At 35.3% G+C, this 66,652-nt stretch overlaps 4 protein-coding genes across 4 annotated transcripts; 1 reads left to right on the top strand and 3 right to left on the bottom strand.

Annotated features, from left to right (window-relative positions):
• Positions 1-1,951: 1,951 nt before the first annotated feature.
• Positions 1,952-2,863, bottom strand: LOC115968959 (thymocyte nuclear protein 1). Its single transcript, XM_031088502.1, has one exon. It carries the CDS (start codon positions 2,730-2,732, stop codon positions 2,268-2,270), a length of 465 nt encoding a protein of 154 aa, XP_030944362.1. The 5' UTR covers positions 2,733-2,863; the 3' UTR covers positions 1,952-2,267.
• Positions 2,864-15,993: 13,130 nt separating this feature from the next.
• On the bottom strand, positions 15,994-16,678 carry LOC115969001 (phytosulfokines 3-like). Its single transcript, XM_031088558.1, has 2 exons — positions 16,485-16,678; positions 15,994-16,378 (listed from the first exon to the last, which is right to left on the bottom strand). The coding sequence occupies exons 1-2, from the start codon at positions 16,611-16,613 to the stop codon at positions 16,253-16,255; spliced, it is 255 nt and encodes an 84-aa protein (XP_030944418.1). The 5' UTR covers positions 16,614-16,678; the 3' UTR covers positions 15,994-16,252.
• A 9,963-nt stretch (positions 16,679-26,641) lies between these two features.
• Positions 26,642-28,479, top strand: LOC115966686. The gene is made up of 3 exons (XM_031085865.1): positions 26,642-27,136; positions 27,259-27,352; positions 27,460-28,479. The coding sequence occupies exons 1-3, from the start codon at positions 26,642-26,644 to the stop codon at positions 27,981-27,983; spliced, it is 1,113 nt and encodes a 370-aa protein (XP_030941725.1). The 3' UTR covers positions 27,984-28,479.
• Positions 28,480-29,734: 1,255 nt separating this feature from the next.
• LOC115969378 (pre-mRNA-processing protein 40A-like) lies at positions 29,735-63,847 on the bottom strand. The gene is made up of 29 exons (XM_031089008.1): positions 63,745-63,847; positions 60,726-60,794; positions 60,230-60,298; positions 59,788-60,126; positions 59,503-59,700; positions 59,287-59,363; positions 55,991-56,060; positions 51,734-51,786; positions 51,573-51,630; positions 51,123-51,472; positions 50,961-51,033; positions 50,765-50,887; positions 50,622-50,690; positions 50,474-50,551; positions 50,165-50,251; positions 50,032-50,066; positions 49,793-49,898; positions 44,642-44,722; positions 44,415-44,507; positions 44,292-44,345; positions 44,068-44,184; positions 43,826-43,924; positions 42,242-42,289; positions 42,074-42,166; positions 34,612-34,719; positions 34,447-34,511; positions 32,050-32,152; positions 30,303-30,599; positions 29,735-30,183 (listed from the first exon to the last, which is right to left on the bottom strand). The coding sequence occupies exons 2-29, from the start codon at positions 60,756-60,758 to the stop codon at positions 30,037-30,039; spliced, it is 3,123 nt and encodes a 1,040-aa protein (XP_030944868.1). The 5' UTR covers positions 60,759-60,794; positions 63,745-63,847; the 3' UTR covers positions 29,735-30,036.
• Positions 63,848-66,652: the final 2,805 nt, after the last annotated feature.

Below are 66,652 nucleotides of genomic sequence, written 5' to 3'. Positions count from 1 at the left end.
TATGACTCCGGGGAAGTAATTTACTTTTCTGAATAGTGTGAAGTGGATTAAAGTTGTTTGTTACTCTCAGAGTCTCATCAGCAGAGAAATGGTGAATGGGATTGCATTTACCATTACTAGAAGCAATCATATCCTCAAGTATGATGCCTCCATTTCCTCCATTCTCAAACACGCAAGGCCACCTTAAAAACTCTTACTTGTTAGAGTCTGAATACAACATGGGAAAAGCACAAAAGCAAGTTAATTTAGAACTGAATAATGAGAAGAAAATGATCAAATGGTATGCCCTACCCTGATCTGTAAGCAACAGTCTGATTCTCTTAAAAGCACTTATCAGTCGCTTAGAGGAGAAGTTTGATCTGGTTATTGTGATCTGAACTCTGAAGCTAATTACTAATAGATTTGTCACTTATTTTTGTTGGTTGGTTACTTTGGATAGGCTGTCCACTTGTAATAGGACTGCCAAATGGGGGTGACTTTGGTTACTCTTTATGTGTCTTTTGCAGAAATCAAATAGTGTAGTAATCACTTATTCTTCGGCTGTTCCTTTACTAAAAGGATTTGGCTGCAGATTCAGCAAAAGTGTTTGCTTAATAGAAGAATATATGGATTGTTCATGTGCTTATGGTGGAGATTTTAGAGCGAAGCTCTGCAGACTTGCATGGGCAGCTTCCATTTTTACAAATTTCATTGCATTGTAATGCAAAGATTTATGGTGGGAACATAAAATCAGAGTATCATGCTATTAGAGAAGACGTAAGAGGAATGACTAGCTGCCTTGTTTTTTCTGAAAATGTTAGAAATTCTGCATTAAACAGAATCTTTGTAGCCTTTGGGGCGTCTCTTTTCTGTTTTTGCTCAAGGAGAGAGAGTAACTTAGAGGTTTTGTCTTAGCGGTTCTGGCTGTATGTCTCTTCTGTTTGGGTTTGCAGCTTCGCTGCTGCGTGTTAGTTGTGTTGTTTGAAATGTTGCTACCTCTTTTATAAAATTATGCTCATTCATAAAAATGAAACCTTATCTACCCTTCATCTCCATTTTAAATCCTCCTCTTTTTCCAAGGGTTTCATAATTGGACATTGAACCCATTTCATATGATGAGAGTTGCTGGTGTGTCCATTTCGTCAATTTCACAGTTCAGATTAAATTTTCTATCTAGCAGTGTACAAATTACCACGTTATTTAAAATTGGAAATGACTTGACAATCTATACACCTTTAGATTTGTAAAACTTAATCTAAACCATGAAATGGACAAGACTTTAAATGGAGAGGATCCTTTTCCCCCACTAATGCTCACAAGCGAGATAAATGTATATGATCCAAGATCAGCAATAAAATGAAACTATATCAGAGAAGACAATCAAAATCAACATACCAACTGGTCGTGATATTGTTGTCACCTTTTGTCTGCCTGCTCTTCTGGTCCAATGAGACCAAGATCTGAGATCTTTTGTTGTTGGTGAGAATTGAGAGCCTACTATCCACTTAATGAATGAGACACCATCACAAAATCATTTGATAGTTAAAACTTTGCTTTGATTCAACAACCATCTAGAGTGCTGTTGACCAACCCACCATCACGGTCACTGTCTTTGTTCCCTTTCATATACCTGCTTAGGGTCGTCAGTCCTAATTTCATCCGTCTAAACTGTGTAGAGAGCTCACACAGTAATACACATTGAACAACCAGTTGTGTGGGTGTTTTTTCAAATGCTTTCTAAATACAAAGAGGCATTTTTTCAGTGCAGGTCAATTACTTCATTCCTTTCAAGCTGATAAGTCCATTTTCTAACTTGAAGACAATATTATAATGGCAATTTGTAAATGAATGCTTATTCGCAACAAGTAATGGTTTGCACGTTTGTTATGCAGAAGTATGTAACTCATCCAATTCTCTCCACCTTTCTCACTGTAAAGCTACCTAAATTAGCTTCCATATAGTAGTCTCCAAAGACTCAGAACAACAACAAATTGTTGTTGGAGCAGTTGACTAGTGCCATCATAGATAAACAATACGAAAATGTAGCAATAACATTACACAGAAATTCAAGCTAAAGCTCCTTTCATCACATCTACTTACTGGACATTAGTCAATTTACATTACCCCCAATTTCATTTTCCCTTTCCACTAACAAAATATAGACTGCAAAAGGAGCACCAAACAAAACAAGCTATACATACATATACTATTACACTTCCCATCACTTTTGTTACAAAAAAGAAGAAAGTCAGCACATTGTGCAATATCACAAACACCTAGTACTGGGTCTAATCTTCACCTCCATCATCATCTTGAACTTGATCATCTTGACCATCCCCTTCAAACCCACCTCCCAAACCACAAACCCTTTCCCACACATCCTCCGAAACAGGCACAACCGACAGCCTCGGCTGCCGAAACAGAGCAAAACCCTTCAACCCAACATCCCCTTTCATCTCCTTCAAGTCCACAGGCCTCCTCATCTCCCCCACTGCCTTCACATCCACAGCCCCACCACCATCTTCATACCACTCCTTGACAACAGTCACCACGCCGACAACACGGCGGGACTTGGAGCCAGAGTGGTAGAAGAAGCAGAGGTCACTGAGCTTCATGGACTTGAGGTACTTCTGGGCTTGCTTGTTCTTGACACCATCCCAGTTGCTCAAGCCTCCATTGGCAGCTTGGTCCTCCCATGACCACTCTCCTGGCTCTGTCTTCAAAAGCCAGAACTGCTTGTCTTCTTTGCCCATTGTTGAAAGCTTTCTGTGTGGGTTTGTTATTGTTTGTTGAGGTTTCTTCAGAGGTCTTTGTTTGAGCAGTGGAAGAGTATTATAGCGGGAGATTGTGGAGTTTGGCGCCAAGGGATTTGCTACAATAATGGTAAGGCCCATTGTTTTAGAAGTTAGAATTGGGTCTTATATTTGGGTACTAACCACCAAGTAAGTACTAGCAATATGGATTAGGATCTGGCAATGCCAACTCATATTAAACTGGGCCAAACTTTTTGGGTGAGAATATCACTGAGTTTGGGCCTATAATGTAAAATATTGGTATGATTATAAAAATAAAAAATAAATAAATAAATAAAGACTTGGTATTAAGGGAGAAAACTTAAGTACAATACCTTAAGTGCTGTTCTTTAAGTTTCTCTCTTAAAATTTAGTCACGTGACTACTTAATTAAAAAATATATTTCCATCTTATAAAAAAAAAAAAAAAATCTGTATGGCAGAATCTTAAAAGGGAAATTTAAAGAATAACACCTAAATATTGTACCTAACTCTTGCTCAATCTGTGAGAGGTGAGTTTAAGATTATTATCATTTTTTTAATGTATAACTTTTTAAAACTTCATTTCTTTTAAATACAATTTTTTTTATGCCAATTTTCAAACTAAAGCTAATGCAAATCTGGGGACAAAAATTGCAATTGGCGTTTTGCTTAATTTATGAAAGAAAAAGTTTCTTTCCAAATTAGTTTAGAAAGAGAACCTTAAGGTATGTTTGGTTTGGATTATTTTAGGGAGGATGGAAAAAAAAAGTGAAATATATGAGAGAAAATAGGTGAGAGTGGTGTTTGATTGGGAGGGGAAGGGGAAGAGAAAATTGATGGGGCCAGCTGTTTTCCCTTTGGGCCCATCAAAACTCTATAAGTAAATTTATATAAAATACTCATTTTATCCTCTCACTTTTCTTTCTAACCAAATAAAAGAATTTTCTATTCTCTACTTTTTCATCCCTTCAACCAAACACACTCAAAGGAAAACTAAATATTTTCTATTCTTCACAATTTTCTACCCTTCTACTTTTTTATTTCCCCAACCAAATAGACCCTCAGTCACATCCTATATCTTTTTATTTGATATGAATTTTGAAATCTAATTTTTGGATTGTATGTTTTTATTATATTCGCCATTCTTGCAAAATTAAAAGAAAATCAAATATCAATAGCTATGTTATCAATCAAATGTTTAAATTACAAGTTTTTAAAGTTTAAAATTATGCATAAAAAATAATTTTATTGATCAAATAGTAAGAAACATTTAATTTGAATGAATTTAATGTTCATGTTAAGAACATAAAAAATATGCAACCCAACTATTAAAATTTCAAAATTCACATTTAATAAAAAGATATAGCAAGAGTTTTTGAAGGGAAACCTTGTCCATTTATGAATTTTTTGCGGGTCCCACTTTGTGAGTCTTGGATAAAGCAGCTTATTTTTATTTATTTATTTATTTTGCTTTGGTTAACTTATTCCTTAAACACCCATAGTGACTATTTGTGGGTCCCACCTAATGTTTTTGCTCAAAAGTTAACCACAATTAGCTTCTTGAAAGTACCACTCTACTTTTCCTACAGTAGTTTTAGCAAAATAGCAATTACCTTATTTTGTTTCTCTTTTAACTTTTTTCTACGGTACTTTCAGCAAACAATCTATATATAATATATCTATTACCTATTTATATATATAAATAGATCTAAAAACTAAAGCGTAGTATTTATTATTACTACACTCCAGTTGAGCCACATTATTGCCATGTCACAAAGTTTTTATTTATTTTTATTTTATTTTTGGTTTCCACTTCACACATTCCCTTTAATCAATCTCATTTTCTCTCTCTCAATTCGTCATCTTCCCATCAAACAAATGGCTAATGTTTATACTATTAATGACTTTCCTATTGAATCAAAATTGCCTTAAATTCAGCAATCAATCTCTCTCTCTCTCTCTCTCTCTCTCTCTCTCTCTCTCTCTCTCTCTCTTCTCTCTCTCTCTCTCTCTCTCTCTCTCTCTCTCTCTCAAACAAACAACTTTTCTCCCCATCAAAACATCCAATTGCCTTCCTTTGGCTAATGTTTATACAGTAAAGCTTTCTAAAGATACTGTTGTGAATTAAGAATAAGAAACAAATATTTCACACCAGCCTACCCACAAAGCAATGGACAGGCTAAGGCCACTAACAAGGTCATATTGAATGGATTAAAGAAGAGGTTAGACGAGACAAAGGGCAAGTTGGTGGATGAGCTACCCCACACTCTATGGGCATATCGCACCACACCGAGGAGATCGACCAATGAAGCCCCTTTTTCTGTGATATATAGTTCGAAGGCGGTTATCTCCCTAGAAACAAGATTCCCAACGATGAGAACCGACTAGTTCAATGATAACGGGAACAAGCAACTCCTTTTTGCTAGTCTGGACTTAATTGAAGAAATGAGGGAAATTGTCAACATCAAGTTAGCTCATTATCAGCAGAAGCTCAGACAAGGGCATGATAAAGGCATCAAGGCATTTGTACCTAGGGACGTAGTCCTAATGAAGGTTGTAGAAAATATGAAGAATCCAGCATGGGGGAAGCTAGGCCCCAACTGGGAAGGGTCTTATCAAGTCACATCAATGGCAGGAATTGGAGCTTATCGCCTGGAAGACTTGGACGAAAACCCACTTCCTCGGCCATGGAATGTAAATAACCTACATAAATATTATTATTAATAAAAAGACTTAATTTTATTCATGCTTTGTATTTGGTTTTAGTTTACGTAGTCTTGGTGTGTTATTACTAATACTAAGCCCGTCAAGATCTAAAGCCAAATCTAGAACAGCAAGGGCCAGCCCCGACACTAAACTTTAAAAAACAATCTAAGGGTTAAACAAAACCTTGATTAGGTTAGACTCCTCAGGTCAGTTGCCTTAGGTAAATTAACTCTAAAAAATAATCTACGGTTTAAATAGAACTTAGGCCAAGTTAGACTCCTCGAGTCACCTGCCTTGGGTAAATTAACTCTAAAAAATAATCCAAAGGTTAAATAGAATCTTAGTAAGGTTCGACTCCTCAGGTTACTTGCCTTGGGTAAATTAACTCTAAAAAAATAATCCACGGGTTAAACAGAACCTTGGCTAGGTTAGACTCCTTGGGTCACCTACCCTAGGTAAATTAACTCTAAAAAATAATCTATGGGTTAAACAGAACCTCGGTTAGGTTAGACTCCTCAGTTCACATGCCTTGGTTATATCAACTCTAAAAATAATTTAAAGGGTAAATGGAACGTCGGTTTTTTGATCCCTCAGGACATCTACTTTACTTAAAGTTAGTTCTTCAAATGCGTAGGACCTTTAAGATGTTCATGATGGCTTTGATTGCCTATTCTTTGGCAACTCTTCTTTTCAAAAAAAAAGGGGGAAGAAGAATAGAGAAAGAGAAATGCAATGCATTATGTACACGTTATTTAAAAAAAAAAAAAAGGCAATTTTCATTAATTATAAGATGAAGAGCTACCACTAAAAGGGTTACATAAGAAAGACAAGGAATAGGGATACAAGTCCCATTACAAAGGAATTTTGTCTAAATCTATATTTCTAACCCTTATTTCTTGATCTCCTTGTCAACCTCTTTCTCACCCTTATCCTTTTTTTGCCCACCTCTAGCTGGAGGCTAAGGAGCCGGAGCAAAAGAGCTAGTTTTCAGAGCAGACGAGCTAGCAGCCTTGGTCCTAAGAGCTGAGGAAAGATAATCCTCTCTGGATTCGCCAGCTCCAATGAAGGGCTCACCCTAGCCACATTTAAAGCCTCGGCTTAGACCTGCTGACAGAATTCTCGACAGACTTCTTTAAGCTGAGCTTAAAATTTTGCCTCGGTTTTTATCTTCCAAAGCTCGTGGGCTACCTGCTCGATCTTTTCAATTTCTTCAAGGCTTCAATATTTTCCTTAGCAATGGCCTGTTGCTCCTTTGCCTTTTCAGAGATGATAGCGTTGTTTCTAGGTCTACTTCTCGAACCCAGCCACAGCAGCCTCAACGCTCTTCTTGGCCTTCTCTCTCTCAGCTAGACGAGTGAAGGTCTCCTTGGCTTTCTTCTTAGCCTAAGCTTAGGCCTTAGTGGCTGCAAATTTCTTTGACTCCTCTTCTTTAAGCTGAGCCATAGCATGGTCCACCCATTCCTCAGCGACATAGGATGCTTGAACAACCTAAAAAAAATTGAAAGGGTTAATCTAGTACTTATTGTGAAGAAAAGAATATATGTAAAAAAAAAGGGTTAGTTGGAGTTAGAATTTTTACCAATGCTAAGTCCATTTTCAAGGACAAGAATACCTCATGCCTCTTAAAGTTCCTCAGCTTAGACATGTCCCTAGCTAAGAGAAGTGTCTGCTCCACCGAATTGGCCACATATCTAGCCCTCCCTTTGGCAAAGTCCCTTACAAATGCATCCGAGGGAAGGGAGGCGCCATTTAGCACTAGATTCCAGTCAGGAACCCTTGGCCAGCATTCGGTGGTAACCTCAAAGCTTGTACCTTTGAGGGCACTCTACTATTGGTGGAGCCGAGTGATTTTGGCCCCTTTGGCATGCTTAGGGGGAGGCTAATCTGGGATCCCCCCTTCCTCCATAGGATCCTTGCCTTGCTTCTTGTCCCTTTTTCTCTTTTTCTTGGCGGGTTCAAGGGAGGAAGATCGAAGAGAGACGAGAGTTGGAGGCCTTGGTGGAACAAGAGGCTCAGAGGGAGCCATCCCCACATGAGACTCTAGAAGTGCAAGGAGGTTAGAAGATCTTTTCTAGACCACCATCCCTTCTAGCACGTCCACAGCCTCCTAGTTGATCCTAGCTTGTACAGTTGGGCGAGCCCTCGAGCTAGTTCCTGGGCTTATGATTAGGTCCGACTAGTCATAACACGAAGTTGCCGATCAGTGTGCAAGAATATCTCGGACTTAAGGATCCTATTGAGGTCGGGGGTGTTCACTAAGTTGAAGTTCTTTGCAATGAACTCCTTTTTTTTTTCTTTTTTTTTTAAAGGAGAAAGTACGTCAGAAAAACAGGGCATACAAGAAGAAGCAACTAAGTAATAAATCGTAAATAAAAAAATGATGTCAAAATCCTAGGCCCTTTATTACCCCACTTGTTGTTCCATCTCTGATAGGGCAATGGTATCCATCGTGTCAGTCCCCTGAGACGATCAAGAAGTCCTCGTCCAAGCCCTTGTTTATCTCAAGAAGACAGGAGATCAACCTAACCGTGGGAACCCTAGTCCTAAGGTAAAACCCCATATCCTTGATATCCTGACAGCTATACACCCAGTTGATATCATGATGGGTTAAGGCCACCCTCATCTTCTCGTTCAGCCAAGCTACACTGCTTATTACTCTAAAAAAGTTTGAGGAATACTAGGTGGGGAAAATCCTAAAAAAATTAAGGAAGTCCCTCATAACCCCATCCATAGGGATCCTCATCCCCCATCTATAAAGGCTATCATGGGGATAACTACTGAATGTGTACCACTCCCCTAGTTCACAATTTTCTATAGTTACTCCTGCAGGGATGTTATACCTAGCCTTGAAAGCCTCTCTCCCCTCAAGCGTGTCTACTAAGCTAGCAAATCTACCCATCTTAAAAAATAAATAAATAAATAAATAATGCTCTATATTAAGCAAAGACTCGAAGCATTTACAAGTTTAGGAAGTTGGGCTCCTTGAGTAGCCTCTCTGAAAGTAAGGTAAAGTTTTTGGAAAATGGAGAAAACGATCTCTATTTTCCTTTATATAAGGGTGAAAAAATAGTGGTAATTTTCTTACCTATTCACTCTAGAAAACACCAGTTGTTGGATCTGTATCACACCGTAAAACGTGAGGCACACGCAGCCGCCTATAGCATTAATTGCAGCGTTAAGGATATCGAAGCATCAGGAACGTGTCTAGGACAGTTGGAAAGACACTCCTACGTGGGAATGCACCCGGAGCGTGCCAACCTTCCTTCCTCCTACCAAAACCCCCCTCCCCCCAATGGCAAAGGGAGTGGAGTTTCAGGGGGCTATTGTGGGAGTGGGAAGCCTAAAGAAGAAAAATTATCAAATAGGCTTGACTCGAGGAGCAGTTAGGCCCAACTATTCATCAGCTCAAGCCCAGCATAATAAGGATAATCCAAATAGTGAAACCAAGGAAGGTGGCCCGCCCGAGGAGCATACGCCCTTCAGGAGACTTTAGACAAATCACCAAGGCCATAGGACTGAAGTCTGACGAAGGAAGTAGAGACGTGCAAACAATGAGAGAATGAAGCTTCCAAATAAAGCACCCATCACCTCCACATTCAATACACTGTACCAACTCAGACTTCCACATTAATAGCAAAATGACCCTTGAACAATGCCCCCACAACCTACATCCTACTCTACCGCCACCAGCAAAGCAGTGATGGGACAAGTATCCAAGGAAGGATCGACGACAATACAAGTGGAAGGCTATGATGCAATCCTAGTAGCTATATATAGTAAGGAAGATCCTCCTAGAATTGGGATTAGAAAAAGAATGGGAGAAAAAAAGGGAAAGGAATTAAGAATTGTACAACCGAGTTACATATAGTCCAGAGAACCATTGCTCTTCGGCCAACCTGAGGAAGAACTTGAATAAGAAACTTTTTTTCTTTCTTTCTCTCATATTTCACTTAAATTGCTGTCTTAGCCTTTTTTTTCTTTCTTTCAATCACCAAGTAAAGCTGTTGAGACTTGAAGGTTTGGCCTTGATATCCCACCTCTACAAATTAATTGCATCCAGTTGCTTTTCAGCCCATTCCTCTTTTGAGTAGACTTGATTGCTAGTTACGCCCCTACAGGTGTAATTCTATGCTTGACATGTAAAGTAAATTGGTACAATGAGTTATTTTAATGGGTTCCCCCCCCCCCCTTCTCTCTCTCTCTCTCTCTCTCTCTCTCTCTCTCTCTCTCTCTCTCTCTCTCTCTCTCTCTCTCTTCTCTCTCTCTCTCTCTCTCTCTATATATATATATATATATAATCATTGTCAATCATTAGAATATCTTATGCTACTCTGTTTCTAGAACACAAAGTTTCACATGTGTGATAATATATTTAATATGGAAGGTAGATGAATGGAAAACATTGGAAGTAAAGCAACAAGGATAAGGATCCAAGAGAAGGCAACTTATAATTTCTGTGGCAATGTTTGGCCGCATGATTATTTTAAAATTTGCTGCAGGTAAAATTCCAATAAAAAAAAAATAGGGTCTGGTTAATGTGTGCCCTTAGGGCACACATTAACAAATCTAATTTTGGAAAAGTTTTATTGGGAATTGAAAAAACTGTCAAAACTTTTTCAATTTCCGATAAACTTTTTCCAAAATTGGTTTACTATTGTGTGCCCTTATGACACACATTAGTAAAATCCAAAAAAATAATAAAAAATCAAGAATTTGACTTAATCCCCATATTTTCAAACTGAGTCAGCTGGTTATTACTATTATTATTATTATTATTATTATGTCTTTTCAGATGGGTAAATAATTGCAGACTATTGCGTACGGCGTGGTAATCACTAAATGTCAAACACACCGTGCAGAAATTCTGCAGCTCTTATTCATAACCTAATGAACTGCTTTGTCAATATATATCACATAGTCAGCCAAAACATAAATAATATCCATAATGGTCAAATATCATGGTGTCATAATCATGGACATAGGCTAACTTATAACTCTCTGCCGATTGTAGTATATCCAAATGCCGCCCGCCTAAGTAAGAATATTCTAGCCTCTAGCTCCTTTTTTTTTTTTTCTTAAGAGGAATCTTAAATGCACCAATGCAATGCCTCTCGTTTTTGGTCAAAAGCCCAGTGCCCCAAATATATGGTCCATATAAGTAGGCCATTGCTTGCTGTTTCTAGACAGAATGATTTATGGATGCTATTATTGACCATGTCGACTTGGGGCACTATTAGGTCACACCCAAAATATATCTAGTCATAGAAAATTTATGAAATGGGCGGGGATGGATACCTTATATAAGGCTAAATATTTGTAAAGAAAAGGCTGGGGCTTAGGGCTTAGGGCTTAGTGGCGAAGAAATGAATGGTGTAATTGTAAACCCTATAGCTAGATTTCTTAAAATCACTCTCATCTTAATAGGATAAAATTTGACTCCAAACATGTTTAGAGTTGTGTTTTTTAATCTATTATGTACATAACAAGTTATAAGATTATCTATGTATATTATTCTAACAAGTCACATGACTTTTTGAAAAAGTTATGTAACTAAAACTACATATAAATAGTCTATTCAGTTGTCATATTGACTAGAGCAAACTAGCCCCAAACATTTTTCTGCCAAACTTCTTATGTACTAATAGTAGGCGCGCACTCAGATTATCTTTCACCGACAGAATTCAACCTTAATGGTTGGACAATTAATTGCTCAAGGCAAAAATCTTAACTGCAAGATGATGGTTAATAGGTACTAAAAGTCTAAAATACCAATGGTAAGGGTACTCAAGGATTGGTTTGAGTTTGAGGTCAACCTACCGCTTAATCCAATTTCTTTGGGTGAGAAACTAGGGGGGCTCCATCTATAAGTTAGGGTGGTCATAGGTGATAGTACCACCCTGGTTTGAAAAAAAATTGTATATATATACACTTGCAAGAAAAATATTATACTAAACTAACCTATTTTAATTACTCTAATAAATGCTCACTGCCCTAACTTTGTAATCACAAGAATTTAAGTTCAAAAAAAAAAAAAAATAATGCTATATTCACAACATTTTTATAATAATTTCACAAACAATCCTATGTGATAAGCTGTTACTAATTCTAATTTGGACCCTATATTTTATATCACTGTAACCCACCAATAACAGACTATCACATAAGACTTTTTTATGAAAATATTGTAAATATAGCATAACTCCAAAAATAATTTTTTCCCCTCAAACATAATCTTTAACCCCTTTAAAGAAAGGTATAAATAACAACAATAAAAGTTAGCTCAAATAACAACAAAAACAATATTTGACCAAACAACAAGTGAACAAATTATTCAACAAAAATCCTAATTCAAAAACAAAAAACAAAAAATAAAAATATATGTCATTCAAAGTTTTAACTCGTTCAATCCATTACATAAAAATAATCTTTAATTTCATTTTTCCTTAAAAATGTACTAAGAGAAATATTGTAGTCATAAGTTCTCCTTGACGATGCTGGTAATTATGCTTGTAGGGACACGATTTATTTAACAGCCCAAGAATGACGTTGGGCTCGTAAATAAAAGACCCTAACAATATGATTTGTAGAAAGTGGACTTGAAAGGCAGGACCTTAGCCGCAGGTTAACGGTTTAGTCAGGATTTCTGCGGAAGCTTCTCTATGGGTGGACTTTAGCTTGACTAGCTAAGCCTCTCATTAGAGTGAGTTGCAAGGTTTAAGTCCTCGGACAGCGTCCGAGGAGCTCTGTACCCTTCCCTTTTTCTCCCCTTTTCTGGATTTTTCCTCCTCCCCCGAGGGTCCCTTCTTCTTTGCTTTCTTTCCCCTTTTATACTAGTGTTCATTCCCCTTTTAGTGTCCACGTGTAAGTTCTTACTTTCTGGGGTACAGACCTGTCTTGTCAACCCATACCTAGAGTGGTTGGAGGTTGCTGGAAAAGTTAAATGGCATGGTTTGGAGCATGGGCTTGTCAGACACAGGATCTGTATTACGATGTTGACAGCTTTCTCCCTTGCCCTGCCCCTGTACAGAGTTTGCCCTTTCCTTCAGGCATTTTTTAGAGGTGTTGAGCATAAGATCGTCCTCGGCCATATCCTCGTACCCTTCTTGGGCTTTCATTATGCGTCCTCGGCAATAGTTCTCCTCGGCTCAGGCCTTGGGCCCAAGCACAGAATGGGTCTGGGCCACGAATTATCAGGCCCCACAATGCTCTATTTGGCTTTGCAATTGCAATATTTTTTCTCTTTTTAGTGACTCAACTTACAGTTGTAGCAAATATCATCTGTTTCTTTTTCTCATTCTCTCCCTCTCTTCCTCCCCCCCACCCGCTCTCAATTTTTTCTTCTCTATTATTATTTCAAATCTCTCTCACTTTAATACTCTCATCTCAGGATTCTCAATTTTCACTTTATCTCTTATCAATTCATTTTTTTCTCTTTACTAGTAAAAAGAAATTATAATACTTTATGCATTTGCGTGTGTATGTGTGTGTGTTTTGTTTTTTTTTTTGTACCATTGATATATTCAAGTTATCTCTCTATTAAATTTTGTACGATTTAAATTTCTTAGTGATCAACCTTAAAAAAAAAAAAATTTAGAGCCACGCCACTATGAGAAACTCTCCCACCCATGTTGAATTGATGGTTCGAGTGAAACCATAGTCAAGCCTTGGGAGGTCATTGATTACATTAGATTTCCATATGAATTTACTCTAAAAACACACAAAAAAAAAAATTTATATATTATAAATTCTAGATTTATACAGATCTAATTCAATCTTACCAAAAGCAAATACAAGTAACTTCCCCCTAGATTTGCTACACCAATTATTAGAATTGCTCATTAGGACCAATTGTTGTTCTGAAACCATTCCGTACTTCCAGCACACCAACAAGGTTTTTTCTGCATGCAACTAAGTGGTGACTACTTAGTAACCACCATATACTATGTTACTTCGACCTATATTTACACATATGCACTGCCTATGGTCAAGCCCATCTAATGCTACCATGGCCCACCACTACACATGTTGCCCAGGAGCTAGTCCACGTTTACAAAGTCAATGCTGTTGGGAATAATACACAGTAATATAGGAAGAAGTTATTCAAAAAAAAAAAAAAAAAAAAAAGTAATAAAGGAAGTACAAGGATAACACAAAGACAAACATAAATAGATAACTTGGAGGTACAAAATTGTTATTTTTAGACAATATTTGCCCCAACACTCTTGTTGCTAAAGAGTTATCGCAAATTTATCCCCAAGATACAACCAAATTGTTGGATTCTACAAGTAGTAATTCTGAAGAATAGCCACAAGATTTCTAGTGTTTCAAACTTACTATTTTGTGGAGTTATTTTTCAAGTGAACATAAGTCTCTATTTATATCCATAGGGTTATATTTCATCAAAAGGCAAGTATGGAGAGTTAAGATGTTTTATAAAACCGTTCACAAGGTTTGAAACCTCTTCAAACTTTCTGAACAGTTACAAGAAAATTCTGCAGAAAATTCAGTTTTTCCGAGTTTCAATCGGTTGAGAGTTCCTTTTGATCGATCAAATGCTCTTTTCGATCGATCAAATAGGAATCGAATAACATTTGAATCATCCAGAGACTTCAAGATTATTTTCTCCATCATTTCAATCGATCGAGTAAAAGTTTCGACCGATCGAAAATACTAAATTTCTAATTTTCACTTAGAAATTTCCAAAACTTGAATTTTCACTTTATCGACTTTATGAAACAATACTCTCCAAACTCAAACATCATTATTACAACCTATCCATGTATATATCTATATATACAACAAATGTCATGCTGCTAACATAGCCTATTTGTATAGGTATACACCACCAAAAGAGGAAGAACAACCTGCTGCAGCCCAAAACCTTACTAAGCTTATGGCTTTGCCTCCCTTGTGCCCATAAATTTGAGTGTCTAGCATGAATGAATGCACATCATATCGTCTGTGAGATTGAACCAATTCTAGTTTTTAAGCACGAGAATCATCAAATTTGACAAGATGTGGTCATAAAAATCTAGGACTAAAGATATTGCCAAAACAGTAGTTTTCTAAAGAATGTGTTTCTTATTCGTTTGGTAAGGTACTCCTGCAGGTTTAGCAACAATAATAGTATTGTTTATAGCGTAGAGCTCAAGACACATGGTTAATAGTTGTTGATGACACCATCAAACAGCAGGGTAACGGTGATTGCTGTGCCTGTAACAGTGCTTGCATTTATCATATAATGATAGGAGACAAATAATTAGACCGTTGTGCAGAGCTCAAGTAATTACCATGACAATGCAGACAACAATGTTTAGGCCAGACCTCCTGTTTTTATGGCTATGAAGGCATTTCTTTGTTTAAAGAAAAACTTCTTTCAAAAAAAAAAATCTGTCTTTGTTTGGAAGTGACCTCAATGAGGACAATGAAATTCCGGAGGGAAAACTTAATAAAAAGAACAGGTTAGAGAAAGAAAACAAGAATAGTTGGGATAAGTCAATCTTAATTAGATCTTGACTATTATATGACATAGAGAAAGTATTATATATGAAGATATCTATACTTGCTTGTGTCATCGATTAATCTTTCATTGTACGTGTCTTTATTGCTGACAACAAAGTAATTACCATTTCAACTAATATTATCAAGGAATGGTAAACAACTTCATAATTGATCAAAGGAATTTGGTTTCACAATCTTTCACGAAACAATGTCAAATGGGTTATTGCAATATATAAAATTCATGACCTTTAGATCATTGTTTTCTAGGACAATGATGTGCCAGGTTTTCATTGCAATATATAAAATTCATGACCTTTTGATCATTGTTTTCTAGGACAATGACGTGCCAGGTTTTCTTGTCTAGTTAAGATCACATTTATTTTTTTTCTAATTATATCGAAAGCTTGGTGATGTACTCCTTGACCTTGTAAATGGTAGATAAGTTGGTCAGACCATATGGTTCCAAGAAAAAGTCGACCTTTGTTACGTACAAATGAAGGTGAAAGTCTACTTAGATGATGGTACACCATGGCTTTTTTGTTTACACATGAAAGAGTCCTGTAGAACTAAGAATTTTGTAGGAGGGAATCATATCAAATTATAGTTCCACGACAAAAAAGAATCAACGCGTCCAATTTCATAATAGTCTTTTATATTAAAGTAAGAAATAATTTTACGACATAATCATATTAGGCAATGATTTTGATGGTAAAATATATATTCCCCCCTCTCTCACTACTTATGCTTATTGTTTCAATGGTCACCTGCATCTATATATTCGGCTTAAAATTGAAGTTTTTTTTTTTTTTTTTTTTTTTTTTTGTGGGGGGGTAAAATTAACAATTTAATAGATGCTGCTTAAATTTCAAGAAACCACTGATTAATCAAGTACAAAATTTAATCTGATATGAAAAGGAAATTTCAACATTCAAATTATATAATATATGTAAAAATTGGTATGCTAATTTCACCCTTTTTTTTTCTTCATCAAAATATGCGTATTTGTAACCATGGAGGCCTAAAAGAGAAGAAGAAAGAAAGTGAAAGAGGAATCTTCATAAGAAAGTATCTCTACCTAATTTACACAGGAATATAAATATCTCTATACCAATACAGACAAACTCTATCCCTACAAGAAAGAAAAACAAAACAATGGGTGATCGATACAGAACAAATACTTGACTAAGCTCTTGAAACATAACCTATGGCAGCTATTACTACATAGCATATATGAAATTACAGGCACATACACATAACCCAGAAATTATCAGAATTAATACAGTAAGACAAATTTCATGGCTTGTGCTTCTGAGTGTAGATGTAATCAAGGTGAGCCGCAAGTGTTCTTCTCTCTAAGCACTCTTCTTTCCCAAATCCTTCACAAAGGTCCTCCACCATAGCCTTCTCTAATTCGGCATCCTTCAAAACAAAACAAAAAATTAAGCAAACCCCATAAAAGATTCATCAAAAAACTACTACTAGTTAAAGTTGGTTTTGATATAATAATATTAGGAAATTTATGTACCACATGTTGAGTATCGATCTTGATTGGAGTGGCATCGGAAAATTTGGGCTCAGGGCGGGCAGTGGCATAGGTTTGTGTGAAGAAGAGGAGGAGAGCAACCATGCAAATGGTGCTGAGCTTTGACCACATTTTGATACTCTCTGGAAGACTAGAACTGTCAAAGGAGCATGAGACACGGAGAGAAGGGACTGTGTGGCATGAATTTATAGGGATTTATGAGGGGCGAAGATGGAATAATGAAACAAGGTTTTACTGTTTTAGAGAAATAGCATATAACTCAATAATAATAATAAAACAAAAGGAAAGTGAGATAAGGACTTGTTGAAAATTATGAGAAATTCTAGATGATAAGATCAGTAAGCCAAAAACTACCCTTTTATTTTCTTCATGGTCTTTTAAAATTAACTCCATTTTCTCATTTAAAAAAAATGTAATAAGTATTTTTTTTTTTTTTTTTTTGAGGGAGGAGAGGGTGGGGGGGGGGGGGGCTAATTTTAGACCTTAGGAATTCAACTTCTTTGGAGCAATAACTTGGTACAAAATATTGCAAGTTAGAACTGTGGGGACCGATCGATTGATGGGCCCATAGGGTTCAGAATTGGTTCGGGATTGTTGGGCCCGTGGCCCATCCGAGGCCGTAAACCCGTCCGAGGGCACCATGCTCCTCGGTAGTATGCGTCCGAGGACGATCAGGACGTGGTCTCACTGCGATCAGGTCTTAGAATTAGGTCACCACAACGGATGGAGTAGTCGACTAAAGATGAAAGAGATAAGGCAAACAAATATCTGTAACTACAGCTGCCTCCGCATTAATGACCTCTCAACCAACTCTCTGGCCGCATTAATGTGGAGGTGATACCTGAACAGTAAGGAAGCAGCCTTACAGCTGCCCATAGGAAGTTCCAGGAGATACCAGATGGGACAGGAAGAAATCCCCCGGACACAACCAACACGTGTGCGGTAAGGATAGAGCGCAAAGGGGAGTATATAAACTAAAAGAATAACCTGAAGAGGGGGATCGGGAGAGAAAAAGAAAAAAGAAGAACAGACATAAACTAGAAAGAAGAAAGTAAGAGAAAAAAGAGGGAATCGCACTATTCACTAAAGAAAAACATCCACGATACCAATTTTTAAACTTTGATTGTACTGGAGAGTAAGTCTTTGGAGGAGATATCATAGTTAACCTAGTTCTTTACACCCACGCTCTAAAATCATATTGTCTGGGCCTTTTACGTACGAACCCACTACTGCTTAGGTTCGTCACCAAATTGTGTCCTTACAAGAACAGTATCAAAAAGATAATTGAAAAATCTTGTTATACACTTAATATTGCAAACTTTATCCACACTTATTATTGAATTTGTTTTTTTATTTCATACTATGAAATCATATTTTAAAGACATGATTTCACGATTTACAATTTTAACATGTGATAATATATATGCAGTGAATATATAATAAAGAGTATGTGACTATTATTACTCAAAGTTAGTTGCTAATTTTGGATGACCTTTCCATCACACACCGCATAGGCATAACGCAAACACAATCAATAAAGTAGGAACATGCTTGGAATGTATTTGACACATTTAATTTCAAAATTTTCTCTATTTGTATTTCATTAATTTAAAGATAAATATGGTGCCATATTATTTAAACTTAGAATCATTTTTTATTTGATATAATAAAATTTTAGTTGAGGTGGCACCACTTGCACTATATAAATCATAAGCAAGAAATTACATAAATTTTTACTTTGAAATTGACAATTTCCATTCAAAACAAATGAAGAGAATTTTTTTCCATTTATTACTACATCGTTTACGAGTTGACATTGTCTATACTATAATAGTTCTCCTCTCTCTCTCTCTCTCTCTCAAGTGAGTTAATCTTAGGGTGTGTTTGTTTGGAGGTGAAATAGGGTGGATGAAAAACTTTAGAGAGAAAATAGGAAAGAAAACTTTTTGGAGTGTATTTGGTTGGGTGGGGAGGAATGAAAATAAATGGTGAAATCTAGATAATTTCTCTTCGGGTTGACCAAAAAGTTTTCTCTCAAAAATGGAGAGAAAACTAAAGGGAAAAATTGGACATCATTTTTGGACAAAAATGTCCATGTGCAACTACACATGGGCTTGTCCACGCTGCTCTTTTTCATTTTTTTTCTTTTTCTTTTTCTTTCCTCTAGACATTGCCTCTTCTTCCTTTTTTTTTTTCTTTTTTTTTTAAATTTATTTACTGGGCAGGCTTCCTAGTTCCTACACGTCCAGTTCTCATACTCTTCTTCTTCTTCTTTTGCTTTCTTTTGTGTTTTTTTCTTTTTTTCTTTTTTGTTTTGATGTGATTTTTTTTTCTAGACATGATTTTTATTTTTTAATAAATTTAGGTGATTGATGTTTTTTTTGGTTGTTTATCCCTTTTGGTTTAAATTGAGCATCATTTTTTTAATAAGGGTATATACGTAAATTTATACAAACTCATTTTTTCCATTCTTCCACTTTTTCACTCTCAACCAAACAAAAAAGAGGGAAATTAAAATTTTTCATATCTTCCCACTTTTCCATCCTCCCACAATTTTCTATCCTCCTACTTTTCCACACCTCCAACTAAACAGACCCTTAAGGAGAGAGTAAAAAGAGATTCAAATTAGTAACCTCCACTTTATGAGGTGTGATTTCCAACCAATTGATAACCTCAATTCTTACTAGTGTAATTGAGTTAGCAAGATGATACAAATATATTCAAACATATCATATTGGGATTTTTTTTTTTTTAGTACATCTGAAGATGAATATAAAAATGATGTTGAAGGCCAAGAAATTTAACAAGATGGAAAGGAGACAAATTTCTGTGACTCAAAAATATTTAAAGAGGTGTGAAAGAATATATCAATGGGAAACCAAATAACTCTTAAGCCTAAAGAGAGAATTTATGTTACTTTAAAAGATTTTTAAAAACTCAAATTAGACCTACCGGAGGTTTTCACATTGTTAGTCAGCAGGAATAAATGAGCTTTTAAGTTGTAATATCTAATCTAATTGGAACCATCCTCTGCCTTGTGTTTTTTGACTTTTTTTTTCTTTGATTTCTAGAACAAAAGTGACCCTTTAAAATTGATTACTTCAATCGCATCTTTACATCGACCTCAACGATTAAATATGTCTACATATTCCATTCGGATCAAAATTCAAAATGGTTTTTGCTAACCAATTGTCTACCGTTGCATTTGATATTTTATTAAAGAATCTTGATAATGGGTGTCTATAGGACATTTGTTAATTGATCCTTTAGAAACATTTTGATATTACCTTTATTGAAAATATTTTTCAAAAAAATCAATTACTATTTTCATTTTCCATAAAAAAAATTTAAAAAAAAATTCCTAAATTAATGTCTTTAGAGCAACTATTAAATTTTCCTTTTATTAAATAATATTTTATATATTTTTCAAAAAATAAATTGAAACTATACATATACCTCCAACAACCATAATGAATTTATACGAGTAAATTAATGAATAGTTAATAAATGTATTTTCTTATTTGAAAAATGTGCATTATTTGATTAAAAATAAAATGTACATTACAATTAATAAATAGGTATTTATAATGTTTTGACAGTTTTATGGATCATATTAATGAGTGTCCTTAAAACAATAGTTAACAATCTACTTTAGAAAAGTTTTTACACCACTTTTATAAAAAATAAAAAAATTGTCAAAAAATTAATTGTTTTTTTTCTTTTCCCAAAAAATCTTTTTTTAAATAGATTACTAATTATTGCTCTAAGGGTATCTATTAGCATTTCTCTTTATTAAGCGCTTAACCCAATCAAAATTACTTGCGGCAGTGAGTCTGTGACACTAAAGTAATTTGACAAAAACAAACACGAGTTGCATCAAATTCAGGGAACAGAGTTGTAATGCACAATTATGATGATTTTGGTTGTAGTCCATATAGAGTTTTAGTGGAGCTTTTTGCCTAAAAATGTGATATTGAATCATTGGTTCCTTTAATAAATGGAGCCTTGCTCATAAATCATAATTCATCGTCATTCTCTTTGAACTTTGAAAGAGTGTCACCTCAAAAAACACACAGAAAAGTTTGAACTTTGAAGAAGTGGAGGACCGACAATAATAACATCAGCAGCCTGATGCAATGAAAGGGTATAAAAGATTAAAGAGTGGACCGTTCGTTATAAAATAAAATTAATTAATGATTGCTGGCGGGGTTGGTGGCTTAAAAGTTTAAAAGAGAAAAGTAAAAGAATCTAAAGCATGAGATTGAGAATATTAATTTAATTGGTAATGAAATTAAGAAGCTTCCACTGTTCTACCTCACGGGGTGTTCTTCTTTTAAGGACAACGGTGCCCATTCTTGATTTTTACCATTAGATATTGCAGTTGAAAGTTGAGACTATTTTCATGTCAAATAAGATTCGGTGGCTAGCCTCATATTTTAAAAGCCAAAATATGCATTTGACTTATTCCCACCCTTTTTTAATACATTTTGGCTTTTCTACTAAAATCATTCATTACAAGACACAAATACTAATATTTGTGTTTTACACCTACCATAGAGAATTAGTTTTAAGGAAAAAATTATTTATGAACAAGAATAGTCAAGATTAATATTAATACTAACAATATTCTTAGATTAACTTAAAATTATTTACTTATTTGTTGAAAGTTGATAAAATATCATTGTATTTGTGCCTTTAAAAAATGAGTATTTAAAAAAATTGTACATCAAAATAATAAAATTAATCCAAATGTATATTAAATCATTTGTTTTGCTGGTATTGTACAGGTCTTTGTTTTTTATTTTTGGCTAACGTGTATTGCACAAGAGTCAAGAAATACAGGTTTATGCTTCTTTTATTTATTTATTCTTTTAAGGATGTAAGGTGGGCGCTCTCTCTCTCTCGTGAATAACGCAATCTAGTAAAATACTTTAGTTTTTTTTTTGTTTGGGGGGGGGGGGGGGGGGGGTGTGGTGAGTGAGTAAATAAAAACTAATGCTCCTTTTTTTTTTTTTTTAATCATCTCATTGATTGCGTTTGCATAACGTTGATTAGATGTCAAGTTACAAACTTAAAATTTGATTATTCAATATTTAAAATCATGCAATAATAATAATAATCATTATATATATATAGTTAAAGTTAAAGTTTAGAGAAAGTTGAAATTCAATTTTGTGTCATGTGTCTTATTTAATTTTTAAATTTTTGTGTTAAGTGAATTATTAAGTTTAAAAATTAAAGAGTCAAAATTCAATTAGATTTTAAATTGAACTTCAATTGAAGTTCAATTTTGCATCACATATCTTATCTAATTTTTTAATTTTTGTAATAAGTGAATTATTAGATGCAAAAACAAAAGAGTCCAAACTCAATTAGATTCTAAATCATTTCATATATAAAATGAGAAATCATTACATATTTTAAAAATTCATGGATTAAAAAATGTGTAAGTTGTAACTTTAGTACTGGGTAAAATTTGAATTCATATATGTGTGTAATTGTGATTGTTTCTAAATGTCCTTGTACATATTCATCAGGTTATACACTAATTATTATTATTATCATACGGTTAGTCACAACTCACAACAATGGAGAGGAGGATTCCACCCTTTGTTCTTTTAAAGAACAGCAGAAAATATCCCTTAAGTCTTAACTACAATTATCTTGACAAAACATGCAATTATGAAAACGCTTACATGTGAAACAATATTTTTATCACCTTTTATTGGTCTTGTAGAGCAAATAGAAATAGGAGTATATATGATCTTTTTGAGACAAAAGCCAAGAAGAATCCATTCATCAAGAGTGTTATTTGGGTTTAATCCATAATTATGTTCTTAAGTTCAGCCAGAAACTCTTTTAATTCATTGTTATGCCATCTCTCAATCATCTTAGTCAGACATCAGAGCAATAAAAAACAATATGATGGTGAGACACCGCATGTTTCTTGTGTATACCTAAAAGCAAATTTGCCTGCCCTAAATAAGACAGATGCTTATGTTATGCTGGTTTACCAAAGTGAATCATGCCACATATATTGGCCAACCCCATCTACTAAAGTGGAGAAACTGAACCTTTCCTCATCTCAATTCTCAACAATGGTGTGCAAAGAGGGATGGGATGTGATTGGATTGGATTGGACCACAAAGTTATGCTGGGTCTCTCTCCATTTTGGTGGAGGGTACATCAGCACTTGCGTCTCTTCATTAAAAGCTAAAGTTTTAGTGGATATCTTGTGGCTATTAGCCAAAGATTGAAAGAAAAAAACAAAAACAAAAACAAAATTTCAAGTACTAGAAGGACCATTCAATTATACCCATAAGAAGTTATCAATATCTTTGACTAATGGAAAATTTTCGTAAATGCTTGGAGGGAGGAGAGAAGAATATGAGAAAAGGATGGATGTATTTGCACATAAATTTGAGCATATCTTATAGAATGTAAAATTTTAACCCTTTGGAGAGTGGAGACCTTGCCATGCTTAGTTCAAAATAAAACAGGAAAAAATTTTAAAATTTTTAACAATCTGTTTGTCAAATTTTAGTAGAAGAAACATATGTGGGCTAAAATTGGTTTGACAAAATTAAGGGATTTCTATTGGGATCACTGTCTGTCCCCATCTATTATCCTTTATATAAAAATAAAAAAATAAAAAAATAAATCATTTTTCAAAGCCGAAAAGAATATCACAAAGATTACTTTATTTCAATAACACATTTGAAGTTCTTCCAAGATTATCAAAAGTTATAAATTCTTCCAAGAATAACAATGTAATTTGGTACAATAAAAAAATCTAAGAAAATTACAAATTAGTATGACTTACTTATCATATTACAATACCAAATGCCATAACCTTTCTTATTTACTAAAACCATTTTTTCCCTCTCTTCCCACTGGCATTTTCTTTTTATTTTGTTAGTGATCCTACTTGTAAAAACTGTGAGCATGTGAAAAAAAACAAAAAAATTGTTCAATAGTTTGAAAAGACCAAGAGTTTAAAACATTGTGATACAATAATAATAATAATACCAAAAAAGCTATTGGAAAAGAAACAAGAGGGTGATTGAATATGTTCATGAAACAATAATATTGGAGAATCAATTTAATTTTATGTCATGATGATTTATTATGGAAGTTATTTTCTTACTTAGATGTCTAATGGAAATATAAAGTAGCATGTAAAAATCTTCATGTGGTTTTTATTACCTAAAGAAAGCATATATGATATGATCCTTAGAGAGGTTATGTTGTGGCTTTTAGAAAAGAAATGAGCTCCTCTAAAGTATATTAAGTTGATTAAGGATATGTATGATGAAATTGTAACTAGTGTGAGAATGAGTGGATTCACAAATGAGTTTCCTATCACTACAAGTTTGCATCAAGGATTAGCATTAAGTATGTATCTCTTCACAATAGTGATTGATGTGCTCACTAAATTGATTCAAGAGGAAACCTTTTTGTGTATGCCTTTTGCAATTGATATAGTTTTGGTGGATTAAACTAGAAGGAGAGTTAATGCCAAGTTAGAAATTTGGCAAAATGCTCTAGAATCTAAAGGCTTTCAATTAAGTAGAACTAAAATAAAATATATGGGATGTAAATTTAGTAAAAGTAGATATAGAGATGAAGGGGCAGTAAGATTTGACGGTCAAGAGATACTAAAAAGTAAAGAATAATTACTTTAGATATTTGTTTTTACCATTCATAAAGATGAGAGAACGAAAAAGATGTAAATCATAGTATAAAAGCAAAGTGGTTAAAGTGGAGAAGCACATCAAAAGTCTCGTATGATCATAGAATACGGATTAAATTGTAAGGAAATCTTATAAGACTACCATAAAACCAACTATACTCTTAGGTATTGAACGTTTAGTTGTTAAGAAACAACATATTCATACAAAGAATGGAGCTTTGTTTTTTAATTTGACTTGGTAAATTTTGGAAAATGATGAGAAACCTAATGGATTGGAATCATGTAGAGTTCTTAAGACTCTTAAAATCCTATTTATGTATTATGAAATTGAGTTTTACCACATTAGCTAGCACTATTTTAATATTTATTTAAATTACTAATAGGGTGACAACCACTCATTTGGCAATGAAGGGAAAGGAGTATAAGAATTACAACACGGTTTTTTTTTTTTTATTCAATAGTTACAACAGTGAGAAGGGATTTGAGCTCTGATTTTCTTTCCGAAAAGAGAACAAACTATTCCACTAAACTACAAGACTCTTGGCAAAATACAACATTGAGTTACTTTAAAAACTTTAAAGGATGTTAATCCAACCAGAATAATCTTAATGTTCCAATTAGGTACTATAAATAAACTCAATTAGGCAACGTAGTACATTTGGATATAACTACATATCTCAACAGATGAGTGAGTCATTCAATGTCTACCAAATGTGTGAAAATGTGAACCACATGAATTGATGCGGAAAGAGATTGAAAATTGAAAGTGCGGCAAACTATCATTGCTAAAATAAATCCAAAAAAAAAAAAAAAATTTGGAGAGAGATGGACAACGGAGATTTTTTATTCTGTATCACAGGGAACCTCAATATGAGTTGGGTTTTATATATCCTTGTGATACAAAATACCGCCTCGACGGAGGGAGGCCGAAGGGTCTCAAAGTCGTAAGGCTAATATGAAGACAAGGCTATAAGAGCACCCACAATAGATGTGGGATATGTGCCAAATGCTAAATATTTGGCACATATCCCACACCAAACACAAAAAATAGCTCCCTAGCAGATGTTGCATATGTTGCATATATTTAGCACATATACCATTTTGTGTCCGTACCGTTGCAAATTTGGTAAACCAAAATAATGTATTTTTAATGTATTTTAATGTGTAGTAAATATTATTTTAATGTATTTTAATGTGTTGTAAATATTATTTTAATGTATAAAATTGAATTATAAAACATCTGATAAATGAGATGTTGTAAAATGATGTGGTAAAATAATAAAGTAGGCATTTGGTGTGGCAAAATGGCATAATTTTAGCACCAGCTACTACGGATGCTCTAAGCCAGCCAAAGCCCCAAGTCAGCCCAATGTTTGAAATAGAAAATTTTGCTCATCCCGCAATGAGCACAAGACAAAGGCATTGCTTGAGGCCGATTATTACACAACGAAAAAGCACCCACAACTTGCAAACAAGCTATCAAGCTCACAAATTTCATATAGGATAAGCCTGACCCAAATTCGCTTGCGTAATACTTGATGCTTTGGCCAACCTACATTCTTAATTTATACAACTATAATCAACACAATCGTAGAATTTTTACTTTCCCTCGCATAAGGCTAATATATTAGATTTCCAGAGAATATTGATCATTGGGTGCAAATGCAATGCACCTACAATATGACACTTCAGCTTGGGTTCAAGGTTAAGTGCTTCCTCTACAAGTCATGATACAGCTTCATTCGAAAAAACATGAGGCCTCTCTCTTCCTCAGTGTTTCACCTAACTGTACCAGAGTGGGACCTTCCCACATGACAAAATTATATAAGAATATATATCAATCCAACTATTTTAACACCGAGTATAATATACATAGTGTCCAAGAAAGAGGAACATGGAAGAGTGATTTAAGGTCTAGGACAAAAAGCATATATACTCTTAAGAGTATAAATCATACCTTGTCTAGAATTTAATAGATAAATGAGTAATAGAAACATTCAATTTGCCTTTGCTCCTATAAGTAATGTTATGTGTGAATCAAATACAGGACAAAACTTTAGGGGGCAATATATATTTTAAGGAAATAATCTTACAAAGATATCATCATTTCTGATATAAGAGAGAGAAAAAGAAAGGTTCCACAGCAATAATTAGATTCTATAGTTCTAACAAGTTGGTGTCAGCAATCAATGAGAAGATTTCCTAGTTTTAACTTTTGGTTGTCCCCAATCAATTACAGGATTGCTGACCCTAGTTTGGCTCCTCCCCCTTTCTTTCCTCCCATCACATTTATATATATCTCAACTATGCAATCAGGTTCTACTGTTCAGTCTCCACAACAAGCATGCTCAAAGTTCCACTTGTTACCCTACACCCTCATCTTCTCTTAACATCTTAAACTAGCACCTTTATCCTCTTTCACTCCTACATCAAGTTTCAAGGTTTAATGGCTTTCCCTGCATCTAAGCCAGCACCTGCAAAACAGCTTAGAGAACATCTCCAGGACCAACAAGAGCCTTTCACCATGGCTAGTTACCTTTCAGAAAGAAGATACACGAAGAGCTTGAATTCCAATAACCAGTCAGTTGATTCAACCAAGAACCAAACGAGATCACACCATTTTGATATAAACAAGGGAAGAAAAAGGATTTTATTCACAACAAAGTCCTTAGCATCGTTAATGTACAAGCTTATTCCCACTAAAAACAGCGAGGAGCTTTCAAATTGCGCAAGGAGCAATAAAGATGATGACATTACTGAGACCATCAGAAAGACCAGGCGAATTGAAAAAACAAATTGGATTTTCTCCATTAAATGTTTGAATGCATATCGCTCGAATAACAGCAATGTCAAAGAACATTCTTTGCATTCTAAAAGACATCCTGTCTTCACTCATGCTAGCACTTCAGTGACCTTCAATATTGAGAATTTGAAAGTAAAGGTACAACAGCTTCTAATTATAAAGCATGGTAGCAAGGACGCACTTCAGATTTCACTTCAATTTTTCTTGCAGCATTACTTTGCTACAGTTTCATTGATTATGCTCACTTACTAAGCTAACAGACTGCTGCAGATGCAAAATTTCATTGGATGAGCATGGAAGGTGACATGCAACTCAGCAACGCATCACTACTAACGGAAGCAATATCCAACAAAGGTTCATCAGTTTCATGACAAGTTTTTATCTGATAAATAAAATGAAAAACATAACCATACATCTTCGCTCTCCAATTATTAACATGCATCTTACTTTGCAACAAACAGGGTCTGATTTCATCACAAACAAAGAAGCCCCATCAAGTAACACCTCCATTCCAAACAAAAGAGATGCTGGAGACTTCATGTTGTCTGCTTCACTATGGGAAGTACTAATAAACTCACCAATAGAGGAAAAAATCCATGTTGGTTTTGCCAAAAAAAGGGGGTTCAATTGGACTTGTTCTCAGTACCTGAGAAACAAAAGGCTGTTGCAGCAAAGGAAACAACTCCTGCTCCATCCTATGAAGGAAGCCGAAGAAACCCAGGGAAGGAAGGGTGAAAGACACAAGTATACTGATGACATCTCAGAGCTGGAAGACATGGAGCAAATCATCTATAAGCAGATTTGCTCATTGGGGAAACCAAGTGGAGACTTTATGAACATAACCCACCTGATGAATTTTGATTTGTCAAGCACATTAGAAGAATGGAGTAATTTTCAGCAACTAAAGAGGAAAATAGGCACGGAGATAGGAGATGCAATCATGGGTGAGATTGTTGAAGAAATAATTGAATTATTTTTTCGGTAAAAACAGATGCTCCATCCACAGATACAGATACTTGTTCAACCACCAAGTTGTATCAGAATTCCAAATGTGACTAGTTCCACGCAAGGGCTTGAAGTGATGCACACAAGCATGCTTTCAACAAATTTAGAGAAAATGAAAATCAATCAACCTTTCCTCAACTGAGTGAGTTAACAGCACCTCATTTTTACTGCTTTATTTCCCTCAACTTTGTGAGCAAGATACAGAAATGAAAAGTAATTGATTCATGCTCCTTCATGCTTAACTATAGAGTCTGTAGACATAAAGTGGATAGTAGTAGCCATTGGGAAATATGAAAGGATGATGACATTATTATACAGAGGCATATACACCAAAAGAAGATTTTATCTCATGCTTCAAAATAAAGATATAGAGGATACGTATATGATAAGGACTAGCAAACAGGCATACAATGCATCATAGTCTATCAATTATGACAAGTAATTGTTTTGATGATTGTCACCAAAATGTAAGAGAATAATACACAGGATGTAGAACAAGAAGTAAAAGCTACAGAATGAGGAGACCAAAAAAAAAAAATTTAGGAGAATTGAGAAGTCAATAGTTAACATTTGGTCCCCCCTCTCCTTTTCTCTTCTCCCAAACGTAGGGAAATGATGCACTGTGGAAGCTAAATGCCTATCTCTCTCAAACACACACACAAAAATAAAATTTAATCAAACAGAAGATTATTATTTCTTAGGTACTCAATACAAATTCTCCACTCTAATCATTTTTAATGTGTCAGATATGCAACAATCACCAAGAGCAAAAAAACTGAATATGACATCCTCCTGATCCTTCCCACATGAGATCACAGCAGCCAAAGATTTATAGTTCTAGCTTCACACCCACCCCACCCCACCCCTCCCCCCCTTTTTCTCTCTTTTTCTTTTTAAGAAAGGCAAAACACTTCAAGGAGCCAGCTTAAGCCTTATAATTTTGCATATTCTGCAGACTGCAAAACAAGGCAGAGGCCCAGACCATTAAACCAGAAGCCAGGCCATGTCACAAACACATCAATCTGCTAACCGGTTTAGACAAACTGAATGGACACATTCCAACTACTTTTTAACTACATTACAAGCATATACATTTTGCACATATTTTATAAGATTTTAAAGTTTCATTTTATGTGCTTCCTTTTTTAATAGAAGCTTTGTTAAAAAGTGGAGGGAGTGCCCTAGTACACCGAATGCGTACAGGATGGTTTTACATATAATATGGCTTATCTCTACGTATTCATTTCTTATAAAAATAAATAATTAAAAAAATACAGCAGGATTATTACTTTTAGCCTTCAAGGAATTGCATACCAGAGTGGAATGAGTTTAATTTTGAGCTTTACAATTCCCAGAGAGATTATCAAGTATTTGGCACATTTCCATGTACTTTGTATATGCCAAAAAATAAAAATATGTTCTTTCTTTAATAAGTAAAAATATATCCTCTTTCTGAATGAGTAAAACATCCACCAACTGCCAAGAAGACAAAAAGAGTGCACAAAATTCAAAGTTCTGTTTACTATATTCTGTTTCTCCTCAAATAGATGTAATGGTACCTTACATCCTCAAGAATCAGCAAGTCAACAACCAAGAAATTAGAATTTTATTTAGCATTAATGATGTGCAATGACACTTGCACAGTTGCTTTCATATTTGACTTCTTTTTCGCTGTATGCTTAAATTAGTAGAGATTCCAACATTTATGAGTCATTTTATAGAAGGTTAGAAATTGACCTCTTCAATTGATATTAAAAATGTTACAAACATTATAGGACTTACCTCTAATTAATTTCTCGGAAACCCAAAGTCACTATAAGACAAAGATGTGGCTGATTAATCTGAAAAGCAGTATTTACACTGATAACAAGGTACTGCAAATATAAGTAAGATTACTTTGAAATTAAATATCTTGCTAATGATGACTATATATCAAACTTGATATCCAACCCCCCCCCCCCCCCCCCCCCCCCTCTCTCTACCCTCTTTGTCTCAAAAGAGGGTGGTGGTGGAAGAATTAGAACTTTGTAGGATTAAGTATCTACCAAATTTTGCTTATTGTCACCAAACTCCCCATCTTCAAGCTCCTCATGACCCCCATATCTACGAGAACCATTCCGGTGGTCCCTCTTATGTCTTTTATGCCTGCTTTCATTATCTGATTCAGTAGCAGATGCATGCTGCACCATTTATCAGCAAAAAGAGTTGCATGTTATGCAAGTGTTAAAAGTACTAAACCAAATGAACCAAGAGAAATCAAAACCAGCTTAAACATGCAATAAAGGAATAATTAACTTACCCGTCTTGATTTCTTGTGGTCACCGGTAGATCCATGGGATTTCCTTGACCGGACTTTCTCATTTTCATCGACATTATCCTCAGAACTATGATGCCGCTTTCTCTGTTTCTTAATACTTTCTTCTCCCAATCTTTTGTTCTCTTTATAGACATGAACATCTCCTACATCAACATTTTTACTGTCCGCTCTCTCCTTCTTAAAGTGTTCATCTTTTTCTTTTTCACGTCCTTCCTCTTTTTCCCTTCTCTGCTTGGCTTTTCTCCTCTCTCTTTCCTCTCTCTCTTTTTCCTTCTTTGCCTACAGAATAAAAATCAGAAACTGGAATTGTGAATATGGGAAGTCAAGTTCAAATTATCTTTGCTTTTTCACGCATGAATTGTGCAATATACTGAAGTTTCTGGAATTTAGGTTCTTATATATGTATTATGCAACATCAATTCATACATACACCTCATTATACCCATGATTAATTGATAGCCAAAAATACAGACACTGTCCTACTTTTTTCCTATTATTTATTTCCCAGGGTACATATAGGCTAAGTTATCATACAGGCTAATAACTAAACTGTGCAAACCAATATTTATGCATAATCCTTCCTCATCATGCCATTAAACCTAGGAGACTAGGTCCACAATTAAATTGTAGGCCAAGTCTTTCCTCAATACTTATACTACTTTCGGTTACTTTATAAAGTGGAGCACTTTTTTGTATGTTTGTTTGTTTTTTTTGCTGAATATAAAACGTAGCCCAATTGCACCATCTTTACAAATGCATTGCCATTTGTGTTCCAGATGACCAAATTACCTCAGCAACTTCTCTAATCCTAAAACCACTACAAGAAGAAAAAAATTCATAGTAAGGTCAAAATTGAAAACCTGGTTTGCACAATAAAATGAGCCTCTAGAAAAGCTAGGGTAGCGTGATGCATTCAGCGAAAGATTCAGAAAATGCAAGTGCTCTCAGCAAGTGTTAATCGTCACATTCTAAAACATAACACGGAGAGAAGACGGTCACATGCACATGCACACACACAGAGGGGGAGAGAGAGAGATACATATATTGTCATATTCCAGACAAACTAAATAAAAATCTAGGAATCACAGACACTTCATTTGGGGTTCCGTACCCTTGTCAGACACTTGACACACCTAGAACACTTCTGCATGCGTATCCCAGCTGTGTTCTTTATATACATATATATATTCAGAACACAGCTAGGACACAAGAACAAGAGGAATCAAATACCCTTTCACAAAATAAAGAGAGCATTCATGCTCTAAATAGTAATAGTGCATTTGAAAATTAATAAATATCTTTACTCTTGGTTTGTATTATAATTTCTAAACATCCTTTAATAGTCATGGATTTGCTTTATTATCTATTATTACTCTTAACTTGATATATATTTAACGTGGTATGAAAAATAAATGCTTAATAGTATATAGAAAATGTAAATAATAATATATTTAATAATTATTTAATAGATGTATCCTGCCTACCCGTATCCTATTTTTTCAAAAATTGCCATATCACCGTGTCGTACCCATGCACGTATCCGTGCTTCATAGATAAAAATTCATGTGTAAAACAATTTTTTCCCCCCAGATCTCATGTGAACATATTAATACTCTGCATTTCACTTGGTGAACACTTTGGCAAAGGTTCTACTCTCAGATATTGTCAATAATCGAATATGATGAGAAGATGAATGCTCATGGTGTAGAAATTGGTACTAGTTGAATACCTTTTCCTCCTTCCGTTTTCGCTCCTGTTCTTTTGCCTGTTCCTTTAGTTGAGCTATATGTTGCTCAAATATCTCCCTGCAAAAGCTCTCTTCTCCTATGGAACTACACACAAGGGTACTCAAAACTGTTATATTTCATGTCAAGCAAAGGTCATCTAAGAATGAATTTGACAGTTTACATAAGTCCAAAAAAGCTAAACCAACACGTACAGCATTTTTTTTTTTTTCTTTTTATGATAAGCCCACATAAGTTATAGGTACAATATAATTAGAAATTTGATGACCATTAAAACACGGGTAGCATTTCTAGGTTATTTATTTTCATTTGCCGTTATTTTTTCCAATAACAATAAAATAACTAGTCAGTAAACAAATCTTTCATTAATGTTCCAATTTGTCTTTAACTTTCTGATTGCAATTGGCATTCTTCCAATTTTCATCCATCCTACAAAAATCTTCTTTTTTTTTTTGACAAGTTAGAATTTTTTTTTATTTTTTGTTAAAAGAAGACTACTTCATGCATGGAAGGCACAAAGTAGTCAAAGAATACAAAAAAAATTACAACAAATTATGTACAGAAGGACAGACTTTAAGAATAACGGAATGGAATCTCTGGATATGAAACCCTGAGCATGAGACCATTCAAACAAAGTGCCAACAAAAAAGGTGGCAATAAGCCTCTCACCCATACTCTCCATATCCTCGAACGTATTTCTACATCATTTCCTCCATATGATGCACATCAAACATCATGGAACCATATTCCAAATATTTGGTTTACCCATCCAATTCCTACAACCAACCACATGATTAATCACTCTCATCCATCCGTCCAAATTCAAGCCAACAAAGTTAGTGACTTGCCTAAATTGCTGGTACCTCAACCATGTCAGATGCCACCTAAACTGAAAACTCATAAATTTATATTTTAGAATTGAGGAGAAATGCTGATTTACAGTGTTTTCTCTCTTCCTCCACCTCATTCCCTGCCACATAAACCCTACACCAACTCCACAGCCACATCCATGGCCTGAAATTCTGAAACCTAACACCAGCAATCCCAAAAACCACAGCCATGCTCGTGGCCCAAACCATCCCATAACAATAACCACACTGCTGCCAAAACAATACAAGAGCCACAAAATCCCCCAAAACACTGAACTCTCTCTCACACACACACATTCATCTACATAAATGGCATAATAATGCAGCCAAAGCAACAGCTAATCCCCACTAGTCAACTAATTGCGCCAAATCACCTCTCAAAAACCACCCTTTCGCCCACTCTCTCCAAACAAAACCCTAAAGTTTCATGTGTTTAGCCCTAAATCAAATCCCAAGCCCAAGATACATCCCCACCACCCCTTCCCATATCCAATCCAAGCCCAAGAACATCACCGCCGGCCATCCACCTCTCAATGTCCCTCTTGCCTCCTACCTCAACTCCCTCCACAACCACCATTCCCTCACCTTTTTCCCTTTCTTCCTCTGCTTCTTCACCACTGCCCTCAGTGACATCTCCATAGTCCATACACCCCCTCAGGGAAGTTAGCTTTAAAAATGCAGCAGAACAAGCATTTGGAAATGCTAAACTTAACGTGGGAGAGGACAAACTTGTATTACAATTTGCAGAGAAAGGTGTAAGAGAGAGAGAGAGAGAGAGAGAGAAAGGACTTTCATTGTTAATTAAATTTAATTAACATGTCTTTATCAACAACAAATTTGAAAAAGAAAATTGCCAGAAGGATACTGCAAATCTGTTGCTAGATAGAATAAAAGGGTACCATGTCAATCTAGACAGTGTCATGTGTCAAGTCACATCTAAAAGTCAGATGGGAAATGGATCGGACAGAATTCAAATATTGGTGGAAGTTTGAGAGTAGCATTGTTGCAATTAAAAAGATAGGTGAAAAATAGAAATAGTAACATTAATACTAACATAATGACTTTCTAGTATGTATCCCCCCCTCCCCAAGAAGAAAAAGAGAGTATTTGCCCTTCTTAGCAATCAAAGTATCCAAAGAGGACAAGGTTGTCAATTGCTGCTCATGGTGTCCACCAATGGACAAGAAGTCGTTAATAGAACAAAATCTCTCAAACAATATAGAATTTGGCACTAAATAAGTAGAAGTGTGAAATCATCCATCTGGTAAACAACAATCAATTCCAAAAAAATGATTTATACAAAAAGAGTTTTAAGTGTGTGTATTTGTATAAGTTCAAATTTTAGCTTATCTTCACTGCCAAATTATGTTTAGCTTTTTAAAGCCTCACTTTTTCTAGGTACAACAATACTTTCACCCAACTTTTTTTAAGCAAAATAAGCCAATGAAAATAAACTATTCCAAATGGACCCTAAGACAAAGTACCATTGTTTCAATTACTAATAAAAATTACCTGAACTCCCGGCTACTGTCAAACTGTGGTTTGCAGTCCTCCCACTTTGAAGATGCAAATATTTCCTGCAATGAAGTAAATAATTAGATAGACGGAAAAAATCCTTTTGATACTCAACCATTACATAATGAGTGCATCTCATAGTTGCTACAAAGCATGTTACACCTTTGTTGAACAAAGCAGATGAGCGAAGTCATCCGCAAGGCGTTTACGCTTTTTAGCTTCTTTCTCTTCCTTCTCCCTAACTCGTTCCAGTAACTCATCAAATACCAGCTGCAGTGTAGTAGAACATCATGTCAGATCATTAAGGGGGCATAAGGTACAAGAAAAATGCACACACTGCAGGAAACAAGGAATTTTCTAAATGAATAGATTCAGAAAATCTTTGATTTTCTCAACAGATGTATACAAGCCTTTAGCAACTCAATTACTTCATACAACATGACTGCTTATCAGTAAGAGAGAACTCATCATAGTTAACAAAACATTTCTAAAATTCCAGGCCTTGATATAATACACATACAACAAAATACTGATTTGGTTAGACAATGTATGGTTGGTAAACAAGTTTTTGTTATGTGAGCCCAATTAGCTCAGAGGTTAGAGCATCACATTTGTAATGCGATGGTCATATACCATGATTCTTATTACTGGCAGCCCAACTATTAGCAATGTAGATAGGTACTATGGGCATATCTTACATGTGATGGCACCTTATATAAAGTTTCAGATGATAATAGATATATGAAATCATAAACAATGCCTTGCATGCAAGCATTGGTCTTTTAGTGTCTTTACTAAAGCATTTTTGTAAACTGTAGACAACCTCTAGGTATGAAAAAAGCTTTTCATCCAAAATTTGATCGATAGCATTTATAAGAAGCACTGCTGCGCAGGTTACAGGATATGTACTTGAGTTAATAACAGACATCATCTAAGGAGATAATGGTGGAGACATTAAGAGATAATAACAAAACAAATAGTGCCACTTTAAGCATTGCAACCTTTTTTTTTAGGGATGGCAATGGGGTGGGGCGGTGCCGAAGGATGGGGTCTTCGCCCCCGCCCCACATGGTTGTCTTGCCCCATCCCCACCCCTTGGGGCCCTGTGAATCCCCACCCCACCCTGTAAAACTTTACTTCTTATTAATTTTCCCCACAACTGCTACAATTTTCTTTAATAAAACCTGTTTCATTAATAAAAATATACTTAAAATTACAACTAAATTTATCCCATCAAAACAAACTAATTTTTAGCAAAAACTGAATAATATTATCCAAGTGTTTAACAAGACAATATCACAATAAAAAAAATAAAAAATAAAAAATAAATCTCATAGTATAACACATAACAAAATAGAAGTAGAGAGTCACGTTGGGTAGAATAAAATAAGATAATATTAATATGTTTGTTTAAATAGTGGGGTTTTAGGATATGAAAAATTTACAATTATAACCCTTATCAACGCAGGGCAAAATAGGTCTAAAAAGTCTAAACCCATCCCCATACTGCCCCATGATGCGAGGCTAAAATCTTGGCCTATCCCCACCCCACGACCTTTGTGGGGCAAGGAAAACCCACGCAAGGCGAAGCAGGGAGGGGCAGGGCAAAATTGCCATCCCCAAGTGGAATGTTTCTACTTCTTCATTTTGACTACCATTATTTTATTTGTAGAGTTTGTTAAAGAAAATTCTTCTCAGGAGGCCTTTGCCACTAAAAGTTCTTCAAGCTTTCACAACCTTGTATTTAAAAGTTTAAACCAATAAAGACATTTGTTGTAGTAAATATTTTCTGAAATGTCCCAAATTCCAAATTGAGACTTTTTCGTCATTTGTAGAGATAGTTTTACGAAAGTTACATATAACCTATAATTGGGTTAGAAGGAAATCCAGTGCCTTGTCTACAAATGGATTGGTTAAAAAACTCTACATATATTTGTATTTCCTTGATTAGAATTATGAAATTAATGAGTCTATAAAGGTCTCAAAGGATTTGCAGAGGTTACTTGAGGGAAAAACTTGGAGAAGCATGGAAACTAGATACTTTATGAGTTTGGGGGAACAGTAAGCAATGAAAAAAAGAGAATTTTTTATAAGTTAGAACTTTTATTGATTATGCAAATAAGGGCACAGCCCAGATACATGGGATGTATACATGAGATGCACCATAAAAGTTGTCTAAAATTACAAAGATCAAGAAACTAAGCAATTTAGAGAAAGAATGGACACATACGGCAGCCATCCAATCATACATATAACGTTAAAAAAATTTAAATAAAAATCATCTTCAACTTCGATTGACACATGACAACCTAAAAGGATTCATTAATAAAATTGAAAGAAAAAATAAATAAAAGGATGGGAACTTAGGAGTCAGCACCAAGCAAAAAAAACACTAGGAGTTGGCACCTAGGGTTGGCAGGAGTCGACACTAGACCAAAGAAATTGAAAGAAATTTTCATTCATCCAAATCATCTCCTCAAAAGAGAAAAATAGTTTGCTTATATAGGAAGCGAACCCAATTCCAAATTTCTAAATGGTGTAGGAAACTGTACTTATTGAATGAAAAATACCCTAGACTTTGAAATAAAAATATGAGGGCCTAAAATAAATATGAGGGACATCCAGAAAAAAAAAATAAAAAATAAATAAAATAAATAAATAAATAAAATAAAATAAAATCCTCCTTGTGCATCCTGCAACATTCTATCCCTAGTTGGAGAAAACTTGACCTCGAGTTTTGAAGTGCTAAAGGATCAGAATTCTAACAAGGCAACACCAGAGACAAAAAATAAAAAATAAAACCTCTATCCCGAACCACCACCATGACACCACTAAAGACAATAAAACACCCAAACACTTTTTTTTTTGATAGGTAATAACAAATTTATTGATAATAGAAGTACAATGGATTTACGATAGTAAACTCACTGCACTGAAAAAAATACAAACCAATCAAAAAGAAAGGCTAACAGAATTAAGAAAATTAAACAAAGAATGACAATGCGTAAACCCCCAAATACGGGACCACTCAAACAAAGTCCTAAGCAGCAAGGACTTCACACAATCTACAAGTCTCAAAGTTTCCTCAAAAGTTCGGGCATTGCGTTCCTTCCAAATTAACCACATAAGACACGCTGGAACCATATTCCACACATTTGAAGTGTGACTACCCAACCAATTCCACCATGCAGAGAGAAGAGAAACAACGTTCTTGGGCATCACCCACTGAACCCCAAACAAACGAAGGACTTCACTCCACAAGGTATGAGCATACTTACAATGGATCAATAAGTGATCCACAGTTTCCTCTTCACATCGACAAAGGCAGCACCAATTAACAAGAGGTAAATCCTTCTTAACAAGGTTGTCTATAGTAAGAATCCCACCCCTAGCAGCTGTCCATAAAAAGAAAGCCACCTTTTTAGGGACCTTAACACACCAAATGCTCTTCCAAGGAAAAGACACCGACGGGGCTGCTAGCAATGAAAAATAGAAAGAGCGCACATCAAAAACACCACTACGGTTCAATAGCCATATCATGGTGTCATCACCCCCTCTAGGTAGCTTGGATGAGATATGCGCAAAAAAATCATAAAAGATCCCTGTCTCCCAATCCTAAAAAGCACGACGGAAACGTAAGTTCCAGCTTCTACCACCCCCATCTGGTGCATAGTCAACCATATCAGAAATCATAGCTGACTTATCCATAGCAATAGCAAACATAGCCGGATATAAATCCTTCAGGGCAGTAGGGCTACTCCAAGGGTCATACCAAAATCTGATACGAAAACCCTCACCTGCTGCATACAACATGTGACCAAAAAAGCTCTCAACCCCCTTCCTAATGTTCTTCCACATACCACATCCATGCGTCCCTCTAACAACTCTAGTACACCATCCCCCACTGGCCTCCCCATATTTGGAAGCTATAACTTGCCTCCATAAATGTGTGACCTCATTCCCAAATCGCCATAGCCACTTCCCAAGCAAAGCTTGGTTAAATAGCCTAATCTTCCGGATCCCCAAACCACCTACCTCCACGGGCCACACAACTTTCTCCCAAGCAACAAGTGAGAATTTAAAAACATCATTAGAACTCCCCCAAAGGAAATTCCTCTGAATCCTCTCTAATCTGTCTGCCACATGTTGTGGAATAGTGAACAAAGATAAATAATATGTAGGAAGACTTGATAGGGTACTCTTTAATAAAGTAAGTCTACCCCCTTTTGACAAATATAACTGCTTCCAACCTGCAAGCCTTTTTTTCCATCCGTTCAATGATAGGGTTCCATATAGAGGAATCCTTATAATGTGCCCCCAAAGGCATACCCAAATAAGACATGGGTAAACAGCCTATCTTACAACATAAAATACGAGCTAAGGCATCCAAATTCCCAACCTCACCAACCGGCACAATCTCACTCTTACCAACATTTACTTTCAGTCCTGTGATAGCTTCAAAGAAAATTAGAACCATACGAATATGTAATAATTGTTCCTCGGATGCATCACAAAAGAGAATAGTATCATCAACAAACAAAAGGTGAGAGATTTGCAAACCACCACTTGCATTGGGACTTGCTTGGAAACCACTGAGAAAGCCTCCATCTTCTGTCCTTTTCAACAATCTACTCAACACCTCCATTACCAATAAGAATAGGAGTGGAGATAAAGGATCCCCTTGGCGAAGACCGCGAGAACTACCAAAGAAACCGGTTGGAGACCCATTAACAAGCACTGAAAAACGGGCAGTAGAAATACACATCTTCATCCATCTCCCCCACTTCTCCCCAAAACCCATCCTCTCCATAAGGTAAAATAAGGCACTCCAACTCACATGATCATAAGCCTTCTCAATATCCAATTTAATAATCACACCCGAAACACCACTCTTTAATCTACTATCCAAGCATTCATTTGCGATTAGAACAGAGTCAAGAATCTGTCTTCCCCCAACAAAAGAATTTTGGGAATTAGAAATAAGTTTATCCAAAACACAACGAAGTCTATGTGCCAAGACCTTAGAAAGTAGCTTGTACAAACTACCCACAAGGCTGATAGGGCGAAAATCTCTAATATTGACTGCACTAAGCTTCTTGGGTATCAAACACAAAAATGTGGCATTGAGAGATTTTTCAAAGATACATTCTTTGTGGAAGTCTGCAAAAAAAGCCAAGATCTCCTTCTCAAGAACACACCAGCATTTTTGGAAGAAAGCCATAGTAAAGCCATCTGGACCAAGGGCCTTATCACCCTTAGCCTCCCGAAGGACTGCAATGATCTCCTCTTTCTCAAACTCCCTTTCTAAAGTAACCCTATCAGTTTCATCCAGATTTGCAAACTCTAAACCATCAATAGTGGGCCGCCAAGATTCGGTCTCTTGGTACAAAGACTTGTAAAAACCCACCACTTGATCCTGAATGGCAGACTCATCCTCATACAAAATGCCCTCAACCTCCACAGCCCTCATAGCATTTGTACGTCTATGAGAATTAGCAAGCCTATGAAAAAACCCAGTATTATTATCCCCTTCTTTTAAGTATAGAGCTTTCGATTTCTGCCTCCAAGAAATCTCCTCCAAAGAAGCTAAATACTCAATTTCAGCTTTTATCTCAAGTCTTCTTGCACTATCTGCCGAAGACAGAGATTGCATCCCTTCTCTCAAGTCTAAGTCCAAAAGCTCAGCCAGCAAGCATTTTTTCCTAAAAGACACATCCCAAAAAACGTGTTTGTTCCAATGCTTCAAGTCTCCCTTAAGAGCCTTCAATTTGCAAGCTAGTACATAACTAGGAGACCCCACAAAATGGTAACCGTTCCACCAACCTCGCACAAGATCCACAAATCCCTCCACCTTAAGCCACATATTCTCAAATTTGAAAGAAGTCTTTCCCCTCGACATTCCACCTGCCTCCACTAGAAGAGGACAATGGTCTGAAATCACTCGAGGAAGAGGCCTTTGAGTCACATCCAAAAAGTGATCCTCCCAATCAGCGGATACCAGCACTCTATCAATTCTAGACATAGAAGGGTTCTCTGAGTCACGGAACCATGTATACTCGCCCCCCACCAAAGGTATATCAACCAAAAAATTCCTCTCAATAAAGTCCGAAAATTTGAACATGGCTGGACTAATAGAAGTGCAACCAAGACGCTCTGCTGGGTATCTGATGATATTAAAATCACCAAAAACACACCAAGCTCCACTCCACCTCCCTCTCACACTATCAAGTTCAGTCCACAAAAAAACACCCAAACACAACCACATCAATCACCTAAATCCAACATCAAACCCAGATAACCCCTCAAAAACCCATATCTGATTCACATGGGAAGAAGAAGACCCATTTGTTGAGCAAATCCAATTCACACTCCAAGACCGAGCTAAGTGTCTGTGCCGAGATTGAGCTAAGTGATAATGCCGAGATCGATCTAAGTGAAGATTCCAACGATGGTGGTGCCATGGTGGTGGTTCAGGAGAGTTTTTTGGGTTAAGGGTGTGCAGCACTGCTTGCATTGTGGGTGTTTGCTGGGTTGTGAGTTTGTTGGGCAGTTGTGAAATTTAGGATTAAAAATGTGAAGGGGAGGAAAATAATATTTAATTATAAATTTATAATAGTGACATAGTATTGAGTCTGGTAGTATTGAGTCTGATGTATGTGAATGAAAATTAAAGATAGCTAAACTACAAAAAGTAGTTTTTTTATTTTTTATTTTTTATTTTATTTAGTTTAACTAAAAATCTGAGGAGGCCTATGTGAATGCTCTAAGCTTGCTTGGAGTCGGCACCAAGTGAAAAACCCACTAGGAGTTAGCAACTAAGGTTGGCTGGAGTTAGCACCTAAGGTTGGCTGGAGTTAGCACCTAAGGTTGGCTGGAGTTGGCACCAGACCAAAGAAAAAAAAAAAAACTTAATTCATCCAAATCAGCTCCACATAAGAGTACAATAGTTTGCTCATATAGGAAACAAAACCCTAAGTCTAATTGGCGTAGGAAACCCTACTTATTGAATGCCAAAAATATCCTAAACCTTAAAATAAAAATACGAGGACCTAAAATAAGAACACAATTGATATCCAAAAATAAATCAACTAAATTTTATAATAAAATTCTCCTGCACCACCAATGTGCCCCGTTCAATTCCAAATGTACCACATTATACGCAAAGGAAACGCATTCCAAATATCTTCATTTTGATATCTTCCAAAACACCTTCCAACACGCCAACAAATCAACTACTCTCTTAGGCATAACCCAATATATCGCAATTAAACACAAGACGAAAGACCATAATTATTATGCAACATCATAACAGAAAAGCAGGTGAATTATTGATTCACCACTCTTTTTACACTTACAATACCAATCCACAGCTAAGCAACACACTCACCCAATGTCTCCAACCCAAGACAGAACAAGGTGTCAAAGCAATTGATAAATAAAAAATTGTTTTTAGTACTGTGATACCAAGTCAATTGATTAAAGTTGTCCAGCTAAGTAAATTAAGGAATATATGTATTCAGATGTGTGTGTTGAGCAACAAAGCATTCTAATAAAACAAAAAGAACATGCCCTGCACTGACACAGGAAATAAAGAACAATCAACTACTGAGAGTAAAATAGAGACCTTTAAGTTGACATTTGATACTGGCGGAGAATGAACATCCTTTGAAATAGCAGTCTGGAAGTCTTCAAGTGTCCAGGTAGATGACAGCATAATCTGAAGATCACCAGCACATTAGACACCTAACAAAATTGTTGCAAGTAGAAACAAGACAACTTTGATATATTATACCTTTCCAAGCTTCACTGCATCTCTTATTCGAGTTTTATCCTCATCATACTGCAAATCAAAGGTTTCCAAGTTATTGTTAAAGCGCCACTGTTTTCAACACAGGATGTATATGATACTATAAGCCCAAAAGTTACCAAATACAAGAATTAGCCTTACAACCCTAACATATTTGCAAACAACAGTTGCTGTTTTGATTTGGATTCTCCTTTTCAAATAAAATCTAACCAAAATCATAAACCAGTTGGCTCAGAAAGAAAAATCCCTGAGTCCCAAAAATGTTGTCCTCTGGGAAAATTAAAATATTTTCAGGAAACTGTAATTAATTTTTCTCATATACTCAATCAGCTTCAATTTTCCAACATTAACCCATTATCTAAAATGTAATAAATAGGGATGAAGGAATTATTGACTTGTAGTACATATCTAATGGTAATTAAAAAAATTATTAGCATTAGCTATTCATGTGGAAAAGTTTTTGGTGCAGATGAATAAGAAACAAGAACTTACGGATGGGAAGAGTATATAATGTAGCAAGTTCTTGTTCTATTTTTTACAATAAGTAAAACATTGTATTTATCATCAGTGTACTTAATTATGTTTTCTTGTATAGACTTTGCGTACTTGATTTGAGTTTCTTTTTAAAAAAGGTTATTTACTTAAAAATAAATAAATAAATAAAAAGAAAGATAAAACGGTTTGCATATGGCACTGAAACTCCTGAAATTATGAACAGAAAATTTACAAGCAAAACATCGTATTTATCATCAGTGAACTTGATTATGTTTTTTCTCATATACACCCATGTACTTAATTTCAGTTTTTTTAATAAATTTATTTACGAATAAAAAAAAGAAAAAAGAAAAAAAAAATAGAAAATGTTTTGCATATGGCACTGAAAATCCTAAAATTATGAATAAAAAATTTAATGATATGTGACCATAAAATGAGTTTAACTAAAATGAGAACATTAAGATGGATAATTGGAAATACATAGAAAAAGAGGATTTGAATTTTTTTTTTTTTTTAAATTCACTTAGAGAAAAACAAAAAATGTTTTGCATATGGCACTGAAAATCCTGAAATTATGTATAAAAAATTTAATGATATATGACTATAAAATGAGTTTAACTAAAATGAAAATGTTGAAGATAGATAAGTCAAAATACATAGAAGAAGAGGATTTGAAATAAGAAAATTCTCTTAGAAATAGGGAATGAAAGAGAGTTGATTCAAGTTAAGGGAATGAAAAATATCGAGGAACACCAAAAATAACAATAATTTTAGTAGGAAAAATAAGGACAAGTCAATTAAGGAAGTAATAAAAAGTATGACTTTGGATAGAATAGAATGGCAGAAGAGAATGCATGTGGCCAACTGCAAAAATCTTGTGACAAAGGCTTGTTGTGAAAATAAAAATCAAAGTTACATATTTACAAGACAAAAAAACATGCAAACTAAAACCCATTAACTAAGTTGCATAAACGAATTCAAAGGACAAATGGCTTTAAGATCTTGGAATAATCTTCTTGAACATTGATTGAAAAGCTGAAATCTACAAGAACTACAAAGACAAAGTTTAGTTACTTGTTTCTCTAGCTCCTCAAGAACATCTTGAAACAGCTCTTTTGGAGTTGAACCAGAAGTGTTTGATGAAACCGCCACATACGTAGGTATATCTTTAACCTAGAGAGGGAGAAAAGACATTAGACAACACATGGTGCAGCAAGATACAATCCACATAACAACTAAACTATAACTTACTAGGACCCACATATGTTGTGCTGACAAAATAAAAAAATAAAAGTAAAAAATACTTGGCTGCTGACCTTCGTGCTATAATCACGCCAGTGGGTTTTGGCTGTAAGAGTGCCTGCAGCTATATGCTCTTCCATCAATTTACGGAACTCATCACGGTTTTTACGCTCCACCTTTCTCAATTCTTCCTATTTTGAACAAATTAAGATCAGCACATTACACAAAATAAATACAAGAAAAAGGGGGAGAAATGTGGGTTCAAACACTAGCACAAAAAGGCCAAACATTAGAGAACCTTCTCTATCTTCCTCCTCTCCTCCTCTTCCCTCTCTAAATCACGTATATATTCCTGGGACAACAGAACAAAATTAAATTGAAAACCCAATAGAAAACTCCAAAGCTACAGGTACAAAATTACATGAAAAATGTCCAAGCGATCAATTTTTTCAAGACGTGCACATCTTTCATCTGCCTCTAAGCGGTCTTGAAGTTTTCTCCATTGGCTGTCTGCCTGAAGCAAAAAGGTAATGCACAAGTATAATTTTAATAGCCAAAGATAAACAGCAAGAAAGATATATATACATGCATACATACATACATATATATATAGAGAGAGAGAGAGAGAGAACATTGCCTAAAGAGTACCTTAATAAAGTCACAAGATTGCAAGAATTCCCTGTATTCCATTTTATTACGCTTGCGTTCCTCCTCTACCCTTGCTCGTTCCTAAAATGCAAATTATAAAAACTAAAAGCATAGATGTTTGAAATCCAAAACCTTCAATATCTTTAAATATTGGTATCAGGCTAAGGCCTCCAACCAAAGAACAATATGTAATGGACACAGATAAGTTGTTATCTCATGCTAATCATTACAATCATGTAAAACCAAGTAAAAATAACTACTATTACTATTAGCATAAGTTTTCAACATATTGATTAGATCTAAATATCAGAAAACTCCCAATTGACAAAGCATGATGCAAAAAATTTCAGTGAGTATATCATCATTGGAACTTATCCAAAAAATAGAGTATATTTCCGTTGGCATGCAACAATTCACTCAAGGAGTCAACTTTTTTTATAAACAAAAAATTGAAAATATTGTAAGGGATAGGTGGTGCAACCCTGGACAACCAAATGTATATGAAGCATAAATGAGAAGAGGTACTCATGGGTGTGGGATGTGGAAGAGCATTAGAGAAGGAGCAGAGAAGTTCTTTGGACAGGTAGTGTATAATGTGGGGGAGGGTCACCATATTAGTTTCTGGCATGATCCTTGGTGTGGGAGTAATCCTTTAAAGGACCTTTTTCCTGATCTGTTTACCCGTTCTCGATCTAAAGAGGCTTGGATTTCTGACCTCATTGTATCTGCCTCAGACGAGGGAAGTAGGAGCTGAAATTTTCATTTCCGTCGAGCTCCAAAGGATTGAGCTCGAGGATTGGGAGCAGGAAAATGTTTGTTGTTTCATTTTCTGTATTCAAATATGCTGAGGGGTGAGGGGGATGATACTTTGACTTGGAAGTTGACTAAGAAGGGGGTGTTTGATGTGCGTTCCTTCTATAAGTTGCTGTCTGGTTCCTACAATGAAGTTTTTCCTTGGGAGTGTATTTGGTGCGCAAAGGTGCCTAAACAGGTGTCTTTCTTCTTATGGACAGCAGCTAGGGATGGGATACTCACTATCGATATTCTAGTTAAGAGATATCAGTTTTTGGTTAACAGGTGTTGTTTGTGTTATTGTGATGGGGAAACTGTGAATAATCTTCTTCTCCACTGTAAGTTTTCTCATGCATTTTGCAATTTTCGAGGTTTTTGGGATCCATTGGGTAATGCCAAAGACAGTTAGCCCTCTCCACTTTGCTTGGAGAAACTGGTTTGGAAAGCATCTATCAACCATATGGAATAGGTCCCAGCATGTTTAATGTGGCTGGTTTGGACAGAACGTAATACACGCTTCTTTGAAGACAAGGATAGAACCTTAGATCTTTTAAAAGCTCCTCTTCAGTACTTTGTTTCAGTGGGCACATGTTTGGGGTTTTACAAATCATATTTCCATTTCTGATTTCTTACCCTCTATCAGAATGTTTACCTATCACAAAAAATAAATGAGAAGAAAAGACTGGCAATCCAAAATATTCCAAGGCCAGACTTGCAACAAATAGTGAATTTTGTGTTCAATTGCTTTTTGGTTCTGATTACTAGATTCACAGAACTTGGAGAGCTTAATCAATAATTCAATGCCACCAAGGTACAGATGCCATTTTAATATTTTGAGATTTTTATTTTGTGTTTGGCTGGGAATAGGATTCAATTTGAATGTGAACTTTTCTTACTCAAAATTCTTGAATTGTATTGTAATGAATTATGGGTCTATTAATTTCAAATTCAATTTCTCTATGTATTGGTTAAATAAGAAATCGATATTGAATTTAGGCCCCCAATTTGCAATTTTATGCTTAGAGTTTCTTTAAATTTTTGTGTAATATTGGTTATTAATTATGACCAACTATACAGATAATTTCTTTTTAAAAAAAGAATTCTGACAATTTTTCACATTAGTTGGAGGGTGAGAGGAGGAGCAAATTGTCCACAAATGGCAACTAAGTTAAGAGATATGCTTTAATGATAATAATAATCATCATCTTGTTTGTGGCCTTATTTGTAATTCATATGGACTCTGATTATGTAGCAGTATTTTGGATGAATCTCAAAACCTTGTGAATTCAGAATGAACCAAGACAAATGCACCAAGATGAGGATGACATATTAAACAGGTTGATTTAGACCAATGACCATATATGGAAAAATGTTGAACACATAAAGGTACTCAATTCAATTAAAAAGTTGAAACTTGCCAATGAGCTCTACCTCAATTGGCAGCTCCTACCCTTATAAATGCTAGGTGGAGAGTGTGGTCGTGCATTCAAGACCCATTGGGTGTGTCTGTGACTTACCAATAAAAAAAGGTTGGAAACTTCAACTTCTTTTTCCCCTTCAGCCATTTTCTATTTTCTTTCTTAATTTTATTTGACAAGTGAGATTAATTTATTAAACAATATGTAGTGGCTGAATCATTATATTAAAAATCATACAAGACAAAGAACTGAATAAGGGAGTGGCTCCCGGTTTTCTAGCCCACCTGATGGTCAAAGCAATTACAACATAAATAATTATTTAATACTATAAATAAATTTTAAAAATAGATTTATATGGCTTTCTATTTTATTTAGCGAAGTCCTAAATTTATTGACAAAGATACCTCCTGATTTTGAGCCTAGAAGAGAGATTTACAAAGACTTACTTTTTTTAATAATCTTTTAATTTGCCGCTCAAAAACAAAAGGTAAAGGGAAAGAGTTACTCAGATAAAAAAAAAGGAAGACAAAAAGTATTTATACTTTCCATAAATACTACAATCTAAGAATTTCAAACATGAATGTATTGGCTAACTTTTGTGTAGACCTAACAATTCTTTAGTTCAATGTGGGCTAGTTTTGGTGTGGGCTTAACATTCTTTAGTTTAATATTGGGCTAGCTTTTATGTGTGCCTAAAATATTACCTCACTTTTTTTCCTTTTTGGACAAATTGAAAATTTTAAAAAATAAGAAAAGGGGAGTCAGGAAAACTGGTCAAACCGAAACCAGTTTTCTCCTTTAAGGAAAGCAAAACTATGTGGAAACCACCCCCCCCCCTTTTTTTTTCTTGTAAGTAAAAAAGCCATGTAGAACCCCCTCACTACATAATAGTTAGAACAGATGTCATATTTTTTTACTCCAAGGGTCACAAATAGATCTGACTTGCATCCGCCCCTTGTCCCGATGGAATTTTAGAATACAATAGCTCAAAGAAATCCACAAACTTTTAACTCCCAATATTGCAGCAATCTACTAGATGAAGGTTCCAACTTTGCCCTCCATTCAAATGAGATGCAACTAAGGCATTCTCATCTACTGCAATACAAAACAAGAAACACATCCTTAAGACTAGAGTTGCCACACCAAGTATCATGCCAAGATCTCACTTTCACTGGTGGGAGGTTAGCCCAACTGCTTATGATATCTTTCCAACGAGCCCCATGTGAATAGGAAAGTTGGAACATCTTGCCAGTTGGAAGAAGCTATCTCTTTCAAATGGTGGGAGGATCACATTCATCAAGAGGAAGAAGCTCCAAAGAGATTTTCTATTGGTGGAATGAAAGATGCCAAGAAATTTCATAGGGTTTGTTTGTGATGGTTTATTTTATTGGCTTATTTTGCTTTATAAAAAAAAAAAAAATTAGGTAAATGTTCAACCGTACTTAGTAAAGAAGAGGTTTTAAAAAGTTCTATATAAGCTGGATTATAAGTTTATCCTAGCACACACTTAGTGGATTGGGGGATGGTATGCTCTTTGAAGAACAGAGGATTGGAGATTCGCAACCCAAGCATTTTTAATCAAGCACTAATTGGTTGGAGATTTGGGGTTGAGCAAGAACATTTATGGCAACGGGTTATTTTTCAACTTCAGCTATAAAAGGAGCTGATTGTGAGTGCATGGATTTTTATTTATAGATAGAGTAGATGATTTGTTTTTTTCTTGAATAAGTAGATTCACTTCCCAGTGGTTTTTTTAGTAGCTCCAGGGGCATTAGGCATGGAGATCCCTTATCACCACTATTGTTTGTTATAGTGATGGAGGCCTTGAGCAAGCTGCTGAACAGGGCAGTGGAGCGGCAGTATACTGAGGGCTTTTGGTGGCAAGTAGCTAATCGCAAGTACGGTTGCAATTGGGGTGTGTAATGCTCAAAGGAGGTTAGAAGAGGTATGGAGTTTGTTTATGGAAGTATATTAGATCCGGTTGGGATCTTTTTCTAGGTTTAATTCATTTTCTGTCGGGAAAAGGACCGGTGTTCGTTTTTGGCTACATTCATGGTGTGGACACAAGGTTCTAAAGGATGTATTTCCAATTTTGTATAGTATAGCATAGGATAAGGGGCTACTGGATTAATTGAGTTGGAGAGATGGTTCTATGGTTTGGGATTACTTTTAAATGTCTATTAAATGATAGGAAGTTGGAAGCAATGATCACATTCATGGACCTTCTCTGCTCAACCAGAATCAACAAGGATGTTGAAGATCAAGTGTGTTAGCAACCTACTATGGAGAGCTTGCTGTTGGAGGAATCACTTATTTTCCCTAGAAGAATATTTGGAGGGTCAAAGCTCCGCTTAAGGTTGCCTTTATTACATGGAGTGCTGCATTGGGTAACATTCTTATAATTGATAACCTATGTCACCACAAGGTTTGTATGATTGAGTGGTGTTACATGCATAAGAAGGCTAGGGATACAGTTGACCATCTGTTCATCAATTGTAAGTATGCATGTGAGTTGAATTCCTAGTTATCTGTTTGTTTGGAGTTCAATGGGTTATGCCGCATAGAGTTCTTTTAAGTGTTGGCTTGTTGGAAGGGGAGATTTCCTAGATGGTGCATTGGTGTAGAGCTTTCGAAGGTATTGAGAAGCCTCCAGTGGATCTTAACTATTGTTTGTGTTTTGCATGAGTGGATGGTTGTTTCAAATCATTCACAATCTTCTTTGCTTGATTTCAATTATAGTTTTTCTTTTTCTTGACAATGTGGCTTTCGTAACATATTTCTTGTGTACTAAGGGGCCCTTTTTTCTTAATTAAAATGTTATCATTCCTTAAAAAAAATATTTTAAAAAATAGGGACAAAATAGGGATGGGAACATAAAACTCAATTACACAAATGCATATCCAAAAAACAAATGAGAGCAATAGAGGAAACAGAACTTTACCTTGATTTTGAGCTCCTCCAAGTAGCTTTCAAACAAATCCTTGCGATCCCTATCTCGTTCAACAGCTTTAAAACGTTCATCATTCTCGAACATACTCACTACTTTGCTGAATGATTGTTCGAAAATCCCCATAACAAAGAAAAACTATAATGAAACTTACAATGATATATGAAAATTTTAACATAGGTCTTATTTAAGAAGAAAAATTTTAATTTGACACCATTTAGAGAAACACAGACCTCCATCTTGTGGATGATGTTAGCTCTGTAGACTCCTGTCAAAAAGTCAGTGGAAGATCAGAAAAGGAAAAGAATAAAAATTACATTATTTGAATATGGTGGAAGAAATTTCCAGAAGCAGCAGACAACATACTTCTAACATTTGTTTAAATTCTTCCCGTGCTTTTTTCAGTTTAATGCGCCTTTCCTCAGCTTCCTGTTTTTTCCTTTGACTTAAGAACTGAAACAAAACAATCGATTCTAAGATAAGAAATAAAAGGAAAAAAGGACTTGTACTTTTTTGATAAGTGAAAACAGGAGTTGTACTTAATGAATAAGCTAGATAATACTTTATTCCAGAAGTATCAAATTTATGAATGTATGCCAACACACAGCCAGAACCAGACAAAACTATTGACATATTAAATACTTAAGTTCAAAATACGTCCTCATAATGGTTTACCTCGTTGAAAACTTGCTTCCGCTCTCCAAGTGTCTTCAAAGCTCCATACCTTCTGTCATTAATTATTACTCTCATGGCCTGATATTTAAGTAAGATGTCAGGCACTAAAATATATAGTAAAAACAGAAGACAATATTGACATAAGTACCCGATCCCAGGTCCACTCAGACCCAACATTAGCCGACTCCAAAAGTGCTTTGAATGCATTTTTAGCCTCCTAAAAAGAAAAGGTCAATGTCCAGAAAGGCAACGATAAAAAAAGACTTGAATGCAGTGAGTTCTATATCATACCAGTTTATTGGCATAAATTAAGGGTTCTGGATCAACTGGTTTTGCTTCCAATGCAATGTCATGCATTTTTTCCCCTGTTTCATCTTTCTTAACTTCCTCCAAGGAGTTAACCGCATCAACTCCCTACAAAAACTTACTGTCTTTGAGAATATACATAACCACAACTAAAAATTTTTATTAATTAAAAAAGGCATACCTCTGCAGCTTTTACAGGAACTCCATCTACAGAACTAAGAATATCTTGAGATGAAAGTTCATTGACCTCATTCCTATAAAACTCAAGCATAGAAGTAAATACAAGTACATGCCATTTGCAATTTACAATCAGAACACTCAAAATTAGTTAGATTGACCATACATTGGGTCCTGAGTGGTACAGGCCACGGTGACAGAGGCTTCAGCACTTTCTGGAACTGCAGTTGATGGAGTAACAACATTTGGAAGTGTCTGCACTCCATCTGCATTTTCATCCATAGAAGAAGGTATAACAGTTGAAGCAGAGGAAACCAACATAGGTTCACCAGCAGGGGCATCAGGTCTCACTGAAACTGGGCTTGAAGCAATTCCTTGAGCAGCAGAAGATGCAGTATCTCGACCAGATGGTGCCTCAACCACAGCGGGAGGAATACAAGCTGAGGCAGGAGGATTTACAGATGTTTCCAGCTGTGTTCCCACAACAGACGACTTTTCAACTTTCTCACGAGCCAACTTGAAGCAAAAGTATATGCTCAGTATGATGAAGAAGAGAATAACGAGGGAAAAAATCAAAAACAGGTATGAAGATAAATTTGTTGATAAGGGAGAAAACCTTCAGCTCCTCAGGGATAGACCATTTGGATTCCTTGGTAACCTTGTTGTAGTAGTACCTGCAACAAAATCACAAAAACAGGAAATAAGTCACCAATGACTTCAGAGGTTGCAAAGCTAATAAAGGAATGGCTTCAAAGAATCAAATATTAGATCACACACTTCCTTCCATCAGGACTTGTATATTCCTTCCAGTTAGTTGATGCATCTGCCCTCTGTCACAGTAGTAAAAAATAAATAAATACTGTAGCCCATAAAAATTTCCCAATTAAGAAATCTTGGAAATGAATAGCTTATTCCAGATGATAATAGTAACTTAACCAGACTTTAGTAAGGAAAAAAGACTGAAACAATAATAACATAAACAGAAGGGGAAAAAGGGGGAGGGTGGTTTTAATTTAACTATAACTAAAGGTGCTTTTTAATTTGTGATCAATTTTTTTCCACCTTTAAAAAGAAAAGGAGAGAACTTTCAAGCAAGTAGAAGCCCACCAGTAAGAGGTTTTGGAACCTTTTCAAGAGATGACACTCTCTCATGCCAAAGGTCTGGGCAAGGTTATAGTTGCTCTCTGACATTTGAACACGTTATTTCTAAGTTTATATAATAAAAATTGTAAAGGATATCCATACCCCTTCAGAAAAGACATGTACTGGAAGGCCCCTCATTTGACAATGAAGAAATGTTAAAAGTTTTTTTATTGATAAGTTACACATGCACCCAATGGGTCTTGAACTCATGACCTCACCCTCCACCTAGTACTTGCAAGCAAGAGGAGGTGCCTATTAAGCTAGAGATTATTGAAGAAAGTACGCTAAATTTTACTTTTCTTGGGTTCCTTTTTGACTTCTTGATGAAATTATTCCAACAATTTGGATTCAATTGGATTAAGAATATGACACTTCCATATATTCATTAAGGAAAAAATAAAATAAACTCCCCTATTAAAAATTTGGGAATGGTGTGATTTGAAGGTTCAAAAATCGAAGGTGTTGCAGATAGCAAATACTACCAATTCACTATAAATCTTATTTAACCATTATGCTCTCTATTAAGGAAAAAAAATTTACTAGATCACTAGGAATGATGCAGTTTCAAGTCATCTCGTACTAGCTAACACCCTCAGCCCCCTAGCATTAGCACTCAATCCTCACCTACATTGGATATGACCAATCCATCTCAGCCAATGTTCTGTCATCGCATCCTCATCTCACCATCCTATCTGGCATACTATTTCAACACAACAGAAACTGGGCTATGTGACACTTTGGATGCAGACAACAGGAAGACCAGTACATGTACCCACACTCAACACTCATATCCAAGCCCATGCCACATAGACATTACAATCAACTTTCATTTCTTATTCTGCACGCATTCATCCTGACAATACTGGCATTATAAGAATAATGCACATCCTATCATGTAAACATAGGAAACCACAACTTTAATGAGTCAAGAAGTGCAAAACTATAGATCTCAAATAATAAACATCAAGAAATATAATATAAGCATTGTTTTCTTGTTTAATCAAATCAACACAACAACAACAAAGCCTTAGTCCCAATTTTTTTTGGGGTAGACTATGGATTCTCAACAAATTACTTATGGTTAGTCACATGTATTCTTTTCATCCATTCTATTCTATCTGAAGCCATATTCTCTGTCACTTATTTAATTGACATGTAATTTATCAATTTTTTTTTTATAAGTAATAAGTTTTATTGATATAAAAAAAGGGACACTCTAGTACACAAGGAGTGTACAAGGGGTCAACAAAAATTACAAGAATCAAGAAAATCAAGAAAGGTAGAGAATGATTGGTTTCGCAAAGTAGCCAACCAACCTAATAGAGCTCTAAAAAAAATAGCTTGAGGTCTGGTATGAATCTCTCATTACCTTCAAAACACCTACTATTTCTTTCCCTCCAAAGACACCACATTAAGTAATGGGGAATAATTAACCATATATGACCATTCCTATGATGACCAAGTCTGCCTTGCCAGCAAGCTAGGAGCCCCATAACAGACTACGGCATAACCCAGCTTACTCCAAATAAACCCAAAACCATAAACCACAAATCCATAGCAACTGGACAGTGAAGAAATAGATGGTTAACTGATTCACCGTTACACTTGCACGTATAACACCAATCCAATATCCAAACCTTCCTTTTACGTATATTGTCAATCATCAAGCATTTCCCTAAAGCAGCAGTCCAAACAAAGAACGCCACTCAAGAAGGGATCTTCTGCTTCCAAATACTTTTCCATGGAAAACAACAATCATTAGAGCCCACTAGAAGACTATAATAATTATTAACCATGAATCCTTTACTTCTATACGGTTTCCAACATATCTTATCCTTACCAAACCCCCTTACTATAGCTCCATGTATAGTATCCATGAAGCTCAACACAGCCTCTAATTCCCAAGCATGAACACCCCTTAAGAAACTTACATCCCAGAAAAGAACTCCATTAGTGGACTTCATAAGCTTCGCCACACTTGCCTCCTTATCTTGGAAAAATCTAAACAATTCAGGATAGGTGGCTGGAAGAGATGTCTCCCCACACCAACGGTCTTGCCAAAACCTCACCCTTGACCCATCACCAATATCATATAAAATATGACATGAAAAAGAAGGTCATCCCCTACTAATATTTTTCCACAAACCAACACCATATGGACCATAAAAAAAATTTGGTACACCAGCGGACACATCCATATTTCACCTCTATCACTCGCCTCCAAAGAGCATCCCTTTCAATCCCAAATCTCCATAGCCACTTCCCAAGCAAAGCTTCATTAAAAAGTGTAACCTTCCTTATCCCCAAGCTACTTGAAGAAGGAGTACAAACAATAGCCCATCTAACCAAGTGAAATTTGGGCTCATCACCTAGCCCACCCCATAAGAAATTCCATTGAAGTTTCTCAATACGGTTAGCCACAGCAGCAGGTATAGGAAATAAGGATCAAAAGCACTGTAATTTATCAAATTAAATGAGTAATAAAATTATATAATGGGAGCCTACACTCTGTACATTGACATTCAAACACTTGGTCTAAAAAAAAAATCTAAGCCTAAAACAAATAAAGAAAAAATGATGTGTACGCTCAAGAATAAAGCACATCCTCCTATCAAAAAAAAGAATAATGCACATCCTATCATGAAAACAGGGCAAGAGACAATCTATTACCATTTATTTATGAATCAACAAAACCTCAACCAAATAAAATTACAACAATCAAGGAAGTAATACAAATGATGGAATTTACTAACATTCAAGCTATATAGTAGGTAGAGAAAGCAGCAAAGACCCACAGCATATCCTACCTCTCAAAAGAGTAGCACAGCATGTACCTGTAACCATCTTTAAAACTACGGAAGTCACACAGCATATATATGGATAATAAACGAGTGAAAATACAAACAACTTTCCAAAGGAATTGAAAACACCATAACTTTATAGGTCTAAAGGAAAATTTATACCAAAACCAGAAAACTGTCATGATATCTCAGCAATTCTTACCAAGAGAGAATACCTTGGAGTACATCAAATGGTAGACGAATAAGGTCAAAGATTTAGTACATGGCAACACACTAGTAGAGAAACAATATCAAGCATGGAATCAACAATGAAGGTTGTATTCAAAGATATTGTGACTAGACTATGCAATACATCAGCAGAGAAATTATGTGAACAGTTTCATTTAATTCCAAAAAATACCCCATAGAGTAATTATTTCCCATGCAATATCAAAATTGGGAGTGGGTGCAAAAGAGAGATGAGAACCCGTGTTTTCCAATAAAAATACAAAAGTGAACTAAATAATCATTTCATTAACAACCTCAAACAAAAAATGGAAGGACAAAAAAATAAAAAAAAACAAAAGGCAAGAGATATACATTCCTTCTGTTCTCAACACAGAGGTAGTGGGAGTAAATCACAATGACAAGCTTCTGACCAATTCATAAGACACAGCTTCCAGCCATAATTAAGAGTCAGAGGAACAAATTAATATGGACAGAGAATTCTTCCACAAGTTCATCCAAAAGAGAGCTAAAAAGCTATTATCTAACAGTAGCAAGCACCTATTGGATGCAATCGCCCTTGCACTAAGTCCAAAAAGTTCAAGATCGATGCATGTCTGCTTGACAGGAAAATCATTCCATATGAACAACTGGAAGTATCTTTTCACTAGACCACCGAAAAAATGTTTATGGAATAACAAGCAATGCAAAAAAATAATAATAATAATTGTAAAACAAGAAATTTGCTAACGCAGAACCAAGTTAGGCATGTAAATCACAGGAGAGATATGTATACCAGCACACATATCCACCATACATTTTAATACTATTCAATAGCATAACTAACATGTCATATATTTGAAGAAGTGGAGAAGGCAAGACTCACCTCAATTGGCGTCATCAATTCTAAAGGCTTCTCCCAACTAGATTGCCTTGTCCTCTTGTTAAAATAGTATCTGAATGATTAATGTGGAAAAGAATAGTCAGAATTTGTAACAAATAACAAATTAAACCAATTATGGAATATAAATAATGACTGAAAAACGATTGCAATAAGCACAATATTGTGGTACTCTATAGACAAAGGGAGAATATTGTAGCACCTCTATGCAAGGATACAGTTCCAATTCCCCACCCCCCCACCCCCCCCCCAAAAAAAAAAAGCGGAGGCTGCCAAGATGGACTAACAATGATCACGCAACCATAGCTTGGTTAGAGAAACAATATCCTCTTAGGAAGCCTAAGGTTAAGGTAAAGCCCAAGAATAAGTTTCTATGGTAGTTAATTAGGCTTTTGTATTTTTATTTTATGTTTTATTTGGTTATTCTCAAGTCGAGTATTTTAATAATTTTGAAATTGTTAGGTATGGACCATAATTGTGGGCTTTGGGTTTCATTGTATAAATTTGCAAGTCTTATTTACTTTATGGGTCTGTATACGTGGCCTTTGGATCAATTCAATAAGGGTTTGGTTTACTAGTCAAACTTATTTGGTTCGCTAATAAAAGTATGAGTTTATTTGTATTAGGAGTAGTGAAGATTTAGGGTTTATATAAGTGTGTTATTTCACTAAAACGAAGGGGAATTGATCAATAAAATTTTCAATGTTTTGAGTACTGAGGCACATCGTCCTTATTGCTCTCTCTCTCTCTCTCTCCCCCTCCCCCTCTCTCTCTGTTCATTCTATTTGATATTTTATCCCTGGTACTTTTCATGTGCACTATTCACATGTACTGTTCATAGATTGTGGACATTCATTTTTTTATTTCTTCTAACCTCTTAACTCTTTGCAACCCAAAATCAAATTGTTTCTCTTCCCTAAAGAACCATGGTTATTGTTTTTTTTATATATATAAAAACCATAGTCATTGTTGAACCCCAACCCTTCTTTTTTCAAAAGTTGTAAACCCTGGATCCACAAATCAAACTAGACCTTTAGTCCGCCACAAGCACATGCAAACCTTTAACCCTAGATTCTACACTTGATCTTATCAGATATATATACATTTAAAGTGTTTGAATTACTCAAAGACAAACTTCACCCTATGTCTTAGTGTAATAAAATTCAGATATTGCAATCTCAACAGCCCTTGGGATTGGTTGTCAGCTGGGTCATAATACTCCACAGGATAATAGTCTTTAGCCAAAAAAAGCATTCCTCAACTGAAAGCAAGTAATAATATTTAAGTAGAAGATACTTCATTTTATTTTTTTAGGGAAGAATAATTTTATTGAAATAAGACTACCTCATGAAAAAAGGCACAAAGTAGCCTAAAGAATTATCGGAAAAACTAACTACATATGAACGACTCTATTAAAAATTAGATAGATTACTGTCTGGGAGACCTAAAGAAAAAAACTACTCATAAAGAGAACTAATGAAAGGTGCTAGCAATTGAGTTGGCATGCACTCCACATTTTTAAAAGTAAGTCAATGGAACAAAATTCCAGATATCTGAAAAATGATTAGGTGCCCCATTCCACCACCCACATAATTAATCAAGAACCTTCTCCGGTAATACCCTCTAAATCCCAAACGTCCAAAATACAAAACTCCCCAACTCAAAAGCCACGCTACAATGTATTAAGAGGTGGTCACAGTCTCACCGCTACAAAGGCACATACAACATGAGAACTCACCATTGAACAACCCCTATTAAGTAGGTTCTCACAAGTAAGAATTTTCCCCCAAGCCATTGTGCACACAAAAAAGGAAACTCTCTGAGGAGCCTTAACCCTCCATGTGGCTTTCCAAGGGAAATGCATAGGGGATGGCAAGGTCTCATAAAAAGATCACACAGTGAACCGCACTATTCTTTAGCTTCCATCTCATCCGATCTTCTCCCTCCCTAATGGGGAACATGAGAATCTAACAAATGGAGGAATGAAGCCACCCCATCAATCTCCCAATCATTAAAACTTCTCATGAAGCCCAGACCCCAACTCCTCCTTTCCCCCTCCTCCTATCTCTCCACAGCAGTTTCAAACAGGACAAGAAACATCTTCAAAGGCTAATCCCTACACAATCATGTCAGAATCGAATTTGACTACCGAGGCCCGCATCAAGCCGAATGCACCGTAAAAAAACGAACTCCCCTCATTCTAACACTTCCACAACCCACAACCATGGGCATCTCGAACAGGTTTTGAATACCACCCACCCCACTCCTCCCCATACTTCACAGTAACTACCCACCTCCACAGTCAGTTTTCCTCCAACCCAAACCTCCATAACCACTTACCCAACAAAGATTGATTGAAAGTAGTAAGTTTCCAAATCCCCAACCCTCCGCTAGCCAAGGGAGTACACATCTTATCCCATCCAACCAAATGATGTTTGAACTCTCCTAAACCACCCCATGGAAAATTCCTTTGTAACCTCTATTCTATTCACTACACTAGTGGGATTGGTGAATAAAGATGAATAATATCTAGGCAAGCTCGAAAGTGTGCTCTTCAATAGCGTCAACCTTCCCCCTTTTGATAAATAAAAAAAGTATCTTCCTTCATATTCAAAATGATGAACACAAAGCATCTTAATATTACAAAAAAGCAAAAAGAGTTTTGGTCTAAAAAACTGAATTACAATGTGTAAAACACAAGCATGAGACCAATCAAACAAGGTACAAATCAACAAGGATTTCAATTGATCTAGAGTTCTCTCAATGTCCTTGACCGTACGGCTATTCCCTTCCTATCCACATCAAACATAACAAAGTAAGATTTCAAACATTCAAATAGTGTTTCCCAAACCAATTCCTCCATCCAAATAATATGTCAACTACCGTCTACAACATCACCCACTAAGCCACAAACATCTTAAAAACTTCACTCCACAAACATCCAAAAACTTCCTCAACCTATGGTGAGCCTTTTTTTTTTTTTTATAATTAAAAAGAAGGGGCACAACTCAAGTACACAAGGAGTACAAGGTGTTTCAATGCAAAGAATTTTTTTTTTTAGTTTTTATAATTCGATAGTTCGGGGAGGGGGATTTGAACCCTGGATGTCTCCTTCGGAAACACCAGAGATGCCAACCAATTGAACCACAAGGCTCTTGGCAATGACTTTTTAGATGTTTATTGACTTTATTCATTAAGGTTAAAAAAAAAAAAAAAAATTCCCCTTTTTGTGGTGGGATTTGGCTGTCTTTACTGGTAATTAATTGATTAGAATCATATACCTTCTTCCATCAGCAGAAGTATGCTCTATCCAATCTGTCGAGGCCTCTCTAGTGGAGCTTGGCTGGACACTTGTTGCCTGAAAATTTTGATAAGTGTGTACATGTCAAGAATCCGGATAAATAGCATTTCAGACAGCAAAGAAGCATAAACAATTTGACCATGATGCTGAAGAACTCAGCAACTGTGTTAAAAGGAGAAAAAGAAAGACACCTTACCGATGCAACAGAAGTGGGAACTGAAGGTTGTTCAACACTGTGCTGCAGAGATGTAAGAGGGGCAGTGCTCTGGCTTTCAGATGATAAACTAAGTTGTCTCGAAGAAGAAATACTGGGTGGATGCATTTGAGATGTAGACTGATACTGGGTGGGTGCATTAAAATTTATATGTAGTTGACCATAAGAAGATGGTGCAAACTGCATAAATGTAATTATATAGATTCAAGGCCCAAAGAATTGGAATAAATTATGAAATTCAGAAATGAGAATACTTTGAAATCTTACAGTATATGACGGAGTGAGAGGTCTTTCTGGGCCACCTAATCCAGGTGAATAGTTATTGGGATTTTGAGCATTAAGCTGAGGAATTGGTTTTTCAGATGCAATGTGCATGTTTGGCTGAGCAACTGGCAATGGAATTGGCTGTGATGGCAGTGTAGCATGACCTGGCTGACCAGCTCTTGGGGGTAACTGCGGCATTGGCTGAGAGAATTGGGGTTGCAAAGTTTGATGAGGAGGCAATCCAACATTCATTAGCGGAACACCTCTGCCAACAGGATAAAAATGTTGAGAAGGCACAGGATTGAACTGCTGGGGTTGCTGTGCTGGAACCACCTGTCGGAACTGCAGCAAAAAAAAAAAAAAAAATTATTTAAAAAGATTTTATTTTGATTCATGTTAATAATATATACAGGTGATACAAACTCAGCTAGAAAGGATGCATTACTTGAGAAGACATGGGTGGAACAAAACTTCGGGGAGGTTCCATCGAACCAATTATTGGAGGCTGAAGAGGCTTTGCCAACAAAAAGAAAAATTAATTAGCAAAAGAAAGAAAAAGCCAATAGATCAATTTTATCAATAAAAACCCCATCTTTTGGTCACTATGGTAACAGATCCTAACTAAGAAAAGCTTCCATGCATGAGCTTATATCCCTTGAAACCAACCTTTTTTATATAAAAATAAATAAAAAATAAAAAGTTGGCTTTCAAGGGATATAAGCTCATGAGCCTGGAAAACCAACCTTTTAAAACACATGAACCTGGAAACATAAATTTAAAAGGGAAGCCCAGTTGATGTTTCCTTCAGAGTTTAAGTTACTCTAAGGTATAAAAGCCTTATGGTATAAATGCTTTATATTGAAATAAAAGAAAATCCTCTCTAGAACTAACTGTTTCATAAGATATAAACACTATAAGAAACAGTTCTCTGGGCACACTACCTGTACACCTGAAAATCGAGGATTATTGGCCATTCAGCAAAGTCACAAGCCTCTAGAAAGCAAAAACAACTGCAGAACCAACAATCACCACAAACACCTTAGAATTGTCCAACATATAGCATGATAAGATGGAAGTTTCAAATTAGCATGTAGTGTAACACGAAAATGGAAAAATATGAATTTTGCCAAACATACATAATATGTGACTTAATGTAGTAAACTGATAAAGAGGAGTTATGTTTTACTGCTTCATAATGTAAAATGCTGGGCAATAAGCCCATAAGAGAAAGGTAGTCAACATATTAATGTCAAGAAGAATGAGCAGCAATGAGGGAACATGGAATGAGAAACAAAGGCATGCATAGGAAGGTGGAGGTGGCATTAATCAATTATAGGATGACAAAAGGACATCTCAAATGGTTTGGCAATGTGTAACAAACACATCCAACATTACCAGCATGAGAGTCTGATTTGACTTAATGTACAGGAGTAAAAACAAATCATAGACCAAAATAGCTAGTACAATAGGGACAAAGAAGATGATGACAAAATATTTAACAGATGATATGGCTTAGGCAGGGCCGAGTCAATGTAGATGACCTCAGCTAGTTGAAGCAAGTTGATCCAAGATAATAAGTAAAATAATTACATAATTATTATTATTAAGTATAATAATAATCAAACATTAAAATAAATATATCAGTTTTTGGTGTTTCTCTTGTATACAAGCTGTAGGGTTGCGCCCCTTTTGCGCTTTTCTCAATGAGATTACCTAAACTTAAAAAAATTGCTATAAATCCTGCTACCAAAAGCCTTTAACAAAAGGAGGAAGAGATCAAAAGTCAATCTTACACTCACGAGATTTCCAAACAACTAACAAAAATTATTAAAAAGAAAAGAGTTGCCCTTACTTATCAAAAAAGAAAAGAGCTGCCCTTATATAAAGTATAGACATAATCCTGCCAATTCTTAGACACAATTAATTTCCCAAGTGATAGTGGTGGAATTCAAACAAATCTTAAGTATGAGTCCTAATCTTTAGAGTACATGGGCACAGAGAGAATATGGTTCAGTTAAACAAAGTCTCAAGACTCTCAGTCCATTGGAAGTTGAGGTATCATCTCTCCAAGCATCTTTCACCTCACTAAAAACCATAATTGTTTCCATAATTCATATTTTCTCATTCACAAATAACAATTTTTAAACAGACTAAAAAGAGTGTGGATGTATATTCATCATGTTCAGTCTTTATTACAAGAAAGTTCCAAATAGTTTCCTCAAATCAAAATGAAATGTGGACAGGAAAACAAATTCTCATCAACTTAACACAGTTGACCAAAAAAAAACTCATTAAACAAGAAAAACAAAAGTTGAAAAGCACGTCTGTTGATGATAAAGCTTGTGACTTGTAACAAAGCTGCAACTCTTGGTATTCTGTGGCATCAAGAAGGGGATTAGAGAGAAATTTTGAGGATTTGAATTTTCCATTACTAAAGCTTAATACTTTAATGCCAAGGTCCTCAATTTGCAGGCTTCGAGGTTTTATGATGGCATGCATCTCAACTGTATGTATTTCATTTGCGGCCTAGCATAGTTTGGAGTGGACTAGATTGTTTAACACATACTTAAGATGTATTTTGTATTGACCCTAACTTCAAGCTCTCACTTCTCTATAAACATTTACCATTTTCTGAGAATTGCCACTTTTAAAAATATTCATAGAGGACGACATCACCAAATTTGTTGTCACTTGTTACAATTGCAATTCAATAACATCTTTCCTCTACTCGCCAGTTGATTAACCATTTAAATTTCGTCATAAGCAAACAAATAAGCAAAAGTAGGCCACGTTAGTTGGAACAAAGGTGCAGCAAAACCCACATGATAATCCCTTCCATGTTTCCACAACTACTCAGGAACACTATCAAGACTCAAACCACAAAAGACTCAAACCTCTAAAAGTGTAAATAATCAAGTGCACTGCATGCGATCACTTTATAACAAGAAAAAAAAAAATGAATAAAATAATTTTAAAAACTTATTTTGAAATTTAATAAACATATTTTCTTCAAAATTGAATTTAAAACAAAAACGTGTTTGGTCAACCATTAACAAGAAAATGAAAGAAAATAAAAGAGGGAAAAAAATGAATCCTACAACAATCTTGATTTCTTGATAAAAAAATTGATTAAAGAAAACAAATGTGTACTATTAGTTTTAATCTTCAAAATATTTCTTCTCCTACTATTCATCTTAATTTCTCAGCAACCAATCAAAAAAATTTACCCTATCACATCAACAGCCAAGCTATGGTCCACCACCAATTTGAAATTCATCTTAATTTCTTACAGTGCATTCGGTTTGACATAGCCTCAGATTTTAGTAGCTAAACTTTTTCAAATTTCTCGTTAATCTAACAGAGCATCAATATATTACTTCTTTTATTTCAAATTTTCTCATCAACCTAACAAAGCATTAATATATGAACTGAACTACAAACAATATCAATTATGCCAACCCATTTCGAAAAAGATAAAATAAAAAGAATTGGGCTTAAATTAACAAAGCTTTAGTACTGTCACATAAACATTGAATTTTCTAATGGGTATCCCTCAAATTTTCTTAAAAGACTCTACAAGTACCAGAAACAATAATGTGATAATTTGTGATATCACACAAATTAAACTCACTTTGCCTCAAAAACAACCAAATACCCTAATTCCCAGAAATTCCAAATGAACAAAAACCTAGCCTGGTTGTAATTTTCTATGAAAGTTCATAACTTTATAACTAAAGATTCGAACATCACTCACATTTTTTAAAGCTCAATCAAAAGCCAAAAAATTTGCCAACCCAAGAATACAAGAACCAATCCCAATTACACCCTTAAAGAAAATTTAAAGATATATTTATAAAATAAATGCATCAATGAGAGTAGAAATTGTTCTTGAAGAAGAGTGGAAAGCGAAACTCTTTGAGAAATATTTGAATTAAATAATGGAAGAGAAAGAGTTTGTACCAGTTCTTGTTCGTAGGGTACTTTGAAAGAGGCGCGTGTGTACTAGCAAGTGCACAAGGCTCGCGTTCTTCAAACTGAAGCAAAGGGAAAGTCCTTTATATATCAACCCTTTAAGTTTTAGACCGACCAATTTTTGTACTTGGGAAATTGTGGACTTCTTTTCTTTTGTCTTTTTAAATTACACCTTTTTTTATTTAATTTTGGGCCAATTTTTTTTTCCCAAATTGAGTACTAGTATTAAATTTTTACAATTTAGTCCATATAAAACTTTGAAAATGTTGCCAAGAGTTATATATCTTAACTAACATTGTTAAGTTTTTTCAACATAAACAATTTGAATTACCACTGCAAACCCTTAGTACTATGGTTACTCTATAAGTATAAGTGCTTGTGGGGTATAAGCGGTAAGGACTGGGGTTCAAGTCTCCACAAATGAGTTTCATACATATATACACTTAAATTCAGTTAGAGTAGAATTTCTATCTTATATAAAATTTAAAAAAAAAAAACAATTTGAATTCAAATCCCCTACCCACATTGTATATATCAAATTATAAATAAGAATAAAAAAGATGAAAATAATGTAATTTCATCATTATATATGTATGCCCCTAACTAAATTACTAGTCTACTGAATAAGGCATGTTCAAAGATCAACCACCTTAACAATCTTCCACTCAAAGCAAGCTTTTTCAAATAGATGCTCTAAAGGATCCATTCTGGCAATAATTCATACCTAAAAAAGTAGCAGAATGTCCCTTAACTTCTAGACGGCCCACACAAGGGCGAAACAAGACTTCTCTATAGGAGTGTATCAAGTCTCATAACCATGCAATCTCTTGCTCAAGTAGTAAACAACTCTCTCATTCCATCCAGCATCCTCTTAAGCCAACATACTTCCCACAGCATCCTTGAAAACAAAGAGGTAAAGGAGTAGGGATTTCCCAAGTTCTAGAAGCACTAGAATAGGTGGGTTAAGTAGATATTCTTTGATCGTGTCAAATTCTTTCTGACATTCCTTGTTTCATGTTTGAGGTTTATTCTTTCTTAACTATTTAAAGATGGATCCACTTGTAAAGGTGAGTTTGATAATGAGCCTACTAATTTATTGCAATCCCCCCAAGAATTCTCATATCTCTTTTTTATTTGTGAGTGGAGGCATGTTCAAAATGGCTTTAATCTTAGATGTGTCCATTTCTATCCCTCTGTCTCTTACCAAGAATCCCGACAACTTTACAACAATCACTTCAAATGTACACTTTTGGGGTTCAATCTAAGCTTGTATTTCTCGATCCTTTGACTTTACTATCATGTTGTCCACATACACTTTGACCTCATTGTGCATCATATTAAGTAACAAGTTTGTGGTCATCCTTTAGTAGGTAGTACCTACATTCTCCAGCCCAAACAGTAAAACCATGTAATAGTAATTCCCTCATTCAATGGTAAAAGAGGTCTTAGCCAATTCTTGGGTGTCATCTTAATCTTATATTCAAAGAAACCATATATCCATCCATGAAAGACATCAATGCACTATCAATAGTGTTATCCAAAAGAACATATATATGGGGAAAAAGGAAGTCATTCTTTGGCAAACTTTATTGAGATCTCGAAAGTTCATAAACATTCTTACTCACCCATCTTTTTTAGGAGTTGAAACAACATTGGCTATCCACTCAGCTTGGTGCACAGGCTTGATGAACCAAACTTTCAATTGCTTGGTTACTTCTTCCTTAATCTTAAAGAGCCATTAACTTCTCATGCACCTCAACTTTTGCTGTACCAGCACTATGTAGGGATGAGTGTATATATGATGTTGTGCAATATTAGGATCTATGTTAGGCATGTCTTTGTAGGACCAAACAAAGACTATTTAAAATTCTCTCAAAATGCTTTCCATAATTTTTCTTTTCTTTCAAGGTTAAAGTAGAACCAATTTGAATTAAGCATGGTTTCTCATCATTGTCCAAATTAATAGTTACAATTATTAGTTTCAAGGGTTCAATTTTCATTTCCAATTTTTTATTAATTTCAATTTCAAATTCATTAAATCATTTAAGTGCAAAATTTCAAAATTATGTGACACATCAAAATAAGTCAAATCAGAATTCATCATTTTTATTGAAAAGATTGGAAAGTACATTAAAACTTGTGTTAAATGACATTTTTTCTATGGCTTTAGAAAAACTAACCCCAAACCTATATGCTAGAGTGCTGCATGATGAATGTAGAAGAATCTTTTGGCTCTTTGCAAATGATGGTCAGCACATTCCTCTCCCACTTAGGTGTTAGCAACATTGTCATCGCCTCTAGATCCATGTGGTCCATCATTGAAAAGGTCTTTAGCTTTGTAGACCAATATTTATCTTCCATCAAAGTCCATATTTGAATGGCTTCAGCCAGGGCTCTATGAAAAACTTTACAAGAAGAGATTTCATGACATGATAGACTTTCACAACCTATCTTTCTGAAACACTTAAACAAAACTCATCAAGGCATCATGTGTGAAACAGAAATAAAGTTGCATACATAAAGAAACATGTGTATAAAGAGAGAAAAGAAACAACACATGGAGAGATAGGTGAAAAAACATACATCATCATCATATATATGTGAAGATAAATACAATGTCTGTCAATAAATAGTCACAAGACCAATATACAGAGGCTAATGTAACTGAAAAAAAAAATACATATAAACCTCACTTCATCCCTCAAGATCTATAAACACTCCCCGTAACAAAAATGTCCTATACTAACTCTCCCCCTAAATACAAGACTACTCTCAAACCCAAAACTACTCCCCCTTTTTGTCACGAATGATAAAGGGTAAGTCACTGAGAGGTCATCATCTTATCATCACTGGAAGAGCTAGTATCATCATCCTCATCATCACCAGCATCGTCATC

Source organism: Quercus lobata, chromosome 11, assembly GCF_001633185.2.
Source record: "Quercus lobata isolate SW786 chromosome 11, ValleyOak3.0 Primary Assembly, whole genome shotgun sequence".
Lineage (NCBI taxonomy): Eukaryota > Viridiplantae > Streptophyta > Magnoliopsida > Fagales > Fagaceae > Quercus > Quercus lobata.
The sequence above is the reverse complement of the archived record's forward strand: the minus strand, read 5'-3'. Positions and strand labels throughout refer to the sequence as shown.

Coding starts and splice junctions, on each gene's coding strand:
- LOC115969001 (XM_031088558.1), bottom strand. CDS start 16,613: ATGTGGTCAAAGCTCAGCACCATTTGCATGGTTGCTCTCCTCCTCTTC. Junction 16,379..16,484: donor AGATCGATACTCAACATGTG/GTACATAAATTT, acceptor TTTGTTTTGAAG/GATGCCGAATTAGAGAAGGC.
- LOC115966686 (XM_031085865.1), top strand. CDS start 26,642: ATGGCTTTCCCTGCATCTAAGCCAGCACCTGCAAAACAGCTTAGAGAA. Junction 27,137..27,258: donor TTGAGAATTTGAAAGTAAAG/GTACAACAGCTT, acceptor CTAAGCTAACAG/ACTGCTGCAGATGCAAAATT. Junction 27,353..27,459: donor GGAAGCAATATCCAACAAAG/GTTCATCAGTTT, acceptor TGCAACAAACAG/GGTCTGATTTCATCACAAAC.
- LOC115969378 (XM_031089008.1), bottom strand. CDS start 60,758: ATGGCCAATAATCCTCGATTTTCAGGTGTACAG. Junction 59,701..59,787: donor CTCTCACTCCGTCATATACT/GTAAGATTTCAA, acceptor ACATTTATGCAG/TTTGCACCATCTTCTTATGG. Junction 44,508..44,641: donor AATCTTGTGACTTTATTAAG/GTACTCTTTAGG, acceptor TTTTTGCTTCAG/GCAGACAGCCAATGGAGAAA.
- LOC115968959 (XM_031088502.1), bottom strand. CDS start 2,732: ATGGGCAAAGAAGACAAGCAGTTCTGGCTTTTGAAGACAGAGCCAGGA.